This window comes from Limanda limanda, chromosome 1 (genome assembly GCF_963576545.1).
Source record: "Limanda limanda chromosome 1, fLimLim1.1, whole genome shotgun sequence".
NCBI classification, from domain to species: Eukaryota; Metazoa; Chordata; class Actinopteri; order Pleuronectiformes; family Pleuronectidae; genus Limanda; species Limanda limanda.
The window spans coordinates 11,989,611-12,050,558 of NC_083636.1; the positions used below are offsets into that span (position 1 = coordinate 11,989,611).

A 60,948-nucleotide genomic window follows, 5' to 3' on the forward strand; every position below is an offset into this window, starting at 1 on the left:
GCTTTGCCTTCACATTTCTGGATTATTGCTGCTGGACCACGTCGTGACCTCTGGGATGGAGATGGAGTGAGGTCGCTGCAGCACACGGATGGCTAAAGGATAGGGATGGAAATGTGAAGGGAGCCTGTGAGAAAGGGGGACTGTGCTTTATTGGGAGTGCGAGCAGGGAAAACAGGGGCAGGGGAGCTGCTGCAAAGACAGTTTCGGATATTATCCACACAGAGGCTGATTTATAACAGCAATATGAAATTTGGCAAGCTTTATTTTTTCGATGAAAATCTGTTTTCTGCCTCTCTGAGTAGTTTTTCCGGATTGCACCAGCATGGTTTCGCAAGACAGTCGTACTTCTGACTTTGAATGTCATTAATGAAGACATATTTCCAGCATTTCAAATGAGGCCGTCAAATCGTGACTTCTCCGGAAAGCTTGCCTGTGTGTGCCCCTCCCTGCTTTGTGTGGTTTCTTTCAAGACGGAGACACACAGGTGCTGCTGGCAGATCACAGAGCTGCGCAACATGAACAACAGGCATCGTAAAACATCAGAAAGGACAATTAATGTTAATGTAAAAAAATCTCGGTGTGGTCACACGACAGAGTTCACACGTGACTGTCATCCCTGCAATGGAAAACACAACGTGTATAATTTATCTACATCACTATGTCTTCAATGTGTTATTTATACAAACTGGAGCCAGATGCTGGATACTCTGTCCACCTAATTACCTTTTTATAATCATTTCTAATAAAGAAAATGGAAAAAAAACATCATTCCGTTTCTATTAGTTTGGTTTCTTTATTGTACAGGTACTGGTTGTACTGGTTTTCTCAGGTCTTTCGTGGAGCCGCCTCTCTTTAGGAGTTCCCTGATTTGTATCACCTATTGTTAATGCTAACCACAAAGTGATTGTTCAATTATCTGACTGTATACATTCAAGACGGCACCACGCAATGTGTCAGTATGTCAATCCTAATAAGCAAAGGCAAACCCAACCCAATTAAAATTCCTGTAACTTAACTCTTAAGTGTTGTTTGGTCTTTCTATTCGTGGAATGATTTGCGTTATTGAGCAACGCTTGCGTTTAAAGCAGTGTCTCTGTCACGCTCATTTACTTTTATTTATTCATTCATGTTTGTTTCAGAAATGTTTGATATACGACTTTGATTTCATTGCAGAAAGTGAAACAAAAAAATGTCTTAATATTCATGTTTTTCTAACATTAACCACCAGGGGGTTCTCAATCAAAACAAACCCAAAATATATGGCTGATTATGTCATGAAGCAACTTGGGAGTTGTCGTGTTTACCATCATTTCTTGTCCCATAATCTTTTGGTTTCCCTTTAGATTTGCACTCTACCGGGAGAGCTTGCACGACAGAACATGCAATGAATAATTGTGATCCACTATCAGAGACCAATACAAGCAGCGGCTAGCTAACTGGCTAAATGGCTAGCAGTGTGGTTTTCCTTCAGTCTACGCTGTTTGGCCCAGAAGTTATAGCAGTGACAATCAAAGCCAAACGTAAATTAAATATGTTGCAGTTTAAAGGCGACCAAAAGGAAACATCCTGTGACCCTGTATACTATTCTCTGGTTTGTTTGAATCATTTCGGATAATGCTAGTAAACAAGTAAAAATAAATAAATAACATAGGTGTAGTTGTTTGTAGACATTTTCATGAAGACTGGTTACACATCTTTTTTCTCTGTTATGTTTTCGTCTTTGTAAGTTTGTTTGTATATTGTTAAGGCGTGTTGTTTTATCCTATATAATGAGAGAAGCCGATCCAAGATTTTGGTTCAATCAAATGTTTTATTTAAAGATACAATGAAAAGTTATTCATAGCTATGGACAATTATCACAGCCTATGCTAATTAAGTTAGCAGTAGGAAGATGAAAATGGCCCCGAACAGCAGGGGTTTGGTATAGTTATAACAGTAGATTTGATGTGATTGGTTATGAATATTTGGAGGGGAGTCACCGCAAATCACTTTGGATCTCCCTTATTGGTCCAGCCGCAGTCCCACGCCTCTTGTTACCGAATCCAGGAAGTGACAAAGCAGCAGCTCTCCGTCATGCACCTACGCTACTCTACCGGTTGCTAGGGCAACTCTATCTACCCTGACAGTCTGATGTTGTCTCGTAATTCAGCCTTGAGTAGAAAGTGTCTTGGTCCAGCCATCTCGGCTGCACCAACTTATCCATAACAAACTCTCTTCGACTCTCCTATCAGGACAGCTGTTAGACTGACCATCCTTGTGACGTACAAACATTATTAGCAAATTCCAAATATTAAATATGATAAGCGAAAGGTTGAAAATAATGATTTGTATAAGGTAATGTTATTGACCCACTGCTCCTACCTCCCCTTCCGCCTTTATGAAAAGAGTCAGTGCCATTATGGTTTGAGAAACTATTATTGTGTGTGTCTGCTCCATCAAAACAATCTTGACTGTGAATGTGTAAACATTCGCATCCTCGAAACTAAACAATGATATTTTTGTAACTTTGGAAAAAATGATCAACTTATCCAAATAGAAATATGGATTTCTATTAAAATTTTAATGTGGTTACATAAGGGGACTGTTGGGCCTTGGTGGAAGTATTCTAGTTCGATGTTACCTTCTCCTTCTCTTAAAGGTTAAACTGCTTGACCTTGAATACTTGGAATGATCTAACTGAATCACCAGATTTTCCTTGAAAGTGAGAACCAGGATAATGAAATCAAGTCCCTGGTTGGGTAAAGTAATTGGTCACTCAGAGTAATGTGTGCAGCCCTGGAGCCAAACCAATGACTAAAAGCTGATGAGTGAAAATATCTACAGCATAGATGCAGCGTCTAGCGCTTTGTGTTCCCTCCCTCCACTCCCCTCCACTCCCCTCCCTTCCTGCTTTCCCGCCAACTGAACCTTTCATTTCACAGGCAGGCTCTCTCTCCTCCCCTCTCTTTTTCTCTTTCTCCTTTTTTTTCTCTCTATCTCCTCTCTGACAAACAAACAGGTCTCACGTGAGCTCCTCTTCCACTCATGTCTGCATGCAGAGGACCCCGCCCTGTCTGGCCTCCACGGCTGCCTGAGCCACGCCGCCATTGGCTGAGGGGGCCGGAGGAGCTGCAGCAGTGAGAGAGGAATCGTGAGCAGCAGACAGGCGTAGCGTGTCTGAGACAAAAACACAGGGCGTCCTGCCAGCTGCTGTCCCCCAGGGCTGTGGACTGGAGATGGAGGGAAGGAACTGAGTGGCTGGCTGGTTGCTGGACAACTCGGCGTGGAGGGCTATGCAGCAACACACCGTGCATCTGTCTTGCAAGCACATTGTCACCACATGTTGAATAAATCCAGAGCACCGATGATTAAATTCAAATGCTTCACCCTGCACAGTCAACCTTAGTGTAACATAGTAAAAAATTAACTCGTGCAGTCATCTTGTAAGAGGAGACGCTGCAGTTATTTCCTAACGGATATCAAATTCAGGAACGAAACTCTTCCCTTGCAGAGCGGCTGAGTGATGAAATGACTCGACGCTTCAACGGATGACAGATGCTTGAAACACCTCATGGAAAAATGAACTAAATCACAGTTTCTGTCAGATTCAAAGCAAGCTCTGGCAATCAGCGTCGTTCTCTGAGCAACACGAGACAGTGAATCTATTTATTCCTCATGTCGACAGCTCAGATCATCTGCTCCCAAAGTGCAGCTGCATCCAATCAAAAAAAAAGCTGCAAAATGATTTTGTATGAAAAAGTAATGACTCAAAACAAACAGTCTTCAGAAATGGGATGATAAGAACATTACATTTTAAAAGGGGTACTTTTACTATTATGCTTTTCCTTATGTTCTGTCATATATGTAAAAGGGGAAAATGTCCATATGTGTCATAGCCAAACTTTCATACAAAGACATAAAAGTACATAAAATGAATCCCTGTGAGAGAAAAGCTCATACAACAGACTATTCTGAACACGTGGAAGATTTCAGTGTTCTTCTACTGAAGGGTGCATTCCCCAAAACTGTCTATTTATATAGTATATTTAATATATTCCAGCATACATACAAAGTCAAATGAGCCTCCAGACCGAAGGACCTGAAGAGGGGCAGACGGCATCGAACAATGAAGAGAGGCGGCTTGTAGAATTCCTTGTAGTGTTGTAATATTTGTACTATGAGGACATTCCTTTTGCTGGTAGTATTAACAAAATTAAATTAAATTACAGTGGCAAAAGATAGACACAGGTCACATGATAACGACAGGACATATGTACATTTTCTCAGTGGGCTCCCTTATTTCAATGTGACTAACCTGATGAGATGTAAGGTAACATAGACACAGACCTTGGATCAGATCATGTTCACACACAAAACGGTATGGGCGCAATGGAGATGTTTTGCTGTAATCTTTGTTGCTGCGGATGCTCAGGATCAAAGTGATCAATTATAATTCTACTTATTTTTACTTTGTAGTAACTTAATTTTACAGTTTACTCTAAGAATCTCATCGCTGGTAAGAGGATGAGGTGGTAATCACAAGCCCTGGGGCCGTAACTTGGCAGTCAGGCCTTTAAAAGAGGCCTCTTTAGGAAGGTCTGACCTAATACGGCCTGTTTTAGTCAGAGACTGTCTGATGGGCTTCATAACGGGGCGACTTGAAATAGATAAGGACATTTTAAACTGTGAATCCCAAAATAAATGAAAGATCTGAGTATAATTCATGTCTAGGTGTTAATGGTGTTTTGTCTGCTGACTGTTTGTTCAGCTGACTCTCTGCTGTGTCTGTGTGACAGACTGATGGACTGAACAGTTCCCTCACTGCTCACCGCTTAAGTCTCTAATTAACTGTTTAAGTAGCCTGCTGAGTGACTAATTGTTAGTGTGACTGGTGGGTGGTAATGGGGGGGTTGCTCGGTCATGCAGGTGCATTCAGAGGGACTTGTTTGGTATCGTGCCAATAAATGTCACATTAGAATAAAAAAATCCTCAGAAAACCAAATCTTTATTTGACTTATATTATGTATTTGTAATCAACAAATATGATGACTATTTATTTTGCTGCAATAACACCTTTTTTTTCCTTGTGTTTTGTTTCCACTATAATGGAATAAAAAGTTAATGAGTGACGTCTTCTTAACTGATGTAAAATGAGAGACAAGGCTTAAATCACAAATGGTTATGATACAAAAAACAATCCCATCAACACCCTCATTCCACTTTGACCAGGTTTAACTCTTACGTTACAAAACACCTGATGAGATAACAGGAAATTGTAGAAGAAATATAAAATGCAAAAAACCCAATCATACCAAAAAACAACAATCTCCTGCTTTAAGTGTAAATCAGACCTGCAGTATGTTTATATAAGTCATAAGAAACTTCCTCTTTCACAACCGGTCAAGACGCTGAGCTAAACTCCATCTCATCACCTGATCAGCTCCGAGCTACGAAAACACTCACTCACCTTCATCTCCTTAAGCATTTCTCTGTTACCAAACCATGTCTGGGTTTGACACATGTAAGCCTTTGAATTGAAGGGGATTTAGGGATGAGATTATATTTCAGTGTGTGTGTGAGGAAACAAAGTCTGAACTTACCACTGACACAATGTGCGCCACTTTGTTCATATATAGCATCAATTATTTCTCTAACCCCCACCCCCCTTTGGTTATTGCAGTAACTCCTGACAGGTCCTGTCATTATTCTTTTAAACAATTGGTCCCTTGTATCAGACAGAGAGACAAAGGCTGGTTTCTCATTTCAAGCAGGAAGACTTAGACTTTGCTTGCTGAATTGTTGAATAAACCTCATATTAACCCAGTGAGTACATTGTAAAATACTAGTAGTATTTGACATATGTAGCATATGTATGTAGACATAGTAATAGCACTTTTTCAGTAATCGACCACTCAAAAAACTTCAAGGTACAAGTCACATTTACCCATTCATGCAACTGACCAATCAGAGCAGACTGGCCTTCATAGGGAGGAGGCCCTAAGGAGACAGGAGCTATAACCAAGCGTTTCAGACAGAGGCTGAAAGGAGGAGCTGCAGCATTGGAAAGTTTGAGGAGAGTGACATGTTTCCTGAACATTAGAGCAAGTAAACATTTTATGTCACAGGTGATTCTATACAGTTTTTATTCATTGAAAGTGCAGTTGTGACCCTCTCCCGCTTCATGTAGACAATGGGTCGGGTAACTTCAAAGCCAAAGTAAACTGCTCTCAGATAAGAAGCCTCAGAAACCATTACAGCCCGAATACATCATCACAATGACCTTTACTTAGGGGCTTCCTGCAGTTTGAGACTTCAAAAAAAACCCTAATGAGCAGCCCTTACATCTCCAGAGCTGTTTGTCTGCCATCAGGATATGATGCATGGTGATGTCACCAGATCACGCAAAAAAACAATGTCTGAAAACTGGACATTCCTGCTGCAGGAATGTGAAGAACGCTCACTGTCAGTTGTCTCGACCCTGTGGGGTTATCAGGCTGCTCTAGGAACTGAGTCAAGTATTTAAAACAAAAGTAGAAAAACATCCATCTATCTGTCAGCGCAGTGTCTCTTTCAAAGGGCCGGTAAGGTCAAAGGACGTCAGGGTCAGGTGTGATGTACATGACAAACGTGGGACACAGACAATAGGAGGATCTGTTGGAATGAAAGCTTTATCTCTTAAGTGTGGACGGGTGACGGCAGATGAAAGGGAAAGTTCTTGACCCAGGCCAAATATCAAGCAGCTCAAATCTGGCCTTGTAGTCCATGCGTGCCGTGGGTGTGCTTTGTTTGATGGCATTAGATGTCAAAGCAGAGAGGCCGAAGCTCTGAAACAGGAGGCCTTTTCCTTGAAACTCCACTAAAGAGGTTATGTGTTCACCCGTGTGCGTTGGATTGTTTAATGTTTTTTTGGTTTGTGGGTTTGTGGATTACGCAAAAGCTAGTGAACAGAGTTCCACCAAACTTGGTAGCTGGATGGCACATGGGCTGAGGAAGAACCCCTTTAAATTTTGGCTCGAACTGGGACAAAGGGGCAGATCCCAAATATTTTTCATTTGTTTCTTTAATATTGCCAAATGGGAAATTTTTATATTTTCACCAAATTTTCCAGGAAATAATTCATAGATCATGAAAAAAGAATCAGGCATATTTAGGGGACTCAAATCTAAGAGCTTGTGCAATATGGTGCAACTTGATTGAATTTAAGGGAATTCTTAGGGATTGGAATGTTTAAATGTCACCATTAAAATTGGACAAATTAGAGATTGAACAAGTTCACAAAAACCTGGCGTCGCTAGTGTAATTAAATTAACTCAAAACATATTTAAGCAGTTTGTTTTAAGCTGCGACATTTCATTAGAGTATTGTGTCGGTGACAATACTCCTGCTGTCGACCAGAAGCAAAGGCAGGGGGACTAACATGCTGTTTCCAAAACTCCTCGCTTGACTCACGAGCAAATATGATCGTCAGCGAGCCTCTTCCTCCTTCGTCTTCTCTTTGTTCTAATTTTAAAAGCCTGACATTGACAAATAAATAAGCTCTCCTTGGGCTTTCAAATGAGTCAGCAAAGCCTTTCATCACATGCCGATGTGTCAGCGGGTTCAGACGTCTGTAATTCGATCTGAGCTCAGAGAGAGTGCAATTCTGGCCTTTGACCCCTGGCCAGGCTCTGCATCCCCTCATCCCTCGTGAGACATGATGCAAAGCTACAAAGTTTAAATGCTGCCAGGCCTCCTGGACATCTGAGCGCAGTTGCCGCTGTCCTCGCCGTGCACCCATGGGGACATGACATAGACAAGTCACAAAAAATCGCTCTGACTGATGTTAGCGATTGTTTTGAAGTTCCTGTGATGTTATCTTTTTTTTCATTCAGTCTATCTATTTATCTCTTTTTTCTCTGTGATTGTCTTTCTTTTAATGGTAGAAAGTGCATGGTTATGATTAAGCCGTCTGCAACAAACCCTTTCTCCTGCTTTAGTCCCGTTCACCATAACCCTCACAATCTCTTTTAGTTGAAATTGTTTACATGTTGCAAGACAACAGTGAGATACACAAAGTGGCTAATAATAATAATACAAATTATTAGTAGTATTGTTGTTGTTGTTGTTGTCAAATAAAAAAAAAATTAAATACAATGATAAATATTTTAATAGTGATGGCTAAAGAAAACAATTAAAGAAATATAAATTAAAGCTCAAATAAAATTTTCGTGATTCAGGTCCGAGATCCTCAGTTAAACTATTGCAGAGGGTTGAGGCCCTGACAGCAAAGGCCCTGTCCCCTTTAATCTTCAGTTCTAACGGAAGAATTTGAAACAAGGCCTTTTCAGAAGATCTACGATGACGGGACACTCCAGCAATTCAGTCCTTTTTTTTTAATAGCAGATATCTAAATTTGTCTTTCCAAAAACAAGTCAAGCCACAGAAATACAAGTATCCTAGAATCCCCATAATCCAATTCAATCGCATATTTCCTTAGATCCTAACCACATTTTTCGAAAACCCCAACCCTCTGGTTTGTGTCCAATATTGTTTAGAATTTACAAATTCAAACACAAGACAAATCCCTGACAACTTTATCAGGTTGATTTTCTGAGACTTTGGCTTCTTCTCAGAGCCACAAAACACATCATGCAACTGCTTAAGTAGACGGCTACTCTGTATGAAGAGCAAACGTAACATAATGTATAAAAGCTGTGGAGGGCCTCTTTGACCACACTTAAATGGAACTGTGTGTTCATCCATGTGACCAGATAAAAAACCTGCAGCTGTCTTCTTCTTTCCTCGAGTCACCTCAAGCCACTTTTTTTGTATTGTGCATGAAATTGAGCCAGACTGTTTGCACATACACAAGCATGTACAACACACACAGCCACAGTCGGGGACAGTGACCAGTAACTGAGCAGATGTGACAGATTTAAGCACCTGATAACCAACCGTTTTCACTCAAAGTGAAACCTTTGCATTCTAATTTAGCTGTTCACAAGATATCTGTTGCGTGCTCATGACAAAAAAAACAAACAGCAACCCATTCTAATAAAAAACAAACACAAATAACATCACATAAAACTTCTGAATGTCCACGCGAGACATATAGACACCTGTTTGCATCCTGATTGGGTCGTCCTTGAACAGCAGAGGAGGGGGTGTGTGATCCAGAGAGAGATAGACTGTTGATAACTGCTGTCTGGTGCAGCAAACCGCACAAGGCTGTGAAACCACTGCTGAGGTCTGAATAATGAGGAACTATAACTGTCAAGTTCAGACGCCCCACACAACACAAAAACACACGATCTCAAACCCTAAATCCCCAACCCAGAAGACGTCAAAGATTTCATCTGTTGGTTTAAGGTAGAATCTTCTGAAGGGAAAAGTCGATTTATTAAACTAGGATGAACAGCGGGGAAAACACTAGACAGAGAAGTTAATGATTGACAGAAAAGGGGGACAAGGAAAAGCCGAAATGAGACAGACGCGTCTGGAGCGATTTCATCATCCATTTTGTCCTGACCAGCCCTTTCTATATCAACAACATACACCTGATCAATACACGCACACACACACATACACACATACACACACACAGGCTGAACACACACAGGTCCTGCGTGTGTGCCAGCCCGCTTCAACACATGACTCACATGCTCTGGGCTATCATTAAAAGTGGGTACATGATAGACATGTGGTGAAAGAAATGGCAGGAGCGTGAAGAGAAGAAGAAGGGGGGATGTGGAGGTCAGCGGGTTCTTCTGCGCTCCACTTACTGGTCATACCGCAGAATCACTTCTAGCTTCTCCTCCTCCCGCTCTCTCTCTCTCTCCCTCTCTGTGTCTCTCCCCCAACAGACATGCAGCCTTACCACACTCTAACGGTCTGAGTCAGAGAGCGGGCCGCTTATGAAATCCAGGTTTGCCACATCGTCCCTTTCTATACACAAGTCAGCTCTGACTTTCAGCACTCATCCCAAGATGCAGCACTGAGCCGATTCGCTGCCTCTACAGTATATCCCCACCTGCGTGACACAAAACAGAGACAGGTGTGCGTGTGCGTGTGTGTGTGTTTGTGCGTGTGCGTGTGCGTGTGTGTGTGTGTGTGTGTGTGTGTGTGTGTGTGTGCCTGCCTGCCTGCCTGCCTGCCTGCATGCTTGTGGCCTACTTGTTGATATACGGACCATTTAATCTTCATGGCTCGGCTTGGTCAAAACAAGCTGATTGAACGACTTGAAGCGCTTGGCACATGTTCAAAAGCAATATGGATCAAAAGTTGATCCAGGAATTTATGGCAGGATGGGACTCTGGTGTTTTGCATATAAGAGAAAAAAAAGCACCACTTTGTTATCTAAATGTTTTGCAGGGAAAAAAGCAAGTAGTCTATGCACAAAGTAGTAGATGATGAGGGAGATAGAAAACATGACCCGAAGCTCGGAGGTACACACGGCTGCTCTACACAAATAAAACAAACCAACCGCACAATTAGAGTCAAGCTTTTTGGGTTTGCTTTCAGTTAAATAAACAGAGAGGAGTAACAGAGCAATGTGGCGGACATAATGACACACAATTAGTTTCTTCAAAGTTTATATGTTGGTGCAGTAAAAGTTTCCCATCATCCTCAACGTTCACATTTTCCAAGAGAGAGCAAAAATGGCAGCCCAGGAGGCTTCAGCTGTGCCGTGAAGACATTGTTCCTAAATGAGCCGAACATGACGGTAACAACAACAACAAAAATACTTTGTTTTCCATTAAGTCCTTGGCCCAGTTTAAAAAACTAGAATGGCACAGGGGCGGATCCAGGGGTGGGGCTAGGGAAGCACTGGCCCCAGCTGATTCACCCTTTTAACCTTATAGAAGTTTATAAAGATTGTTACCTTATCAGTTATTTTGAAGTTATTTGCAATGATGTGTGGATCTTCTCAAATACATAGAGCTAACAGTGAACAAGGACTAACTTCTATGAGCACCTTACTGAACCAGGAACTGTATAAGGATGTTGGACATATAATGGGGCCCCTCAGTGTAAAGTGTGGCCCCTTTATTGCCCCCAATTTAGATAAATCCTACATCCGCTTCTGGAATACCGTGTACCTCAGACAAGTGGACTGCGAAAAATTGTAAACACTCATAGATATGAGTCCTCTAAATACGCATGATTTTTTTCCATGACAACATCACGTGACAGAGGTCAGGTGTGCATACACAGGAAACCTCAGTGGTCAAGGTCATAACAGAAGGTGAACCAACATATCCCCATGGTAACCACTAATAAAATAGGATAAGGTCTCAAATGAAGATCATGTGAACATTTGTCAGTGAAGCCCTGCAGGTCGGTCAGTAATTTAGTTTTAGTAACTGTGGATTAAGACTTACTGACAACAACACATTCACAGTCCTGTGAGCCACGGTGTAGAACATGACTGTCACTGATATGTGCAACCTACACCAAACACATCCAACTTCTCGTCTGACCTCTGACCTCACAGAGGAAAAAAGACTCAACAACAAAATAACAGAGGTGATCAGTTACAGCTGTTCAAACAGCGCACTACAGCATGCATGCATGTTACTGTCTAAATAAACATTATTAAAAAAATTATTTTCCTGCAAAATACAATTTAACTTATCATTCATTTGGTGGAATTATAATTTATTATTGTTTCATTATATTGCTCTATATTTTCTAAATGTTAAAATTTTTTAATTTATTTTGTGACCTCCATCAAAGATTTAGTTTAAACCATCAATATTTTTTATTTATTTGCTATATTGGATTTGTGAAGTTCCTCTTCATCCTTTGATTCACTACTTATTTTCGTATGTATCTTCTTAAATATTGTATAGTTTTCTATTGCTATGTTTGCAAAGCACTTTGGCTGAACTCATTTTTTTTTTAAAATGTTCTTTATACTGTAAATAAATTTACCGTCGCTCAACTTTGTTTCCTCGTCATTTTTTATGTAGTGTAAAAAATGTATTATTATCCACTGTAAGTTATGATTCATTCCTTACAGGATAAAAACATTACTTCAAGAATCTGTAAAATCAAATGACCTTAAATGTTCTTTGTCTGAACTCAATGTCTGAAGAGGAAGTGACTCTACATATATTCACTTCCAGCTCATTTGCTGCCATGAGGAAGCCAAAGCACTGCTACAAATGTAGGATTAAGCACCATTGGGTAAAAAAAAATTTGATCTTTCAAAGACTTTTAAAGAATTAAAACAATAACCGCCAATCACAAACGACCTGTTTACACAAAAATGCACCACAGTCGCAGATTAAAATAAGCAAACACTGCGATGACAAACACGTAATACATGTGCTGCTTATTGGCATGTTGCCACTGGAGCAGTGTTTATCAAAGGGATTTAGATAAGTCCTTTTTCATGTAGTGTTTGCATTAATTCCTCTACTCATTGTATATGTAGTGTAACCCAGAGATCAAAATGATGGAGGTTTATTTCTAAAGAAGTTTTATCCCATAAACAAACATGTGTTAAAGACATCAATCAAACCAAGTATATGATTCTAAAGCCGTGGCGTCAAGAAAACCAACAATAAATACTGAATATCGAAAGCAGAAAAATGTGTCTCTCTTCTAAAGATAAGGCTAATTTTCTGATTTTACAAAAATAAACTTTGTGTAATTTCGCCATTTTCTTGCAGTGTACACTTTTTACTGCAGTCTCCTGTCTTTCTCTTTCTCAAGAAACAATTCTCACTTTAAAAAAAGTATTCCTTTATGTCATCAATAGAATTTCCCCGTAGCGATGTAGTCAGGATTGGCAAGGAGCCGCCTAACCTCACCATCATTGCAGGTTTACTAACTGAAGGATACTGTGGGTATCAAGGCCGACTACAGCACCACCAAGTCACATCAACCCTGCATCCAGTCTCACCAACTATGCTCATTCTTTTTTTTCCCCCAGAGGGTAAAGCAAGAAAACAAGGATCTTCTATCACTGTCGCGCGGCCAGTAATTTTCCTTCAGGGCTCCCGTGAGAGCCATACATTTTCACATATGGCAAGCTCAGTCTGGGTTTTATTGGGTGAATTGTTTTGGGATTCTGTGAGAAGAGAAGGAGTCAAATTTTAACTGTCAGTGGCAAGACAGAGAGGGAGAAAGAGAGAGACAAAGAGGGGGAGAGAGAGAGCCAGAGAGGGAGAAAAAGAGAGAGCCAGGGAGGGAGAGACAGAGAGGGAGAGAGAGGGTTTTTTATCCCTCAGTTTATCTGTTGTGACGTGAAAAACTGTTGAAAATTCAAAGTTATTGGCTCCATCTAATACACACTGATATAAAACCAGCACTCTGCACTTTGATGTGCGCTTCCTGGAGTTTCTTTTGTCTGCTGTTGCAACACTTTTCCAAGCAGCGTTCCATCCACACACACACACACACACACACACACACACACACACACACACACACACACACACACACACACACTCACACACTCACACACTCTTACAGGAGGGGTTGTCTCATTGAAATTCAGTGTTGCCGTATGACTAAGATTAGGTTCAGCTCATGGCTTCTGTTTGCAGGGACCATGTCTCTCGATCCTCACAGTTTGATGCATATAAGAACCGATTGCAACGAGATAAATGAATTGCATCAATCGTTTATCACAGTTGCACTTTGATTTGTAAAAATAAATAATGAGAGAGTTTTACAGCACATAGTGAGCTGGGGCCTTTTAACTTGACCTCAATGATTGTGCACCAGGCAAACCAACTTGAATGCACTGCCCCCTGCTGGTAAAATAACTGGAGGATTAAACCTGAAGGGGTATTGAGAGTAGCCTGCTAAAAGTTATTATTATCTGTGAGAAATTAAAGAGAAAATTGATCTAGATGTACATGTATTATGATCATGCAAATCTGACATCAAAAAGTGCACACAGGTTTGATGATACCACATGCATACACTCAGTGTGAGACAGTGTTTTAAAAAGAGTAAGTCTCAGTGTCTGGATGAGAAGGCACCTTCATGTCCAGGGAAATTGCTGGTAGGTGGGCTTCCTCTACTCCCACAAGGGCTCAGGAGATTAATCTAAAGGGGTCATGAGAGGAGGAGGGTGATTACTGGATAACAAGGACAGGAAATAGGGAAATACAATCGTCTATGTAAGATTATATTGAATTTTTTACACTAAAGGGAGAATCACTCCTCAGATCTACTGATCGTAACTCAGAGATCTTTGAATTGATAGAGTCATTTGCTGTCCTGGAGATGCATGCGTGTCTATAACTGGCCTGTAAAACCCACAAAAACACATAGAGAACATGCAGCAGGAACCTTTTGCTGTGAGGTGAGAGAGCCAACCACTGAAACACTGTGTCGCCCCATCTGCATACACAATGTCTGACATGTCTTACACAAGAGTACAAGAGGATTTGGTTAAATCCACACCTCCTCCTGTGGTGCCTCCCTGTTATACATGTTCTAATGTTTGCCATGACCAACTTTATATTGAATTGATCATCAGTTTCAACTTCTGTCAGTCTTTTTGGTGCTGTAGCTGCAAAATGCACACTTCAAAAATAGGTTAAAGTGCAACTGGAATTGCTGCTCAATGTCCCTCAGAATCTAGAAGTAGAAAAATGGAGGCAGTCATTTGGGGTGAGGGAAAACTTCAACCTTGAATGTGACTTTTAAAAAATCCATAAATTTTAGCTCATGCAGTCACAACAGTCGAGCAACTGGTGTCGATCATCAAGCCTATCAACACCCTGCAGGTTATTTTATGGTCAATTTTTCCTAGGGGGCTGTAAAACTTGGACTCGCTGCTCCTTCAACAAATCTCAAGGAAGTTCCTCCAGGATAAGCTGCTGTTAACTGTGTCCTTCTCCTCTAATAAAACCGCGCCCTCGTCTGGGAGGATAACGTCTCCCTTCTTCCAGCTCAGCTTCTCACCTACAGTCGAAATAATTAAAAAGAAAAAGTAGTCGTCCTTCCTTTAGCTTGACCTCTGCTTACGTTCAACATGAGTCATGTTTGTCTTTTAGCCTTTTGGTTTATTTTTTGGGTGGGATTTCATCGAAAAGAGACTAATTTCAACAGGAACCGGTAAAACGAAGGTTAAATAAAACTTCCACTCCTCCCCACACCTTCCCCTCCACTCCAAAACAACCTGTACACGCCTGATTTATTGTTATTACAGCTGAGGAGAATCAAAGAGTGGCAGGGGCACAGACAGGAAAGGCAGCAGGAGGAAGGAGAAGCTGACGTGGCCCGAGGCTACGATCCGCAGATGGTACAGGGACTTTTAAAAGGAGTGGGCCAATATGGCATTTTAACATGTCTGGTAACTTCCATTTCCTCGTGGGCCGGTTTGTCGTCTGGTAGGAAATCAAACATATTTCAGACGGCTCAGGGACACAGGTGGTATGCGCTGATATATATGTGTTATGTTTGTAATATATGTTATTGTGACAAAATGTGAGTGATTATATAGAAACTCCTTTTCAAGAAGGAAAACAGGGAGTTTTTTAATGAAACCCCTGAAACCTGACTGATTCCTTGTTTTTGTTTATTTTTCTGTCCACTTCTGCTCATGTTCTGCCATTTTTATTGGCTTTACTCGTACCTAAAAAATATCAGAAAATGTTTAATAATTCAGACTTGTCAGAAAGTCCTACTCACTGAAGCCAGGATTCACTGATGACATATTCTCGAGGTCTGGATGCAGCATAATGCTTTTTTTCCTGTCGTTAGTTCTCCACCTCATGCTCTCAGAAAAGTACGATGAGTCAAATGGCAAAGGCCTCTCTATGCCAAAGTCTCATGACTGTTGTTCAAATGCCTGGAGAGCAGTAATTGTCCAGATGTTCCATAGTTTTTGACTCTCTTTCAACATAATACAGCTGTATACAGTCGTGCTGATTGACTGACTAATTCACTCAACAAAACCTGCTGGGAATATGTTTGTAATCAAAGACGTATAATCCTTTCAGTGTGGTGAAGAAGGACTCTGGGATCAGTGATGGTTTTGGCGATATCCCATAAGTTTGTGTTTTTGTTCGCCGATGCAAAGGTTCGTTAGTAAAGAGCAGTTGAGAAATTACTTATTCTTCAAGTGCGTGTTTTAGCATCTGTGTGTGATGAGGTGATGAAATCCTTATGTGAAGGGTGTTTGAGTCTGATTAATTACTTCTGCACCAATGGAGCAAGTGTCGGATTCAGCAAAACAGAAATTACATCATTTTAACATATTTTTCATTTGATTCATGTCAATAAATGTAAATAGGTACAGGATTAAATGTTGTTACAGTAAACCTGGCCCAAGCTTTATACTCTTGCTTTTTTTCCTAAAGCCTTTTAAGACTTACTTACAATCTCAAAGGAAAGTCCACAGATACACAGATTGATAATTTATCATCTAATGTTTTCACGGGGTATAATTTGCCCTGTTCCACGGATTACAACCTTTAAACTGAGGTCATGAACATCATCGAGACTCATGAATTCAAGGCCACAGATCTTCTTTCTGTGCACTCTGTTCCAAAACGAATGGATGGTTAATGGATTTATATAACTGTATCTATATAGTGTTTTTCTAATCTCATCGACCACGGTACAAGTCGCAATTTACCAATTACAAGCACATTCATACAGAACCTCTGTACACAGCAGTTTTTCTATCATTCTGGTTGACTCTACCTCCTGAGCCACAGCTTCCCACGATAATGACGTATGACCACATATCCGGGTGAAGAAGTGGAGTCATACAAATCAAAGACACTGACAAAGCACTGCTAGGGTTACTTTGAAGATAGTTTCCTGACATTTCCCCTTCATGCACAGGATCGTAAGTTTTGAAAAGACTCCATGTTGTGCTGTTACATGGATACAGCATTCAGCTCATGTCTCAACGTATAATTAGATGCTCATAAAGTTGTCAGTGCTCTTCGGATGCATGCAATCTGTGTGTTTAATGGTAATTCAATGGAGCAGGAGTTGTAAATCTGTCTCAGCGTACAGAGGAATATGTTATCTGTCAAGTCGCTGAGAAAATTAAAGTTGCAGCATGTGTGGGATTTTTTTTTAGCAGAACTTAAGTGTAACACTTACGCACTGTGTCCCCTCGACCTGCTGTTTCCTGCTTCCTAATGCCCATGGTTTCACACGCTAAGTTCCCACCATCCACTCCTTCGTCCCTCACCCCAACTACCTCTTCTCCCTTCCCTCCATGCAGTTGCCTCTATGGTTTCACATCCACTTACTGGTTCCATCCACACCTAAATCCCTCTTCTCCACTCATCTTTCTTCCGTCGCTTCTCGTATTTGTCCGGCCACTGCACTCGCCTCATCTCTCTGACATTGCATCTACCTCCGTTCCTCCTCCTCAACACTGAAATCCAGGTCCAGCTGAGTTCTGCTGGGAGCCAGAGCTACCAGATGACACCAGGCAGAACCCAAATATCTGCATTACCCAACTCGGCCCAAATGGGGCTCACAAGGATACGCAGCTGTGTAAACAGCTTGTGTGTAGAAATGCAAGCTATGCAGCCAAACACAGGGGTCCTCACCGGGTCGCTATGAAAAGAAATATTATTAATAATGATAATAATGAGAGAGGAAATACCTTCGCTTGAGACGTGACTCTGTGCTTGTGTGACAGTGGGGCATGGGAAAGATGACAGAGCCCTCGGGCTAAGATTAGATATACTACAGTGCACAGCCTGCTGCATTAAAAACATAATTCATTGCAGTTATAGTTACGTACAGTTTCAACAGAGCCACAAATAATAACTAAAGGAATAGTGACAACACTCTTGGGAGATTTCTTGCTTAGAGATGAGAAGATCAATGCCACTCTCATAGGGGCCGTATCTACTCTATTATCCATGTTTTCCAGTTCAATATTCTGTTAACAAACATTGATCCCTCTATTGTGTTCAGGTCATATTCAATATTGCATAAACATTATTGAAACTTTAACCCCTGACCTCTATAAATTGATGGTTCTCTTAAGTGTAAAGTATACACAAGTGAATATTCACTGATAAAAAACGTTTCTTGAATTTTTCTAGTGTGCTGTAATGGTATGAAAGCTACCACACACACACACACACACACACACACACACACTCACACAGATACAGACAAATATCCCCAAAAAGTCCCTTGTGGTGAAAGTTGAAGAGCACACAAAGGCCTGGATATAGTGCAACAATGGGGCAGCACACAGTGCATGAATGGCTAAGCCATGCTAGATGAGTTTTGGGCTAAACTAGGATTACCTGGATGTGGACCGTAACACAAGTAACTAGTCATACACGGCCTCTCAAAATTCAACAAAAGCCCGATCTGTCTTGTGTCTATTCATTGTACATTTTAAAGAAACACAGATTTGGGCAGTTCTGTGTTTATGTGTGCGGGGTGGATTATAATAGTTTATCTCACAGGGAGCCAGTGGCCTATTCTCTTTTGCCCCAAACTCCAAAACAACACTCAGGCCCACTTGAGAGTCCTCTGGGCTTGGATTAGCTTTGCCTCTGGCACAGAGACATCAGCACAAGAATCTGGCTGCCGTCCAAAGACAATATTTGTCAGAGTAGCCTTGTTTCAAACCTTTACTGTTTATTACATTCTGCAGACTCTACTCTTTTTTTTGCATCAGAGATGGGGTTTCAGATTCACCCTTGAGATTCCACTGGAAAAGCTTTTCATGTTTTTAATTGCCGAAAAACTTGTTCAAAGAGTGCAGTGTTTTTCATCAGGCTGCACAGCTGCAGTAAGTGAAAAAAAACATGCATTAATTTTTCATCTGCATCATATGGTTCAAATAATTTTCCGCTCAGTATTCTTTGAGAATAGCTTTCACATTGCACGTCAGTCTAGTGCAATCTGGGTTTGGGAATAGTTATCGGCCACACTGAAAAAATCACCTACTTTTAAATACTTGCTTTTCTGAACAACATCCCATCTGGACGGAAAAAGTTCAGTGCCAGATTAAGATTTCACCTCCCAAGGTAAAGTAAATCTACTATAATTTTTTTAATCAAAGTCAATTTTAGGCAATAACAGTGCATACATGTCAAAGTGAATCTACTGGGGGTTATTTTTTTCAGTGCATTCATTGAATAAACAGTGCACTATTGCACAATCTAACCTTTGACCTCTGCTGCTGTTTGGTTGCGCAAGCTTTGACTGGTGGAATCTAATTTGTTCCTGTTCAATTGAATGCATTACTGGATGCTTGAAAAAATTTCACAGACAATGCAACAAGCCTTTTAAGTTGATGCAGTCAAGTATCAAAAGGCGGCAGACCCACAAGCACCCAGGGTGTAGAGCAGTCAACTTCCTGCACCTGCAGACTCAGCATATGGCAGAAGTCTGGACCTCCCGTGATAAATTAGTCACAATATTCCAAAAGACAAACTTGCTTTCCTTAAGTGTCTGTGTGTGTATGTGTTTGTGTGCATGAATTTTAGCTACTATATTTGCTTACAGTGTTAACTTTGTGTAGCACATATGTGACTGTGAGACTTTAAATTGACCATATGTGTGAATGCAAGTGTGAATTGTTATTTCCCTCTGTCAGTTGGTCCTGCTCATGGATAAAACTGGACTAGATTTAATTTGGTAGTCCCCAGATTCTGTCTTCTCAGCAACGACAGCGAACTGCTTTGAAAGATCAAAGTGACGTACGTGCCTTCACATCTGAGCGTGGGTCCTCATATTTCTGCGTTTGGTGCCAGCTTCTTCCTCTTAGCTGCAGCCTGTACAGTGTGGATGGCAGACAGCCACGATCCTGGTTCTCCATCATAAAGCACAGGAAACCCCTGGTGTCTATTGTTTGAAAACTCTCCAAACGGCACCACAGCCGCAGCTCTCAACAACGCAGATTCGCAAATGCTCTGTGTAACGTTAATAGAAAATGAGTGCTGAGGTCTCCCTTGAATGACTTTCCAGCACATTAGTGCCAGGAAGCCGTTCATTTTAATGTCAGTGGTGTATTAGTGGTGCTATATAGTGTTTTGACTGTAACTATCGCAGCATTTACTCTAAATATACACATAGCATTCTTCTTCTGCTGAGCGTATCTTTAAGGCATACTTAAGTAATTACTGGAGATTTTAAAATAAACACATCCGGTGCACAGACTCGGTTTTGTTAACAGTACGACTGTAACCACCCTTTCATGGTGTAGATCCAGCGCTGAATAACACTTGAGTCGTTTCCCGGGGAACATGACACATGAGCTCACTTCAGAATGAGATGGAGTGCTGCTCAGGGCTTCTGTCCTGCATCTCACTTCTACAGCATCCTTCATATTTCATGCTGAACTTTTCATTTCCAAGGCCCTGGTGTCCTGGTTACTCAAGCAGACTGGCATGAATGGTATGTGACCGCAGTGCTGTGCATTTAAATCTGGCTTGTGTCATGCCCCTTCATTTTCTCCTCTTCCTGTCTCGCAATAGAGCAGTCATTTGTTGATGCCTAGTTGGGCCTCATGTGGAAAACTGTACAATAAAGTAGAAATGCATGCATGTATAAAGTTTCCTTGATGTTTATAACAAATAGTCCCATCCGTTTTTCCAATATCATGTGAAATGCACACATTTTTGTATCATTTAATATAACTAACTTCTTACGATGATTAATCTCACACATTGTCCAAGGGCTAACATGGAGGTTGCAATGTCGACCTTGTAAATTTGATCGCCCCCTGGTGGCTGACTGAACCATAGGTCATACACTTCTCATCCTCCCTGTTAGTGAACAGGACATGGACCAAACTAAAAAGTCAAAGCATGCATCAAATACATTTTTCTGTTTCTGTAATTTAAGGTAGTTCTTATCACACTTATGTTCAAGTGCTAATTTTCCATCTAAATTTGTTTTAACTGATCATTTCATACTGTAAAAAAATACCAATCGTGACAAACAAATCATAATTGACGGTTAGGGGGTCCAGCCTTTGTATCAGCAAGACTCTAGCCAAAGAAAAATAAAGAATAGAATCAAAAATATTATACGAATAGCAAGCTTTGCCCTGTCATTGAGGACAACCCCCTCTGTCTGGCACCAGTCAAACGTATTACATCCTGCCCTCTCTTCACAAAGAAGGCTTGTTTTGGCATACATGTGGATGTGCTCTCCATTAGAGGCTTTAACACTCTCAGTGGCTGCATTATCTGCGCCCATCAATGACTGTCAAAACACGGGAGGGAGGTTCCATTGCCAGACACAGGATACTTGACACCACTTCTAATCTTTGCCTGCTTGAAATACCAAGCAGAAGTACATGAACAGAGGTACAGACAGAGGGACGGACATCGTTGAAATGATGATGATTAATGGCAGTGAAGTGGTTTCAGAGCAACGAGTAAAATGAGTAGCCATTCTTTTTGAATGACTTTTGTAAGCTGTAACTCTACATCCTACATATCCCATCAATCTTTGAAAAGATGGTTGAGTAAATCATCATTTCTTAGTGTGAATTTTTGGCCTTTTTGCGAAATTGTATTTATATGAGAAGATTGATTTTCTCACATCTGGCAGCAGTCAATTAGCTTAGCTTGACTAACCTCCAGGCATTTCCTTTCAAGCACCTGCCTTTAAAATCTGTTTTCTGGTTGAGTCAGGTTAATTTGACCAGATGCCTTCTCATGTGCCTCAAGTCCTATTAGATCCTCTTTAACTGCCCGTAATAAGTGGTATTTACCATTAGCTTGGAGAACCATGTGTTCTAATTCTGATGGTAATCACCTTTAGCCCTGTACGGCACATTTTAGCAACAGCTGCTTTTCTCTAAATAAAACTCAGGCTTCCTGTTTAATGTTTCTTAACACCAATCACAAGCTGAAGCGTTTCTTAAAATTCGCTGTGAAGCTCTTTGTTTTGAGACAAACTTGAGCTGCTGCTGATGATTTGAGGTCCTTTGCATTGGTATGATTCATTCTCTGAGCTCTGTTTTCTGTTGCCTTTATAATGAGCGGGTTCAGGGCCCAAACCAACCCCTTGGGAGCAGTAAACTCACAGTTTAATGAGCTGTATCAGGCCCAGTGCAGAGAGCTGAGGATCTAGAGAGTTCCTGAGGGGGCTACAGATCCTACCTGTTACCTCAAATGCTCCCATAACCAGACACCTGCATTTAATAGCAGTTAAACACAGTTTGAAGGACCATTATTTACGCCTGTATTAGCTTTGGCTGATCCAGCGGATATTTATCAGCACACTTTAAAGGCCACAGGCTTAAATTGATTAATTTGTGTCTTTTGCAGTGGGTTTTAACTGGTACACATTATAGACGGTATATAAAGATGGACGACATGAGGGGCCTATAAAAAGTGAATTCCAAAGTGTCCCGATCGCTCCCTGGTGGCTGGCTGCAGTATGTTTGATAAACCCATGTTCCATGTTAGTGGTTGAGACATAAATCAAACAAAAAAGTCAAACCGACTGGTTTCGGTCATTTGAGGTGCTGATATGGCAGATTGCAATGTGCGGTTGTTTCCATCACAGTTCGATGAACTATACAGCAAAAGCAAAGACAAGCTGACAAAGTTCTGGTTATAGGTGTCTTATATGGTCTACCTCTTCTTTGATGTGGAGGGAAGTTGGGCTGACAGTGTGGAACCTTGCATGCTCAACTGGTAACTTTGTTGAGCCTTACCCAGTTATATCACGATATCTAGATATGTCCAACTATTTCTACATTTGAGGCCTTAAGTTTGATGATCCAGTTTGCCAGGTACAATCAGTCCTCCTTATGGATATGTTTTCTAGCTTGTGTGAATATTGGCCTCAGAAAAGTAAGGTAAAAATCTTAGAACCACCTGCACACACACAACGTAATGTGATGTTTGAAATGTTGATATTCTGCACCTGTTATTTCTGGAAGAGCATGACTGGAAGGGTGTGGAAACTGGAAGCACTACAGATGTTATTACCTGGAGAAGCTGTTTGCAGGGTCATTTTCACTTGTGGTCACATCAAAGTACTGGGAACTCCTTTAATAAAGTGCCACACACAGGAACGTAAGGAGGATTTCAAATACGGGAAACAGAAGTTGTTTTACATGTCATCAGTTCAAAGACAGAATTAACATCCAGCTCTCTCATTGAATGCCAAGGCAAGTATATTTATTTTACACCCTTTACAGTGAGTATATATTTTTTACCTTTGTTCATTCTAATATCTTCATTCTATGCAGTTTGAAATGTCATGGTCTTCATTACCAGGTCTGGGTGTGTTATGGTTTCTGGTGAGTGGAAACTGACTGGAAGGAGACCCTTTCCCGGAGGCAGCTCTGTAAGAGGGCGACAGCCAAGATGTATAAAAGGACAGAGTCTGTGTTTGTACAAGTGTTTCACATAGGACTGGTCCGAGACATTCTTCTGAATGGGACTAAGTGACGGACGATTTTCGGAATCACAACTTTTTTCCTCTCGGATGAGTCCAGGGAGATTCCAGGGTCCACAGACGCCTGCCTCATTTCTCAGGAATTCATCCGCTGGCGCTACTGTGCTATACCCTTACATTACTATACACAGTTTTCATTTTTATTACCCAGGATTTTTTGCATGACCTCCCAAATGATGGTGCCTATCACAATTTTGAGATTTTTCATGAAACCACTGAGTCTGAACCTCCAGACCACCCGCTCCCAGGTTTATTTGACATTCCAACACCTGATTGATTATAAAAGCTGCTGAAATGTAAACTGCATATTTGCATGTCGGGCCAGGTTCTTCTGTTTACTACCGTTTCTCTCCTCATGTCTTTTTGGTTTCGGAGGAGAGAAAGAGAAAACGATGAGCAACGGGCTCCACCACATTAGGGATCTATACTAATTTATAACATGTGTAGAAGGAGGTAACTTGATACTAAGCAAGCGCACAACTCAAACACGGGCCACCTGCTGCGGTTTGGGAGTGAGCGGAGTTTATCTCTCACCACAGCGGAGGCCTGTCTGATTCAGACAGTTCAAATGAGGACAGCCTGGCCAGAGTCCATAAGTCAATCAATCAGCGTGTTCGCTTTAAAGTACAAAGTTGAAAAAGGTTGGGCAAGAGTGGGGAGGCTGCCTTTGCAGGGGCAAACAAAACGAAGAGTCAGCTTCCAAGATGCAATATTCGACTTTTTGTGAAAGTCATTTATCACTGTTCCCAAAATAAAGAGTCTCCAACATGTTAAAGTGGTGTTTTTTTTTCACAGTTTCATTGTGTGCTGTTTGGCGAGACAAAGTTTCACCTTTTCCTGTAATGGATATCTCATTTTGGAACCCAATGTTCAGATTCAGGGGTGATTGCAGCCAAATTGACCAATATGTCATTCAGAAGATTTCATTAAATGTCTCTAGCCTGCAGTCATTGAATGTCTTCTGGTTTGCTCTCTGGCCAAGTACGAGCTTATGAGCTGAGCGCAATCACACTCTTTACTTTCCCTCGCAGGATTTTTTTTTTCCCTCCTTCTATCCAGACAGTTTTGTACATATCGACTCCTAGCGCAGTGGAACATCGTGGGGGAAAGGAGTTGAAACCTCTGCACTGTCTCCCAGACTCCCTCTGTGGTACAGAGAGACAGGCCCGAAGGCGGCTGCCAGACACACACACAACTGTGCTTGTCACTCCTAGGACACAGTTAGAGTCAGTGGCTTGGACAGTACATAGATAAGATAACACGAGTCCCAGGCACTTCCCCTTTTCCCACATCTATCAAAGTGAGGGCCAGCTACCTCATGTGAACTGTACATTGAGTACAGTATGTCCGCCATAACATCACTATCTATTCCCTGCAGCAATGAGCAATGCAGCTAATTTAAGAATGCCCAGTCACGTACTTTCAGCATTTTCAGAGCACAATGTTCCGAACATGTTGGTGTGAAAGGACATTCATTACTAAGGAGATAATTCTACAGGCAGCTTGAGTGTGTCAAAGTCTATTTGCTGCAATTAAGTTTTGGATTAGATAAACAGTATATTTAAAAGTAAACCTGCATTTAAATAATTTTAACTTGATTTTACTCAATGATTATTGCACATGCCTTTTAAAACTGCCACTTCTTTCCACTGTATGATTTACAGATATGAATGGAATGACATAAATAGACTTAAAACTTAAGTAGTAAGCATAAAGTAGTGGATTACATGATATGGCTAAATCCACATGACACATATTTTGGATCTACTCTTCAAAACATACGAAATCCTTTGCAATTTATTCTAAGTTGACTGATATATGTATTTGGCTTATGTCTTTGTCAGTATTATCAAACATACTGTACTTTAACACAATTAAAGAATTACTGCACCCAGCTTATAAATCCTGCTCGCAGCTAATGTTGAAAACAGGCTTTTCCCACAATCTGTGCAGCTGTGATGGCGCGTGCAACTGTAGCTACATCACAGCTGGGTGTGGTTGAAGAGTTGTCATCTAAGCCAATGCAATGCTTGTTTTTCCTCCTTCAATAATGTATTATGGTATTATCAACCCATGTGCTCCAACACAAGCCCCTTTAGCACGAATCTGATCTCTTCATGACGTGACGGGCTAAGAACAGAGGCCTGCTGTATGTGTCTGGTGTCCTGAGGTGCTGGCTGTTGGACACGTATGATTTGCACCAAGCTACAGAGTTGAACTGATGCCAACTCTCAACTCTCACTCTCTTTCTCACACACACACTCACACACACACACTCACACATGTTCAAATGTATTTCTCATGTGCTTGGGATCTCTCCGTGCCAAACTTTTTTACTGCTCCTCCCTCTCTCTTCTCTGGGCCCCTCAAATCATCTAAAGTGATAACATGTCGCATATATTTCAGCCCTCCATTATACTTTTTTCCTTTTTTTTATGATAATGGACTTTCAGTATTTAAACCATCAGATCCCATCACATCGGGTTTGTTAAAAACCTATCTTCTGACCTTCAATAGCAGATTGAAAAAACCATCCGCTGCGATCTGCAGTGGTGGAACAAAAACCTCCCTTGTAACCATCTCCAGATCTTTCCAGATGTACACCGGTTAAATACCTGCAGGAGCACAAATCACAGCGAAGATCGGCTGAAGTGGAAAATGAAGAGGACTTAAAAAAAAACTGTATATATTTTTTAATCCTGACATGTTATCTATTACTGTCATTTTAAGTGGAGAGCAGCAAGAGCCAAAGTATAACAGTACAAATACAATGATCAGAGCAGAGCGTTATACTGCACGGCGTCATAGACAGTATGTTGTCAGGAAGTAAAAGACACCTGTGGAAATTTGCTTGGCCAAAATGTGCAGGAGCTTTAGTGATAGTGATGGTCAATGTCACCAAAAATAAGAGGCGAAAAAAAAGATGTAAACCACACCAGTGTACTGCCCGTTCTTAACCTGCCGGTTTTGAATGGGCTGTTTGCTGCTGTCCCTTTTTTATTGTTTGTGTGCTGGACGTTCTGTGCTGGACGTTGTGTGCAGAGCTGTAGTCCATGGTGCAGAGTGACGTTAGAAAACATTGTGTTCATTCTAACTGGTTTGTCTGCAATTACAATTGTATCCTTTTTTTTATTAAAGAAACTCAATTTGCTTTTCTTATTTTTGTTCACGTACAAGTTCAAAAGATTTACTTAACTGCTTTTATTTTTTCATACATTGCACGTCGGCCATTTCAGCAATCTGGACAATTGTCAGACCCAAATTCATAACTTTTCACAATAAAAGCACTGTGTCTTTGTAGACAAATTGCTGAAGGGGAAGTGATCTATCTATGTGGTTGCCATGTTGGAGATCATGACTCTCGTCAATGTCTGTGTCAGTCTGATATGGTGAAAATTTGGTTATTATGATGATTATCTGGCGACAATTTCTGCAGTTTCACGCTGTTACCGACCGCTGCTGATGTTTATCTTAGGACGTAGACAAAGATTAAGCTCAGGCGGCAGACTGACAGATAGCCTCCTGACCCTACCCCACTGATTGTGTGACAACTGGGAAATTGATTATGTAAGTGGTTCGTGAGACATTTGTGGAATTAGTAGATACAAAAAAACAACAAGAGTTGTACACCTGAGTGAAGGTGTGGAGCATTATGGACACGCACACCCAGAGACAGCAGCTAAAAGCGCTCTGGAGGAAAATAAACATGGCCACCGAAGAGATAAGCATTTCTCCCCCCCCCCCTGAATAAATACACAGGGTGATGAATGGCTGAGTGACAGCTTAAAGACAGAGCCTATTTGTATGGGCGTACTTCCTCATGGCAACATTACTCACAGGCAGCGTGTACAGTTGTCAGGCAATTTTCTCTCTCTGCAAATAGCACCGCTCTCTCAACACACTCGCTATTGCTCTGGATGCCTGCACATTAGGCCCCACTCTCTGAAAAACTAAAAACATCCTCAATTACTCCAGTTGACATCAACGCCAGAATATGAAATTATACTCAACTCATCACCACGAGTGGAAAAACAATCCTTGATTTCTTAGGAATACATACATAAAACACGCACGCTCAAACACGAGCCTGATGTTAATGTGAAAACCACATGTTACTGTGTATTCTCCTTCTTTTTTTTTTATAGCAACAGTAATTGTCAGTCAAACTGTTTTATGTCAGGCTGACCACTGTACTTTAAAACTGCAAGTGTGCCGCAGTGGGCGCCAAACAAAGGTACGAGTGGGTCGCGTTTCATCCAGATTATCATGTTAGCAGATGGTCCACTCATACAGGAAAAGATATTATGATTGTGGTGTAACTCTGGCTGGCGGACACATTAACGTTGGAAAGCTGATGAGACGCTGAAGCTGAAAGGTGAAGGACAAGATGCATGCATGTGTTACCCAGGTTAGAATAGTAACACTAGACTCTGTACTGACAACCCAGCACATAGCATACAATCACATATGTTACATATGCAGAAATGAAAAGAATTGTGCATTCATGCGCACAAAAGAACATATTCATGTCAATGATCGTAATGTCTATTAGTCCATCACCAACCTGCTTCAACAGCTATTGGATTAATTGTTATAACGTTTTTTTTACTGACGTTAATGGTCTTTAGAGAATGAAGCAGAGTCTTTACCTCTGATGCCACTATGAAGTTCACATTTGCAGTTTTGAGGGATGTTTTTCGACAGCTTTAAGATGAATTACAATAAAATAGCAATACATTAAAGAGTAAATCCTAAAAATAAACGTTTTGCATTCAAGTTGCATTGTGCGCATAATTAACAGAGGGCATGTCGGCGGACATGTTGGATTCCGCACCCAGCTCCTCACGTCCGCACCATGGTCCGCACATAAAAACCACATGAAGAGTGATGAGTCTCCGCACTGACACTTACAGACTGGACCACCCTGCAACTATACTCTTGACAAAGACTCCTGTGCGACCGGCCTATGTCTGTGTGAGTGTGTGTCTGAGTGTGTGTGTGGTCATAAAGGCCACTCCTCGGGCTCCAGGATCCAGACAGACTCCTCTCTCTCTCCGTGCTCAGAGTACATACAGAGTTAGACGATGTAAGGTGAGATAAGGGAAAAAAGTTGGGGGTATGACCCTTTAAAGGGTATTTTTCCAGCTGAACGAGTGAGTGAGAGAGAAAGACAAAGAGAAAGAGAGGAGGATTTTAACCCTCGTCGTCAGATGCCATGACTAATGGTGGTGTAATGGTGGTGTGGATAAACTTGGACACATCCAGCCGACCACATGCAGACGGGCCTGACTGACTGACGCACCCTCAGGCCTGGAGAACGATGTGTGTGGCCCGAGCTTCCCTGCCCCCCCACCCCCTAACAGACTCTCCCTCCCACTCCATGGCTATCTCCGAGCCTCTCTCACCCTTTTTTCTTTCAAAATTTGAGATTACAGGGAGAGAAAAAAACGTTGAGCTGCACAAGCCACAATGGTTTTCCTCTCCTCCTCTGTGACACGCTTTAGCAGCGGGGAAATGGAAAACCCTCCCTTCCTTCCTAATCCCTTTTTTCTCTCTCCTCTCATACTTCCTACCACTTCACTCCTTCTTCTGTCAAATCCCCTTCTCCTCTCCTCTCCTCAACCGTTTTCTCTCCTCTCACCTCCTCCTGTTATGTTCTCCACATGCTTTGATGGCTCCTCCTCTGAAAAAAAGGGGGGAAATGATTCAGTTCCCTGGCATGCATGGCGGGGCTGCAGCTGGACACTGCACCTGCAGCCGCGAAAAACAAGCTGACGGGTGCATGTTTGGAGCCCTTCACATGTGTGTGTTGCACATGTGCATGCATTTTCGTGTGTGCACGGCCGAGCTTTCCCACTCTTTTCTGCACCCGCCCCGCCTCCTTTCTTTTTTACTCTACTACATTTGTTATTCCCACACTTCTGCTCCCACAGAGGCAGCGTTAGACAAATTAGAATCAGTGTGAGTTGGCGTTAAGATGAGCGGCGGACTCAATCACGGCCTCCGGGGGTTTTCAAGTTCGAGGCACGAGAGAACTCTAAGGGTGTCGTATTTGTGTTGTGACAACAGAAGAAGGCACCCGGAAGTTACAACCATGCTTTTTTAGCACATTCAAATCTGTTTAGGAGTCGATTGCCAAAACGTTTAGTTGAGCCTTGTGAGAGAGAAGGTTTAAAAAAGGAATTATGGAAAATTACATTACACTTTTCATTTTGATTGATGGCGAGTGCTGCGTAGTTGCCGCACCTCCTTGCCTCCATAGATTACGCCATAAATCATATAATTAGCAGAGGCAAGAGCCTGAGAGTTTCAAATGTACGTTTGCATGCCTTGAAATGAGGTCACTTTGTCTTCTGAGAGATTTTATAAGTGAATATGTGGTTGGTTTTAATGGACCATGATGTTTGTATGGTTTTATTTCTGCTGAGAATAACAGACGTCAGCGCCTGTGATCAATGCACATCCGAGTCTTGCAGCAGGTCCTCGCAGGTAGTGAAAACAATGTGATCACTGTGTCTCTTGAAGGTGGAAAATCCAGCCAGATAATAGGGACCTGTGAAAACCACTCTGACGGATGATTAATTTCAACAAACTATTGTTGTTTCTAAGTGGCAGATAAGAGGGCTCTCTCTCCCACAAGTGAAAGTGCATGACTTTTGTGTTTCCAGTGGTGAGAGATATTCCACACGCAGCTTGGCAGTGGAACTACACCAGTGCAGGATGTGAGGCTATGCGAGTGAACGCGTGCTTACTGGAATTAATTGAAACCATAATTACCTCCGCACTAACGAGCCAGTTGTCTTGAGCCGCAGCCAGGTGTTTAGCAGGAAACCGAATGTGACACTTTAGGTTTGGTGTTCACCCGTCTGCACACACACAAAAACTCACTCGTGTTCCAAGAACCTGAGTGAGTTAAGCAAACATTTCGCCAGCCGTCAGAGCTCGTCTCTCACCACATACATTCATCTTCCTGAGACGCCTCCTGTCCAAAAAGAACGACAGTTCCCCCACCTTGGGAGCCAGATAGGAAGCTGCGGTAGGATTTTCCCATTTGTTACTCTGTGACAGCTTCACTGAACATATCTGGTTCACGACAGTGGTTTCCCAACAATTTGGTCTGATGTACATCCCCCCACCCCAAAAAAAAGCCATGATGACCAACAACATCACCCATAACCTTTCAAATGTGCTCATTTCAGTTGAGCTTGATCCAGAGCTTATATATAGATATATAGCAGTGGCCCTTAACTGAATAACAAAATAACATGTAGTCACAGATCCTCGTCTGATCTATCAATCACGAACATTTCCGGTAGATTGAGCACTTGGACGTGCCTTGGTGTGATAAGAACTATACCAAATAACATATTTGAGAAACATTTATTTGGTGTGTCATTTGGTCCATGTCCCATCCACTAACACGGAGGAGGCAGGGTTTATGAACTATACTGTATCATGCCACCAGATGATGATCAAGATGAATTTCTTCACTTTGTGGAAGCTTTTATCAATTGCTTAGCTAATCTAATACTTTGATCACTTTTTCCACACAACTGTTTATCTATCTAAGTAGTTTGAGCTAAATTAGTTTGAAATCATTAACTAAATACACCCAGTCATATCAGGATTATTTATTGTTTTATCTAAATCATCCATAACCTTTAGCTAACTATTAATAATTGATAAAGGTTATCAGATAACTGTCTAAAAAAAAAAATTCTGCTCGATTGCAAACAAGTTTTAGCGTGGCAGCTTGGGGTAGTTGTACTCTTGGGTTAATCATTGTGCAACTGGTGCACATAACATGTGTGTATAAACTCTGTGCGTCGGTGTATTTACGTCAACATCTGTGTCAGCATGTGTGTGTGAATTTGCCACCATCAAGGTGACAGGTTCGGCACCTAGCGATGCCCGGGGGCCATCCTGCTTGCTGAGCAGGCACGGACTGAGAAACACTATTCCCCAGACAATACACGTCTATGCTCTGCTCTGCACCTGTGTTATGTTTTCACGCTGACATAGATGTGCTTTGTTTCCATGACTCAGAGACTAAAATGGTAAGGCCGCCACCAACTCTGAACTTGGGGCCCTTTGTAGTAAAACGACCACATAACTTCAAACACAGCAGCGAATGGTTAGAAACAAGGTTGTTTGCGGATTGCTCACTGTGTAAAACTGGCACACAAACGCTGAGTGAACACAATTTCCTTGGCTTTTTATTTGCCTCTCAGGATTTTCCAGCGTTGTAACCAAACTCATATTGTCAAACTGTTATTGGATACACTGTGTATTTACCCAAATGTGATCTCATGGCTCATAATCTGCAAACTGGAGGACGGTGGGAAAAGAGAAGTTCACAAAAAAGTCATCCAAACTATATAAACCAGCAAAGCAACTAATGAGACGTGGAAAAAACATGACAACGCTTACAAAAAACTCAGAGCTTCAATGAAATTTATTTACTTTAGTGTCAAAGTTTTAGTGGTGTTGTCACTGTTATGACTAAAAGAAAATGAAAAGCATTAAAAAGCAGGTTCGTGTCATTATCATCAAGATCATGTAACTAGAAAAAAATATACTACTGCCCCCTGGTGGATTCAGAAAACAAAATGAACTGTCAAGTCAAGTCAAATTACAGGGTGACTAACATACTGTGTAGCATATAAACTTCAATGCTTGACAAACAATGCCCTGTATAGAAGCACCTGGACTCAATATGATTTATACACAAACTTTTACCCTTTAATAAATCATCTGCAATGTTTTTTTAGATATATTTTACACCATGTTATTTGATTGATTCATGAATGTCTGAGGAGTATCATATAAAAAGGAATCGGCCAGGAAACATAAACAGGAAATATTCCCGTCTGTCTGCAGTCCCATGTTCCTTCCTTGAAATGAAATACAGCAGTATTTTCCTTTGGTAGAAACACAACAGACACTTTCTGTTGAGTCCTAGAGCGAAACCCTCTGTCTCACTAAATATATAAGGAAGATGAAGATGGGATGAAAATGAGGAGGTGCTTATCTGCAGTCCTTTTTTCTTCTTTCAGTGCTTCAGTGCTTTTTGTTGTTAAAGTTGCATTATTTCTTGGAAAGAAATTTCATTTTGTTTCCTGGAACAAAGGGAAAGAATCCAAAGGTTTAAGGTTAGAGAGCTTATGGTCAATTGCACAGAACAAACTCTGTGGATAGCTCAGAGAGATCCTTACCCAAGCCTTTGAGAAACCTGTTCACCCGCCGATGTTCATTCTCTTTGATGGAGTCCAGATACTCCTGCAACCTCACTTCAAACAGTCCTGAGAAAGGAGAAGGAATTATGAGCCTCTGTGTCACCTCACCAGCGTTTGGGTTTGAACGTGACCTTGCCGCTGCACCTCTGTACCTCTCAGAGCCTGCCTGTGGAGCTCCCTCTCCTGGATGAACCAGCCAAACATCTGGGTCTCCATGAAAACCTCCAGGAAGCGACGCACGGTCTTGGAGGAGATCGCTTTACGAAAGCCCTCCCGCTGGAAGGAACAGGGGACCGGGGAGGAGGACGAGGAGGAGTAGCCGTCCTCCCGTTCACCAGTGAGGAAGAGCGGGTAGTGGCCAACTAGCTCCACGAAAAAACGGACAAAGGCCTCAGATACAACCGTGCTGAGCTGTTCAGAGTCTGAAAAGAGGAAGTTGAACCACATATTCATCGGTGTTGCTGCAAAGATGCAAGAAATAAAGGGGTGGTTTGTTGTAGTGATGTCTTGTTATGTCTTACCACCCGGTGCGTCTGCTCTCTCATTGGCGAGATCCCTTCTCCTCTCGAGAACGTTCTCCAGCGCTGATTGAAGCTTGGAGGGCAAGATGGAGTCCTCATCGTCCAACTATAAGGAAAAGGACAAGATGATATTTTATCATTTGAACTTTTTCCACATCCATAATAATCATGCAGAGCCATAAACACCAACCAAACAGGAGTCACTGCATGCAGCCTACCTGTCTGAGGAACCGACTGTTTCCTAGATCCACAACCAGAACCTGTGCACAAGAAATATAAGTCATTGTATTTCAAAAGAAATCAGTCTGTTGATGTGACAAATCTATTTACACCTTCAGATAACTTCAATTTCTAAGAAGCATTTCCTTTCTGACCTCCTCCAGGGGCAGGTCAGCGAGCTGGGGCAGCGAGCTGGACAACAGGCCCACGATGAACGGGGTCGGGGTGCACACGATGTCGAGCATGGCAGAGGGCAGCACGGGGATGTAAGTGTGCTGCCACACGAAGGGGTACAGCAGGGCCACCACAGCATGGCAGCACTGGGAGAGAGTGCTGCAAGGAGGAGATAGAGGAGAAACAGAGGAGGAATATGAGGTTTTATTAGATTATAGACAAATAGCCAGTGGATTTGCATGTTTACACCCACTTCGAAACACTTTTTCCATATACGATTGAAAGCAGAGCTGGGAAAGGAGAAAAGAGAAAGCAACAGATGCAAAAATGACTTCATTCTCGCCACATGAGGGCAGTATGATCCAATGATGCAGATTATTCCCTCAAGGTCCATTACCCACTGAGGGAAGCGAGGAGGGTACATTCTTCTTTCTTTTAACGTCACTGAGACTTTGCATTCCTGTCCTCTGCTCATGTGACCACACTCTCTGGCTCTCACTGGCTTTTCTCCTGCAGCACAAACAAACTGGCCCCAGCACAACAACAGCAACCAGCAGCCTGCAGGCCTCAAAATATCTCTCTGGCATGGTCCCTGAATAAAACTGGGACTGCCTTATATTTATTTAGATATGAGGAGCTATAGACCACCCACACTACCTCTAACTTCATAATGAAACATCATCACTTCTGTCTTCATAATCATGTAAACACTGGGAGACTAATTTTCAGCACAGCATTTTGCTTTATAAGAGATAGGGGACGCATACAGACATTAAGGGGATACATCAGACCGACCTGAGTTTGTCAGCAGTGAAGATGACCCGTCGCTCCAGCAGCAGAGAGCCGAACACTCGCAGGAGCAGCCGCAGACTCAAACAGGAGAAGAGACACTCAAAGTTGACATGCTCTAGGCGGGAGTCAGAGGGTCGACAGAGCTCCATCACCTGGGAAATAGCATTGGATTAAAAAGATATCAGATAAAACATTAACAAAAGTTACTATCTTATTTTAGATTTGAATAATTCAGGGAGGACAGAAGAGTGATAACACGCCCAAGTCTCACCTCTGTCTTTATTAGCGATAAATATTAGCTATAAAGTTACTGTATATTATCGCAGAGAAGACAAATAATAGTTTCCACATAATATCTTGGTGCTCACAGCGTCCCTCACCTCAGTGCCGGAGCCAGGCAGGAACGTTTTGACAGTGATGGTTCTGCCCGGAGCAGGAAACTGGGCCTCCATGATAGCTCTCATGAAGGGCTGCACTAAGGCTGGAGACAGAGCCCTTCGCCTCTCCACCTCATCCAGCACCTACACACACACACAAACACACAGGGTCATTTGGACCCTTTGAGGAGACTTTGCTTTTGGGGACTTTTGATGTGTTGGGAACTTTTTGTGGAGTGATTTCTTTCTGGATCTTGAATGTCACGTTCTCACTCATCACAATAGAATGAATAATGCTCTTAAATGATCATCTCTAAATTTAAGAAGACACATTTACTGGTTGCTGATATTAACTCATTAAGTTAATAGATATTCAAACGTATGTACTTCATTTACCCTTCTTATTTACAACAATATCTTGTAGCATTTACTTAAAACTATCAAATGATTTAATGAAGTAGGGCACCAGTGTGAGAGATTTACCTTGGAGAACAGGTTGAAACAGCCGAGGTGACTGACAATACAATAGACTTCTGGTAGACGTTTGCCTTTTCCACTGGGCTGAGGAGTATAGACAAAATTTAGTTTTGGAAAACCTCAATATCTTTATTCAGTTAGTTGATCATTTCAGTTTCAGGTAAGAAAATGATTTCATAGGTGCAAAGCATATTTTATTCTGCCCCCTTAGGATATACTAATAATCTCATCATTGTGAATATAACCAAATTGGAAAGGCAAGCTTTTCACATGACCGGAAGATTATATACTTCTTTCCTCTTCAGTTTATTTCTGACCCCCCAAATAATTTAAAAAACACAGTCAAATACATCAGAAGATGTATAGAAATACACATATACACTTTCCCAGACTCACACACTTCCTCCCAGACTCTAACATGGACTCTTTCATTTTTTTCCCACAGGCACGTAGACTATTTTGGCACGCTTATTTACTCAGCCGTCACCGTGGTATTTGGCCACTTCCTGTCCAGTACAGCAGTGACACTTATTTATTCTGTTCATTCCTATTTACCAGTAAACGCCGGCAGTATCCGAACCTTCTGGTCCCGTCCTCTCCAGTCAAAACAAAGGAGAACATCTCACTGTGGGGGACGCAGCAAACACACAAATAAACAGGATTCATATTTTGAAAAATACAGTTATTATTTTTGTGCACATTCTAAACTGACTTTTCAATCAAAAACTCACTTTGACAGTCTTGTGCAAGTTTTCGAGAGGTAATTAAAGTTACATTAATGAATGTAGAGCATCTAGTAGAGTATCTAAAACTACACTACGACAATTGGATACATTTTATATTCTCACCTTGGGTAGCTCTCCACCGACTCCCAGTCTTTAGCATCAGGGAAGCAGAACTGAGGAATGATCCTCAGCTGATCCTCTGTCTCCCTCATGAACTTGAAGCTTCGCTCCAACTGAAGCACAACAGAAAACCAAACTGTCATACATTTTTAATAACTTTTATCATCATTTTATATCTCACTAATGTAGAAATGTGAAATTTCAATCTACAACATGTGCAATACTGCTACACTTTGTATATCTAATTGTTTACGTTGTACATATTACTAGTTTTTAAAGTTCCTTGTGTTTATGTTGTATTTTTTACTTATTACCTTTACTGAGTTTGTATTTTACTGTTGGAACTTTGCGGCTCTTTAAGCTAAATCCTCCCACTGGGGGACTAATAAAAAGTCTTAATTTAGATTAATTGTAATTACTTCCGCCCGGTTATGTTTCCACCCCTGTCAGTTTGTTTGTTGGTTTGTTAGTCTTGGTGTTAGCAAGATTATACAAAAACAACATAATGGCTTGCCACGGGACTTTGTGGAAGGATGCAGGATGGGTCAGTGAAGGATCCAAATCAGGGACATTGTGAGTCGTGACGTTTGTTGATGTATTCTCAAAATTTCCCAGATAACAATTCATGGATCTTAGGCAACAGATATGAATGAGTGTGCATAAGTGCAGTTTGATTGAAGTTAAGGAGACTGTTGGCCCTTGGTGGAGGGATACATTTTGCATCTGCATCTCCAAGAAGGTTCCCAGTTGGACTCCAGGTTTGCTCAGCGTCTTTCTAGGTGGAGTTTGCATGCTCTCATTGTGTCTGTGTAGGCTTTCTCCAGGTGCTACGGCTTCCTCCCACAGCCACAAGACTGGGGTTTGGTTAATTGGAGAATTTAAATTGACTTAAATTAAATAAATGGACTAAATTGAATAGCTGTGTGTAAATGGTGGTTTGTCTCTGTGTGTTGAACCTGTGATACACTGGCAACCTGTCCAAGGTGTACCTGGCCTCTAACCCAATGTCAGCTGGGATTGGCTCCATGCAGCTCCCCCCCAGCAACCCTCAAAGGATAAATTGTATAGATATCAGATGGATGGATGGATTGATGGATGAATCTCCTTTTACTTATTCTAGCAATTTAAGCTTAACCAGAACTTGTCAATTGGACTTGAGCTCAGTTATTGGATTTGCCTGTGTATGCAAGACCCTAATATCTATTTAGAGACATTTACTCCACACAAAAACAATGCGTCCTCTGCTCCTGACCTTAGGGGGGAACTGCTGCGTGACCTCCGGCAGATAGTGGACACCGGCCTTCGCCTTCTGCAGCGACACAACCAGGAAATACTCAAAGAGCTTCCGCTGGTGGAGCTCCTTGTCCAGAGAGCTGCTCCGGCTGCTGGTGCCATTGTAGTGGACCTGGGTCTGGCTCGGCCGGCTCAGTATGGACTGAACGGACACAAGGCGCTGGCGCTGGCGGTGAGCTGGACGAGAGGAGGAAAGATGACAGTGTAGTTAAATATGTCAAACTAAAATAATTAAAGAAAAAGATGAAAGTGGTGTTTGAGGTCAGACAGCTGTGGCAATGGACACTACCTTTAGCTCGTTCTTCAACTTCACTCTCAGAGTCACTGTTTTCATCTGTTACTGTAAAGACAAGTCAAATTATTTAAAGGAAAAAATCCACATTAATACATTACAATCTCAAGTTAGGAAGCATTTAACGACATCACCTCTTCCTGAGGCCGTCTCAGCATAGTGGTAGATCCTTCTCAGATGTTTCTTTCCGATTCGAGCTTCAAAGATGCTGTTGATCCTCAGAACAAGCTGTAGGGAAAAAAAACTCAGACTCAGTGAAAGGATTTGGCAGCTCTGGCACCTGTAAAGTAAAAAAATGATCTGTGATCTGAGATATTGTGAAAAAGGGTCAGTTTGATCAAAAACAAATAATTTCTTCATGTCTGTGATCTAGGCGTGCTGGCCTTACACTGGAACACATACAGACCGTTGGTATCCTGTGGCAGGTGCGGCTGTATGGATCGCCCGGCAGCCACGAGGTGGGTTCTGGACCCGTGGGGGTGGAGGGAGGGCTGAGCCGGGGTGGAGATGAAATGCCGCCACTTCTGGCACCTTGTGTCTGCTGGTGGCCCCGCCGCAGTTCCAGCAGCTTAAAGCTCCTGCCCGAGTTCTGCCTGAAGAAGCCCGGCCGTGACGTCTGCGAATGAAACAACGAGTTTTTAATCTTTTAAATGTTATAAAGTGTTGAAGTGTTGTCTGTAGCTTTTACTGCAGGGACCTTGGTTGTATCAGCACCAGGGGAGGAGGGCAAAGACTGCTGGGAGCACTGACTCTCCAACTCTATGTCCTCGTATGGGTTCTCCTTGGGCGAATCTGTGGAGAGAGCAGAAGTGAAATGTGTAATTCATGCTTTTAACTTTTGTCCAAATATTTCCTCCACAAAGTAGGTTAAGGTTTATTGCTGTTCGTCTGACTGTTGGCAGGATTACGCAGCAACTACCCAACCAGTTCTAGTTACCTTCACCAAAGAGAATATGTGTGGGAATACCTCCGATTACTTAACCATTTAAGTAATTAAATAAAAACAGTACCTTTGCAAAGTTCCCATATTTTTTAGCTACTTCCTCGCTGACATACCTTCTTCATACCTTCATATTTTGCTTGGCACAGATTCTAAAAAAGGAAATCGGTGGAGGATAAGTGATGTGTCTGACCCTGGATGTCTTCGTAGTGATGATCCTGAGATAGTGTACGAGGGAAGAGCGGCCCAGTCGACCCTGCAAGGTCTTCAAACTCAAAGGATTTCCTGTCGCAGTGAACAGAATGTACAAAACATTATATGATGACTCCAGGATGATGAACATCATTATATTATACATTACTTTAGCTCTGGTCAGGACATCCGCAAAGAATTGACTTTTCTGACCCGTCTCTACCTGTTGACGTTGTCTTTGACTCTCTCACCCCTGGGTCTCCCGGGGACACCAGAGGGAAGTTTTGAAAAGGATCTTGTGGAGATGGAGGGCAGCGGAGGGAGGTTCCTTAGCCCACTGCCTTGCCTCTGACTCTTCCCCATGGGGATGGCAGCTGGATGCTGGAAGGTCCGTCTGGGTTTGGGGACGGGGTTAGTAGGGAGCTCTCCTGGTTCTGTGTACACATTCTCCTGGGGCTGCTTCCCCTTTCCACTCTGACTCACAGCTTCAGATTCCTTCTTTCTCACCTCCACCTCTTTGTCCTTACTCGGCGGGCTGAAGTAGTTTCCAAGCTCCGGAGGTGTTTTCCCGTGGTGGTCCCCTAGAGCCTCCAGCTTTTTAAAAAGAGTGAACACCGCTCTCTTCTCTTGGCTGGTTTGTTCTGCCGCTCTCTTGTCACTGCTCTTCCTTAATGTTCCCGCCTGCTGCATCACCACCGTAGGCGAACACGGCCTTGAATCTGCAAGCTTTTCTACGTTCTCTTTCTCGCGAACTTGGTTTCTGTTTTGAACCACTCTTTTACAGTCCGCCTCTCGTTGGGTTTCATAGGGATTTCTGATATTGAGTGTCCCTCTCAGCTGTTTTCCAGTTTCAACGGGTGAACAAGGCCTTGAATCCCCCAGTTTTTCTACAGTCTCTTCCCCAAGATTTTCCTTCCCCATCTGAGCCACTCTCCTGTAACTGCCTCCACTCTGCTCATCAGTAGTCTTATTTTGGCTTTTTGTCTGGGATTCTGTCCCTTTCAAGGTAGTGCACTGGCCCGAAGAATCTGAGGTAATGGGTGAGTGAGTGGGTTCCTTACCCTCCCACAGAGAAATCTTGTCCTTTATCTTGCCTCCATTGGATCTGGGGAGCTTGTTGCCTAGCAGGAGAGTGTTCTCAGTGCCATGAGCATCAAAGTGTGGCCTCCTGTGAGCCATCATGGGTGATTCTTCCCTCTGGTTGATCAGGTTGTCCAATGTCGTGAAGGGAAGTTTCGGCGGAACCTCTCTTCTTTGCCCAGATCCCTTGTTTTCAACTGAAGCAATATGGAAACCCCCTCTACCACTGAGGTCGCCCTTCTTTAGCCTAAACGCACAGAGAAAAAACACTTAGACTGAGCTCTACTAAGTTATAAATTAACATCAACGTTTTATTTTCAAGAACATTGTCAAATTACACTAGTAATGCAGAGAGGTGAGCAAGTTAATAGCCAGCCAGGATTACATGCTCAGTTAAATAAACAGTATAGATTATCATATATATATACTAGATAATAATAAAATAAATGGATAAAGCTAAAACTACAAGATAAACAAACAACTGTATTTTACTTTTAGGTTAAAATAATGAATCAATAGTTGAAATAGCTAAAATTAAAGGATAACCATTGTAGGTCATTAGCTAAAAGTAATACATAAACAACTTTAACCAAAGGTAATGGCTGAAAAAGCTCCAGCTTCTGACACAGTATGACATAGTATGAATACGAGCTTATTTTAAATTGATATGCACTTTTGTATACGAACAGATATTAAATAGCTTCTGTGCTGTGGGGATACACCAGAATTAAAAACTTCAAAATAATTCCTCAGTAAACCACATGTGTGCTAACATACGGCTGCGCAGCCGGCTGCTTCGAGAGTATCCTTAACTTCCCAGTACGGTCACTGTTGCTGCCACTTCGGGGACATTCTGTCTTTTTCTGGCGACAGTGGGAAAATTCCTCCTGAGAGTAAATGCCAGAGGACAAGCCTATGACCGAGCATCTTCTTCTCATCAGCCTCGCTAAATAAACACATACTTGGCCCAGGGCCCATTTCATCAAACTGTTATGTTTTAATAAATAAACTGGAGGAAATGGGAAGCCCTGAGTTGAGAGACCTTTCCTGACTTTTCATTAATGGACGTGAGGAGTAAAGGGCAACATAAACCCTGTGTCTTATATCTCAGGCTCAGGAGGGGGGTTGTGAGGTATAACGACTGCCCTGATACAAACCTGTTGACAGTGGAGTAGATGCAGTCTTGCTTTGTTCTCATTCTCTCAGAAGCCTCCATGATGACTGAGCACCTGAAAGAGAGGAACGACAGAAGCATCTTCAGTCACCAACGTCACTCATTTCTCAGTTTTGTTTCGCGAGGCATTCGGAGTTTGGATGTGATTATTGACATCCTGTCTGGCTTGGCTCCAGTTTATAATTACTGTCAGGCTTTTCCCAATGAAACTAAAAATCCTTGGACTATATAAAATTGGATTTGGGATTAATTTGACTTAAAATTAAAAAGGAAATCCTCATCAAATTAACACACTCATAGATATCAGTCCACTAAATGCATGTACTGTATTTCTGATTATTATTTTTATCAAGACCTATCACGCAAGGTTAAAGAAAGAGGAAATCCTTTCAGTGTTTTTTGCATAATCCTGCTGGTAAACCAACACACCAACAAATCGCCAAACCCAACTTATAACAAGGCAACTCACCAATCAACCTTCCAACCAACCAACCCACCAGACCTACTACCAACAAATCTACTAACTTTTTCCTTAAGGAGTGACAGAGTCATGTCTGGTTTTGAAATATCACAAGGATCATTTTTAAACTGCAGTTTACAGTATCTATACCACCACATGTCTACATTATAGATCAATATGAGATTAGGGTCCATGGTGAGACTACCACCATTCTATCTCATCTGGTAATGTTCAGTGTTCAGGGGCCAGCTGGGTAGACTCAAGGGAAAAACATGACAGCATCTCCTGTGAGCAGTTAATCACACAAACCAACATTTCAACAGTCATTAGGTAAACTGTTAGTGATTGTGACCATCGTCTTCCTGCTTTCTTTTCTTCAGTGTATTCTGCTGCCTCCTCTACACAGGCTGACCAACGACCTTTGACCCTCACAGCAGCAGAAATGCTCTGTTCTCCTCATCCCGACTCTCATATTTTCACGTTGCCAAGGCAAATGTTTCAAAGTTCAGTGGCCTCTAAGATAGCGCTTGGTTTTTTCCCAGATCTGGAACTTGTGTCATCATTTGTTTAGCTGACATGTTTTCCAAGGAAATGTGCAGGCAGCCTTTACAGCAGGATCGCTGATTAGCTGGGAAACAAGGCATTCAGATACTTAAGTGATGGGGACTGGATCCTGAGCTGTGGAATTAGTAAATCATGCAAACATTTTATTTTTAGTTGAAAAGTGACAGAGGAAAAATCATCTCAGCCAAAATACAGAATTGATTGATTCTTCTTTTTCGTGCGTGCGCACTGAAATGGTTAAAGATTAATATATGAACATGAAACAAGAGAGAGTTTCTTACATCTAAAAGTATGGATCAACTTAAGCTATAGCACTTTTTTCATTAACTAAGTAACAGTCACTCTGTGTTTGCTACAAGCGCATCTAGCCTGTGACCTGCAGGCATCACCCGTTTTATTGCCTAGAGAAACAGAACACAACAGAAAGTGAGAAAAACAAGGATCAAGGGAGCGGCGTTGTGATCCATTATGTTCCTGGAGTATCTGAAAAACAACATGTTTCTGTAGACGTCTGAAAATTTGTGATACAGACACAGACATTACGCCACATCCATCATGCCTAATGGATGAGCATGTATGTTGTGGATCCTTCCTCTCTCCACACTTTGGCCTTTCCATCCCTTTAACCGTAAGGTCTCATGAGTACATAAAACAATCTGATCTTCAGATTTAAAATAAATCACATGACTTTGTGTTTCTTTTTACTCTGCACAAAACCAGTTTGAGTACAAAACAAATCGATGAATAAACGAGACAGCAGCCTTGTATTGAACACCCTTTCTCATCACATGATCTACATTACATACAACAAATATTGTGTCTCTTACCTCATTCTGTCGTAAAGGTTCCATGTGTTCATTCGTGACATGGCAGCATTTTGCCAAAGATGCTGCTGTTACAGTATCCATTGGAATAAGCTCCAGTGTCAGTTGTGTGTGTCCAGAATAAACAATCTACAATAAATCCTCTTATTTAATTGTATCCTTCAGTTGTCAGATAAATAGAGACAGGAGTCTCAAATCAAGCAGCTGTACATCCACTCGTCTCCAGTCTTTGACTTTCATTCACTCTCTCGCCTCCACACAGCTTGAATATGACTACCCCCTTCCTTCCTTCCCTCCCCCTCTCTCCCCCTCTCTCTGTCTCTCTCTGTCTCTCTCTCTCTCTCTCTCTCTCTCTCTTTCTCTCTTTAAGTCTCTGACACTGACATTATTATGAACTTGCTACATAGACTGAATGTTTGACACTTAATACTGACTGAGACCACTTCAAATCCATAATCTTTCATATATAGTGACATACAGGACACACGTCATCATGAATGATCATTATGAATGATGATCAACATTTCTGTTCCAGGGAATCTGAAGTTCGCGGGAACTCACGTCACAGCTGCTGCGGAGCTACAGTTGGTCATGCAGCTGCTCTACCGAACTCAATAAAAAGCTTCCAGTGAAATTTGGAAACTGCAATTTAATAAGAAATGTCAAGAGGGATCTAAAATATTCATGTGTTTTCTGCTTCAACACAGATGACATAAGAGGTAACTATTACACAATACATTCAAATTTCCAGATCATTGATTTTAAAATCAGTAGAAACAAAAAGCCTATATGACATACAGTACTTTGTTTGACTTCAGGTGAGATTTTTTTTTTTTTATTAAAGTTTTTATGTATTTATTGTCACAAGAATATCCAATATAAACTGCATTGTAAATGTTTATATTTAATCTATTTTGTATTGCATATGTACATTTTTGATTTATATACATATATATTAGTACATATTTTTCCCGATATTTATTTTTCTATACTAACTAACTTTCACCTGCTTTCATTGATGGTATATTTGGTATTCTATCCTTTACAGTCTTTGATTTTAAATGACATAGAATCATATGCTTCTTCTGCTCTTAAACGTATTACTTTTATCTTTTGAATGATGCACAATCACCCCGTATATATATAGTTTTTACACACTTATAGATACTACTTACAAACGGACAATACATTATTAAAACAGGCTTACCAGTATTCAAGCAGGCAGTGCTGGGTCCCTGTTGCAGTGTCAGGCATTGAACTTGGACTCTTTAATAGACTGATTTTTGGCGGTTACACATGTTAAACTCTGTTGGAATCTGCCTGCAGCCAATGACAAGTTGGGTCCACGACACAAGTCAGTGACAGGTGAGAGCTCAGCAGCTGTTTCTCCCTCAGCCCACCCCTGTGTTTACACGTGTAACTCCACCCCAGGCCTGCTGGTGGCAGCAGTGCGCCGCAGTGCTCTGCAGCAGTGCCGGGGACATCCGTGACACTAGAGTCCACAGTAAACACAGGGAGCAGCTGCACGGAGGAACCAGCTACTGAGGGACAAGCCGAGCTGAACACGTAAGAAACCACGTTGTTTTGCTTGATTCAATCACAGGAGTCTAAAGTTGTAACTGTCGCCTGTCTGTCCGCGGAGTGATACTCTGTGCTTTCGCTTTGATAAACCCGGAACTAACAAAAACGGTCCCCACATATCGTGATGAGCCTTGTCACTCAGTCAGGAAGAGATGGGGTGTGGGGGGGTTGGTACCGAAACCGGCCGATTGTCCCTTTAAGCATGTGATGTGGCTATTGTGTGGAGAAATAAAAACATGGCGCTCACATCTACGTCACTGCAACAAAACAACACCTCCTCAAGCTGAACAGTGTCGATTAAACGAGGGACACGAACCAGATCTCATGTGTTGTGTAATGTGCAGGAAATTGATATCGTCCTTTGAACAGCACGTCCTGCTCCCATCTTCGCTTTCAGTGTAAACTGGTGCCCACAGTGATCCCAGTTTATGCATCTGCATGTTTGTAACTTGCCACCAAACACATGCTAAATGCAAATAAATGTTCTGATTGTTATTAGTGGGTGTGTTACTTAGAGGTTGCTGCTGAAGGAATGGATGGATGAGATGAAGCGTTAAAATCCACCTGTGACTGTGATTATGTATGGGACTGTAGATGAAGCCCAGTTTCAATGCAAATCCTTCTGCAAGAAGTATTATTGCATTAACAACAGCATATATCCCTGATTGGAAACTTGTTAAAAAAGGGAATCAGCTACTTTCAGATTTGTCCCTTTTGTCCTAGTAGATGATCAAACACAGAATAATATACGGTTCACGTTGTTTGGCATTGAGCAGCCTTTTTATGGGTTATGTCGCAGAAAGGATTTATCAAGGTAATAGAAATGAGGCCAGAGACGTTATCCTCAGTGTGTCTTTGGCTCCTGGCCATTCTAAACAAAGCCAGTCCCAGTATATAGACACAGTGTCCACAGTGGTTTATTTTAAGAAGCAGCCACACCCTGTCAGGTGTACAAGTAATTGCCTGTTCTATGCCAGTGAATCCATCTATTTCTCATTTGTGTCATGGCTTGTACCAAAAAGGTTCATGCTACTGAAAGTGAAGGCGATCCACGTGAAATACATTTTCTTGGATAATGTGGTACACAAGCCAGTTTTTCTGGTATAATGTATATCCTTTAAACGCTGCAAGGTTTATTCAACTTGAGGAAAAGAAAGGAAGTGGATAGAGGATCAGGTTATTCACAACTTCCAGATACACACAGTGTAACTATTTGTTCAGAAGACGAGTTGATGCATCTTGACTTCCTGGTTACTTGAGTCCTGGGTAAACTCAGCAGCTGAAGCCGAACGCGTTGGTGGGGAGGAGGAATCAGAGGCTGTAGACGTCACACTAGGGCCATTGATACCTGAGGCAGGTCGTGCGCAACTCAGTGTTCAGTCAAGACAAGTCTATTAATGTTCGCCTTTTACATCTTAGGGCATGGAGGTTCTTAAATGTAAATGCAGGTAAATGTAAAATGAATATGTGGTCATTGCAAGTTTTTGTGAACTATTTATACAAATGGAAATTGCACGAAACAGCTGGGATTTTTGATGGAATACTGAAAGTTGTCCATTGATGTTGAATAGAGTTCTCAATGATAAACAGATAACTGACTTAACCCTGGTTTCCTCCCTCTGCAGGCACAGCTTTGTTGTTGTTCTAGTGATGTCCTTGTCCCAGCTGGCCTAGTGGGACTGTAGCTGCCCCTTCCCCTTATCCTGTCGCTGTTCCCCCCTGAAGACCTCCACCAACTCCACCTCCTTTCTCGTCCTCCACCTCCTCTTCCTCCCTCCAGCCGCCCCCTGTGATGCCTCCCTTGTGCTGTGGCTACCTGTCACAGTACACCAATCATCACCTGGTTGCCTTCCTCCTCACCTTCTTTAGGTAATCCCGACCCATCCTGTGTCCTGGTTGTAAGATTTTGCTGAAGTTGAAGCTGTTGAACTGTTTTTACCAGTGGTGATATGAGTCATGTCCTCGGGGTAACGGGAATCCCAGTGAGGACATGGTTGTTGAGCTCATCAGTGACCAGTGGGACGTCATTGTTTGCGTGGCAAATTGTGAGGCATGTAAAGCAGAAAAACCCCAGAAACACAAAAGCAGCGAGAAATAAACTTCACTGTCATGGGAAAAAATTACAGAAATATGTTTTATTGCATGAAGAAAAGCTATGTAACTTATGATCTTTGCAAAAATGGCTCATCATGAACACAGTGAGCAGGATTCATTGCTGCACTTTATCTATCTTGACTGGGAGAACATTTTCACCATGGCATCATGAAATGGAAATTTAGCCATTTGTTATTTTGTTGGCATTTTCGTTTCTTGTTCGCCTCGCAGCCCACCGTGGAGCTGGACTTTTTGGTCAATGTGTTTGCATCTAGTTTTTTAGATTACTTTTAATTTGCTTGCCGCTTTATTAACTATTCACAGGAAAGAATCATTGGAGATTTTCAACAGAGATTTGCAGGAGTTTTAAAACGTAAATTTTTAAACTTCTTGTCAATACGCTGCTGAGCTGTTACGAGAGTGGAGATACATGCAACATGGAAAGGAACATTTGAATGCACTGTAGCTAGCGCAGAAACACTGGATGTGAGCTGTCAATTTAGGTGAAAGGTCTTTGGGGGTGCAAGGTTAACTCGAATCAGACATTCTCAACATAGTATTAAGGGTGTATATTGATTTCTAACATTCCGTATGGCTGCAGTTAACAGGCTGAATGTTAGAAAGTATGACATTTATTATTTTGTGGTTGTGAGAAGTTCTTTTTATAAGAAAAGAACATTAAAAATACTTGAAATATTGTAAGAAAATACAGATACACATTTTCTTAAGTGAAGATTATCTGGTTGGACAAAACCTTTTATCAAACCCTGCATGTTGTTTTGAAAAGGAGAACGTGCAGAGATGTGGAACAGAGCAGAGCATGTATCATGTTTATGACCGTCTGGTAAACTTCAAACTTGTGCTTCTTTATTATGCCCCACTCGTATATATATATTTATACTGTAGTTAATCATTAATCACTGGTTGTGATCTCATACGTCTGTGGCCAAGTCACCATAGTCATGACTCACCTTATCAGGAACAGTGCAACGTACCGTCTAGAAGTTTGGAGCAAACAGTGAACTCACCAGAGACGCTTTGTTTGCATTGTGTTTTTTCCCCCATTTCCCACTTCTTATATAATGTTGGACAACAATTCAGTGTTCCCGGTTATAGAATCAAAGTGCTGCAACTTTGGAATTTAAATGTCTCCAAATTAAACTACTGAATATTATTTATATAACCTTGTCCGAAGACATCTATCAATAATTTTTGAAGGACTATTGGTAGTGGTAGTAGTATATTGTGGTATTACTGTGTAAAACATCAGCCATTTTTCTCAACCATTATCACTTAATAACTCAACACTTGATTAATGTACAGGAATAATTAAATCTCTGCTTTCCCTTCCTGAAATGTGACATTTGACCTCCTGCTACAGGGATACATTTAGTTAAATCTATCAAATAGATTTAGCTTTTTAGTTTCTGACTAACATGCATTTATGTCTCTGCAGCTATGTGTTGCTGCATGCATCACGGAAGACATTCAGCAATGTGAAAGTGAGCATCTCTGCCCAGTGGACACCGTCCATCCAGAATGTCAATGGGTCAACTTTCTCCCCTGGCGAGGTACAGAGCACCGAACAGAGCAGCTTGCAGTTCAACATAGAACAATATTTCACCAACACATAGTTTAGATGCTGACCTGGTTCGATGAAAACAAGATGAAAAGCTGTGTAGCGACGTCTTTGAAAAACTCCCACTAAGATGCTAAGCAGGCTCTTTACTGTGATGCATTCAAAGTGATCCAGGGGTCAAAATACGTTTTGTGGCGACGAAATACAAACTTAAAACAAGATGTTACGGTGAACAGTAACTATCAGAGCTCTAATCCTGTCTTAATAATTATCTGCAGCCTAAATAAAATATTCCCACCACAGGTTAAATATTTATTTTGGCTCATATAAGATGATCAGCTTGAATTATCCTGTGAGAAGGACCTTAGTGTTTTTGGCAAACATTGCCACTGAGACCGGTTACCAAGATTGAGATATTTATTTTACCTGGTATTCAGTTCATTATTAATTTTGCAGTAAAAGCTTTTCACTTTCACCATTGTGACACTGTTGACAGTCCTATTTAAATCGTGACCTCTATTGGTCACTTGATATAATGCATATAACTCACTGTATTTTCTGTCCCAGACATGGGAGGACAATCGTCTGTTTGCAGATGAAAAGCAGGCCACTCTCTTCCTGGGAGCCCTGGACTCCATCTTTCTCTTTTCATACGCCGTGGTGAGTGTGGAACATTGTATTGTGACAGTGAAATAGATAACGTCAAGGAACATTCCTGTGACATGATTAAACAATCCTGACCTGTAGTCGTCTTTTTTCTTTAAATTGTGTATTTTTCCTTCCTGTCCACACAGGGTCTGTATTTGAGCGGTGTGATTGGAGACAGAGTAAACCTTCGCTATGTGCTCTGCTTCGGCCTGTGTGGCTCTGCTGCAGTGGTAAGTACACACACAAAAGGTTTTATTATGTGTTATATTATCCTGTCACACTGTTAAAAAAAGAAAAAAGCCTCAAACTGATGATATGCATCTTAAAACTAGTCTTAGTCTAAATAAATAGGGTCTTGTAAAGTAAACAAATGTGGAAATGGTGATTTTCTTTTCCCAAAAAGATTATGCACATTAAGAAGTGATAGTCTCTATAATTCATCTTCCTGTGAGTGAAATATTGATTTTAGAACAGAAGTCAGTCTGATGAAGATTTAACCCTCTGTGTTTGTTTTATTATAACTCTGTTTGTTCCTGTGTTTGCAGGGGTTTGTGTTCGGCACTCTGACAGAATGGCTCCACATCTACAACATCTACCTGTACTGTGGCCTGTGGATCCTGAACGGGCTGCTGCAGTCGGCCGTCTGGCCGTGTGTGGTGGCCGTCATGGGCAACTGGTTCGGCAAGACGGGGTGCGTGACATTTCTCTGTTTGGAAAACCGATTACCGGCATCTGTCCAGCGAGAGATATTTACCAAAGAGCTTTATGACACACACCCGCACTCAGACACCCACACTTGCACAAAGACGTCCATTTATTGGTGCTGCTGCCAAAACACAGACGCCATTTAGGCTCAGTTTTCCGTAGTCAAAGAACCTGCAAACATAATATGCTGAATACAGAAATAGTAGGAAGTCACTGAGCTATTTTTGATTTAGCATTGCACCCTTGTTACCTCGTCTTGTGTTTATTGAAGTTTTTTTTCAGATTTTTAGTAGTTTCTTATTTTTACATATTGTATTTTTACATTTTTAAATCTTTATAAGGGACATATAGGGACAATTAGATATTTTTAACTTTTCCCAATTTCTTAAAGTAAAGTTCTCGAATCTTGAAGTTTAATTTTATAAAATATAGTACATTTTGTATTTTAAGTGCTTTTCAAGAGATGGTATCTAAATGGTTTTATAATATTCATAACTTTAAATAATTGAACCTCATGGTCTTGTTCTCCAGGCGAGGCTTTGTGTTTGGTCTGTGGAGTGCTTGTGCCTCTGTAGGCAACATCCTGGGGGCTTTCTTAGCTTCTAGTGTGCTCAAGTATGGATACGAGGTAATACATGCACACACACATAAACACTTTACTGTGACTTTTTAGCATCATATTCTGAGCAGCTAACATGATGTGGTGTGTGTGGCTGTGTGCAGTACGCCTTCCTGGTGACGTCAGTGGTGCAGTTTGCTGGCGGTGTGGTTGTGTTCTTCGGCCTTCTGACCTCCCCAAAAGAAGTCGGTAAGAACTGCAAGCAATGTGTTAGTAAATGTGTGTATAGACGCATCTCAACATTATCTAAATGTGGCTTATTATTCCACATTTTCACAAATTTCTTTTGGAAAATGTCGGAAAGTAGCGTCAGTTTACTTTTAATTGAAGTTTTTCCCACTGAATCCAGTTTAAATTTGTGTCACAGTTACACTGGAAAAACTGCACCTTCTAATATAGAAAGATCTGTGTTTATCATAACCTCAAGTCTTTACTGAGTTTAGCCACTCTCCACAGCTTGACTATGTGTTTCTGTGTGTGTGTCAGGTTTATGTATGGAATCCGAGACTGGCCTCAGCCCGGTGGAGACGGACACTGACAGCCACAAGCCTCTGATGAGCGATGAGGAGGATGAGGTGGAGATCTATGGCGCACGACACCAGCCGGCTCAGCAGCTGGATGAGCCCCAAGAAGAGTCCCTTCAACCTGTTGGCTTCTTCCAGGCCTTCTGTCTACCGGGAGTTTTACCTGTAAGCCTGACAAGTCAAGACTTATTGATTTACAAGAAACTATCCACAAGTTTGACTCCATGTTGACTCTGTTTCTGTTTGAACTGCAGTATTCGTTGTCTTATGCGTGTCTGAAGCTGGTCAACTACTCCTTCTTCTTCTGGCTCCCTTTCTACCTGAGCAGCAATTACGGCTGGAAGGAGGCCGAGGCCGACCGCTTGTCTGTGTGGTACGATGTCGGAGGAATCATCGGTAAGTGGCAGACAGCCAATTCTAGTTATCATCCTTTCCTTGAATACTTTGAACATATACCATTTAATTTTTGGTTTTAAAGAACAAAAACTGAATTCATGTATTTAATAGATTTGAGGGCAGAGCTTTTCTGTTTTGAGCTTTAAAGCAGAAAGGCTCACATATAAGCTGGAAATATGAGCCAAAATGAACAGAGGATTAATAGATGGAAAAAGACAATTAATCTGCAGCGATATCTCCTTGTCTCTGTGTGTCAGGAGGAACAGTTCAGGGTCTGATCTCTGACTGCATGGGTAAGAGAGCCCCGGTGTTGGCGTTGAGCCTGGCAGTGGCAATGGGAGCCCTGGTGGGATACAGCAGTGAGTACGCACATATTTAATATGTAAATCATACGCACTCTTTGGAGACACAGGGTATGACTGATCAAAATTTAAAAAACAGCATGGAAATTAATCCTTACTGCAACTTTTTTTATGCCTTTTTTTCATAATTCAACACATGCACAAGTTCAACACATTATACTTTTCATGAGATCTGCACTCAAGGCTTAAGCATATATAATATATCCTGGTTCCCAGTTTACAATTCCGACTCTCTCTCCTCTCAGGTTCACCTAACGACCAGGTGATAAACGCAGCGCTGTTGGCCCTAACCGGCTTCTTCATCGGCGGCCCATCCAACATCATCAGCTCGGCCATTTCTGCTGACCTGGGGAGACAGGAGGCTCTGAGGGGCAGTCAGCAGGCTCTGGCTACTGTTACTGGTATAGTGGATGGAACTGGAAGTATGGGAGCTGCAGGGGGACAGGTAATCACAAATACAGGATGTACCACAAGGACACTTCAGATGATTTTACTTAAGAATCCTAAGTGTCTTTTAAACTTGTTATTTAAAAAATTTTAAGCCTCCGCACCAGCCGGTGGCCGGAGGTGTTATGTATTAGCATTGTTCGTCCGTACATTCATCCTATTCCTGTGAACGCAATATAAAGTGCAAGATAAATTAAGTTAATTAAAATTCATTACAGTGAGAAAATCTAAGCATTGGATGTAAAAAGTGTGTTACAACTCTCTTCTGAAAAGCATTGGCCATTGCCAATTCAGTGTAAGTAAATATTTTTAACTTTTTGATTAGTAATCACTGACCAAATAGTGTTAAAGACGTTTCTGGTGGCTTTACTGAATTAATATCAACTCTGAGAAATATGCAACAATTTTAGCTTTGCTTTCAGATACACAGCTCTGGTTTCAATCATAGTCTTATCCACATAACGATGTTCAGTCTGTATCTCCTTCACCTTCTAGTACCTGGTGTCCCTGATCGAGAGCAAGCTGGGCTGGATGTATGTGTTCTACTTCTTCGTCGTCATGGTAAGATGATCTCCTAAAATTTAAACAGGCTTCATCCACAAAGGACATTTTGACAGTTGGCTGAAACAGGCGCAGTTTGTAGTTGTTGGCAGACACAACTATCTAATGAACGATGGCTGAATTCCATTCTGCTGCTTCAGAACCCATTTGTGACGTCTTTTGTTTCTACGTTCCAGACAGGGGGCAGCATTGTGTTCATCACTCCCTTGCTCCTCAACGAACTGAAAGCCATGTGGAGGGACAGACGAGTGCTGCAACACCAGCTGTGAAAACCTCAGTGTCTTCAATCCGTAGCGTTTAGACCATTGACGCCGACGGCCTGCTCAGAAACGGTTCTGTTTAGGTGAGTTGTGGGATGTGAAAAGATTTGGTGGATTAAGTTTCTCACAGTGGTGAACGTTTCTGAGACTCACACCCACAACCACCAGCACACCGTGTATGTGTGTGCACGTGTGTGTGTTTGTGCACATGTGTGTGCGTGAGCAGGCCGAGCGTCTTTGAGCACAACACTTGGTTTTTTCCACTCTGTAGAAAACAAAAATGTAAATGTACAAAGTGTCCAGCTGAGCCAAGCTTTAAAAGGGAACTGACTGTCTGTGGCTCCAGGCCTTGCCGAGCCGTCACAGAATGTACTTGTTTATATATTTAATGGTTGAAATGGATTTCAATATTTATAATGTACATGCGATGAAGTCATTTGAATTTTAAACCACAAGTTCTTAATTTAAAAAACGAGACCCTTCAAGACAAGTTTAGGGTCGGTACCGCTTAAAGAATGTGAATAATATTTGTAATGTAGACATTTATTGTCAGATTTTGTAGATATGTATGATATTTAGTTTTTAGTTGAAATAATGAACATTGCACTCTCAAGATTCTCACGGAGACGAGATGGAGTCTTAAAGGTTTTAGTGAACCACTTTTATCTGGGTTTTTAGAAAGTTTCACCACAGATATTTGATTTTTCCTGTGTACAGTTTTGTTTTATTGGGGTAAATAAGGATACTGTCAAGATTTGTCACTAAGGGGACTGGCTCTCTTTAAAATGTCACTTGTTTCAGTTACTATTTTGATGTATCATAATAAATCATTTTAAACTCGCTGGTCAATATTTCTCACACACACAATAACAGACACACACTCTGCTCTGCACTCAATCTACCATTGTTTTCTTCTGATTTTTTAACAGAAGCTTTTTGACAATTTACATGTGGATGTTTATCTTCATTACTTGGATACTTCTTACTCACAAGAAGGATGATTCCTTTATTTAAATCAGTAAAAGAGACCAACATTTTCCAACCACTATGGTCATTAGACACAACAGGTAGTTGGCACATATGCGTGCAGATAGATGGATCATCATCTCGACTGTTGACAAGAGGATGTAATATAATCAGATACAAGTTCCTGATGCCAAACCTTCTAAATGCTCTTAATGCAAAGGAGCATAAAATAAGACTCAAACCTCTAGTGTCTCTGAACTTGAACTTCAAATGTCATAGAATGTACCTTTAAATGTGTCTGTGGTGTATGTTTTTGTTTTACTTTTCAAGTTTAAACCGATGCAACGGTTGTAAATAAACGCAAATAACATTTTGCAATTCATGAACATTTCTTTTAGTTTGAATACAATCTTGAATTATATCTAAGATGCATTAATATTATTACTGCATGCAACAGTATGACAGCAACTTAGTTGCTGACATGTGCAATGTTACATCTAACCACCAGGAGGTGCTATAGATTCAGAAAGAAACCTTCCCTTTCAGCCCCTTTTCTCTGTTACTTAAAGATTATATCAAGCGAGCATGACATGTCTCTCTATATATACCGTGAAACAAAACTCGACACCAGTATTCTTAAGGTTTATCATTCATTAACATTTAATTATTCTCAGCACACTATGTGATCAACATTGTAAAAAAGGCAACAGTGCACCAACAACTCAACAGTTTCTATACAAATACCCCTAACAAAAAGGATATGATTCTGATCCCATACATATACACTTCTTACACGCTGCAAGGATACACAAAAATCTGTATTAAATTACAATAACATTATTACAAATCGTTTACAAAGATTATCATACATTCATGCATATACAAAAGTAATTGAGAACACTACATTTGTGATATAGCTGCGACAGTAAAATTAGGAAAGCAGAGTTGGCTTGGGCCCTAACAGATCTGTATTGAATCCATCATTATAATTTATTTCCTGCCAATGGACTTAAAAATTTGAGCGTGAAAGGTCCAGTGGGAGGAAAACGTCTTTTTCATCAGGAAATTTCTAATCTGTAACTCAGTTTCTCAATGAGGATTTGTGTGTTCTTCTTTTGAAGATTACTTTAACAAATATATCTCTTGTCAACAATGTTTTAAGTAGTGCAAAGATGTAGTTTCAGATATAACACATTAGTTAACAATAGCAAAAAAAAGGGAATTTGTAATTAGTTCCCTAACAACAAAAAAGATAGAAACTCAAAATAAGTTAACTATCAGAGGATAGTTGCACACGAACAAACACGGTCTCACTCACACACATAGATAAATTAACAAAAACAAGTAATCCTGATGAACTATTTTAAACAGCCACGAGTGCTCTGTTTAAATCTGGGAGGAAACAGCCGTGTAGAGCCGTGAAAAAAGGCAACGTTGTGTTAACATGATTATGAGCGGCTGCTTTCAAGACAATTCTTTGCAGAGACTGAGGCGGTTGGTTTATGAAAGAGGGACTGTGTGACTTTTTGAGGGGTGGTGAGGGGGGGGCAGACAAAAGCTGTTGTGTTCCCCTGAAGTATCTCGCTTTAGAGGACCTTTTTATTCCTTTCCCTCGCTCCCACAAACACTTAACTCCTCTGCTCTGTCTGTTTCTGCGAAGCTGTCAAAGCAGAGTGAGGCAGTGAGAGAGAGCAAAACAACAACCCAGCCCCCTCCTCCTAGAGGGACCAGAGTTTCCTCTACTCGTAGCACCCCCCCCCCCCCTCTGCTCTGACACACTGACTCTTTTACCTTATGTGAAACTCTACACTTCAGCGCTGAACCCTCTCCAGCTTTTAACCACAACAGAATCGTGGCTTTATTTCCTGCCTAAAAACACAAACGACCTGAGCATTGTTTTTTTTTTTTGTTTTTTTTGTGTAACTGAATGATGAGGTAGTGAGAGTGGCTTAATTCAGGTTATGGCTTTTTATTCTAATGCAAACTAAATTATTGTAGGTAGGGAGAGAAAATAGGCACATCCAGTTTGAGTTAACTTAAAGTAACGGACCACGTTATTGTAGAAAACTGGATTTTTAAGAACAGAATTTTTTTTCTTTCTTTGTGCCCTTTCACTTGATAGTTGAATATTTGGAGAAGTGACCTTCTGTGCCGATCACTTAAACCCTAAGCAACTTGTTTCAATGATGTGTTCCTAATTGAATGGCACAGCGATTTTCTCTTTGGTTCAACTGCCTCAGCTGCCACAACTTTTACTACTGGTGAAAACCCAAAGATAAAAAAAACCACACGCACACATTCGTACACAAACACGTATATGCACACAGACACGATAAAAACCCTTAAAAACTGCACAGCGATAGAAATGTGACACAGCTCTTCTTGTCATTTAACAAAAAAAATAAACATACAGCCAAAAGTTTTGATTCCTTTTGAACTGCAACACAGTGATATAAATCATACAGTCCCTTATAGGAGAAAAGAGGTGCATTTAAAACCTACCGAGGGGGAAAATGCTACATCGTTAGAAGCATAAAGCTGAAAAGAAAAAAAACATACACCCAAATAAGGTATGTTCTGGTCTGTTACCAAAATATAGATATTTACAACCCCACAAAGCAAAAAGGAAATAGTTTGCAATCTGATATTTTTGCTATCTTGTGACTTTGCTTTACACATTATCCTTTTATTTGATTTTGTTTAACTTTATTTAGTTGATGAACTAGCATCGTGAAATAATAAATAAATAGTTACATACTGAACACTGCTATTATTACTCAGAATTTGAAGTCACTATTCCACAGGGTGTGGCTGCATTACCTCATCGCCAAACCTCCACCATTGCCCTTTAACCTGGCGCTAATCACAAACACGCTGCTGAAATTTTGAACCCCAGGTGAGGTTTTGACTCCGAGCGGTTGAGTGTGAAGTGAGGCCAGGAATAGTCACTCATCTAATCGAAACCTCTCATGACTTTTAGCAAGAGGGAGACAAAAAGGTCAAGGACTGAGGTCAAATACTATCTGAGGCACGTTCAGAGGAAACTAAACCTCCAGGAACTTAAGCCGTTTTTTTCCTGAAAGAGTGCATTCAAAAAGATTTCACAGTATAGTCAGCTAAGGAAAACAGTATATAGAATATATACAGTATATATACAGTATATATATTTAAAATGTATAATTATCTACAAAAACTGTAGAATCCAAGCTTGATGAACTACAAAAACTGTAGCTTCCTTGTGCTGAAAGATTAAAGGTACGTGGTGTCAGAGGAGTTTTGTAAGTCCATGCTGAATGAGCTTATTGACAGTCAGTTACAAATTGCTACGAATATACATAAGATATGAGACATATCTATGTGAGGTGACACCTGGAGGGATGGGGACCACTTATCCTCCACCGGGTCTCGTTGTGCTTTTCATAGCCGGGAGGAAGCTTTGTAGTGCAGAAGCCTGCTCTTTTTCACCTTGAAGAAATCTGGAGGAAAAAAAGAACACAAAAGTCAAATAAATCCTACTGACATGTTATCAATCTTAACTAAAAACATCAGACTATTTGTTGTGTGGACTCACCTGTGATGGCAGACTGTCGACGTTTCCCTCTGTAGCACCTCTTGGTGGTCAACTCCATGTACTCATCCCCAGACCCAGACGAGCTGCTGGACGTCTGGGAGGAGGACAATGTCCGCTTCATCGCCTTCTTTGCCTCGGCCTTGGGCCCGACCACCGGCCTCACCATGCAGCTGTGGTAAAACGCCGGGACATCCTGGCACTTGAGCTCCTCCCACTCAATGTTGGAGCCCTCTCCCGGCACATCAGCCTGGAAATCGAAGTTCCACCGCTTGTTGGCCATCTCCACGCCCATGCAGAGCAGCCTCTGGAAGTCCTGCTGCAGCTGCTGGTGGTCCAAAGGCCCAAAGAGATTCCTCCTCACGGGCCCCACCTTCATCATCAGGGCCTCAATGCCCCCTTGGCAGGAGAGCGCCGAGTCAGACGCCGTAGGTGATCCTGTGGTTGATGTTGATGGAGAGGCCATGGTCACGTCCCTATCAGAGAACAAACACAGACGCACCAAGAGTTAGAGGAAGGGCAGAGGTCAAGTGCTGGATGTGTAAGCCCTGCAGAGGTTCAATGAGGTGTGATGTGGGGTTTTACTAACACCCACACACACCTCAGCTATTAAAAGCTCAAACCCCCAACACGCTGTATGCCTGCTTGGGTGTGTTTTATATGATCAAAACCATGTGTGCTCTAACCTGCTGAGTAATTACTGCAGTGACGGATAACTAAACCAACACCAAATAAATCTCCTGCAACATTCACAGCCGCGACGCCTCCACGTGAACCTGATCATCCACCTGCTCCGGTGTTTTAGGGTGAAAGGTCGACAGTAAAGGTCAGCAAGTCACACGGAGAAAGGACTCGTGTGCACCACTTGTGAGGAATGCTTTCTGCATTCCCCATCTGACACATATCATTAGAGTAAAACTGTGAATACTGACCTGGACTGATCATTGGCTTTCTACCTGGAGTGTAGATTGTATCACTCCCAATCTAGATTATTTATTTCACATGGCGGTGTATAATAACCACAGCTCTGGTTTCAATGATCCTCTCGTCTGATTCCCTCCAAACAGGCTGCTCAGTGCTTTATCCCATGTGTGACGGCAATAAAAGCTAATTATGTATCTTATGGGACTGTAACTACTGAATTGAGATATATAGTTCTGCTGCTGAATACTATACTAAATGAGTCCTTTCAAAGATTGTATGACCAACCCTGGGGGCCCAGACTCTCAGGGGACTCTCATCAAATGCAATTTGGGTTGGTAATAGACATCAGTCACAGACACAGAACTCTAACAAAAAGGCCTCAAGATGATTTGATCTTGTCATGTGCCTTTGTCCCTATGTTCACATATAGCAATAGTACCTCTATTACTAGAGCCTAACCGATTTATCGGCTAGTTCATTGTTTTTCAGTTTTTCTGTTTGCTCATAAAGTGGCCCAGGTTTAATCCAGCCATGTCCTGACTCCTAGTTTAGAGAGGAATAAAAGTACAACTCAATCTTCGCATATACACTTAACTTTGCAATGCATTGGGCATTCTGAAGTCACACAGACTCAGAGCTGGGCAATAATACAATATCAATACTTAGACCAATACCATTCTGAAACATTTTCACTTTTGTTGGAGGTTGTTAACAGAAGAAAGTAATTCGTAACATTTGCTCAATTAAACGGTCTTTATCGGTTCTTTGCACTTAGAACAATAAAAAAGAACAATGGGACTTCAGCACCTTATCAGTCTGCAGACAGAAATGAGAGGCCGTGTTGTAAAAACACCAGAGGGCTCGAGGGGGGAGGTGTCAGTGTTGCGCAAGTGTTTGACACACAGAGAATACATCGCTGAGAAAAGCACGTTCTCAAGTTTTATTTGACGACGTCTGTCTGTCCATATAAACTGTTTCTCCCAGTGTCAGGTCGATTTAAACAGCACCACTCCACTTTGATCGGTTTGGATTCATTCACAGCGGAATGACTACGAATTAAAAAAAATACTAGGAAAAGAAATTAAAAAAACATCAGTGTAGATGCTGTCTTTGACCGACAGGGCGGCCTCAGTCTGTCAGTGAAAGTTGTTTGCGTCGAGAAATGAAGTGGGCGCGGTTTTCAGATCAGGTTTCCCCGCGGCGGACCCGGGAAAAAAAACACACAACATCCAACTATTCCACGCAAACTAGTCCCCACAACACAGCGGTTACAAATTCTCCATTAATCAACGCAAAATGCGAACACGCAACCGGACAACGCAACGCGAAACGACACCGGAAGTGGTTCCACAGAGTTTGTAGGAGCGAGAGAAGAAGAAGCGGAGAGAAGACGCTGTTGACGCAGTTCCACTACGAGAATGTGGGTCAATGAGATGCGACACACTAACAGCAACTTGTCAAAGCCTCACACTTCTTTTTTAAACACACAGCAAACACACAACAATCTCCTTAAACACTATGAACCACAACTCAACAATGGCAGCTTGACATTTTCAACAGCACCGACTATTTAAGCGCTTGTTAATGTTTGGAAAAGCGTGAAAAACTTAGGCAGCTTTACGTTTATCCGCCAAAAAAACACACAACACTCACACAAAATCATATTTAAACCATGTTTGCGTCATAGCTACACAGATACTGACGTTTCTAATTGTTTTAAAGAGTGCGACGTGCCTGGGTCAAAAACCTCTGCAATCTGCAACAACTCCACACACACACAACAACCACACAACTCTCACTTTGTATAATATGAAGTACAAAACCGTGTTGGCTTCAAATTTACACCAGTTATTTATGTTTAATAATTAATAAATGTGGAGTAAAGGGACGTAAATGCGTCAAGAACGTATTGAAAGCATTACGTTAATCCGCAACACTTCCAAAAGGAACACACTCACGTTAAATGATATTAACGAGAACACAACAGTTTTAGCTTCACACTTACACAAGTAGTCACTGTTTTAATGTTGAGAAAAGCGATGTAAACGCCTTAAAACAACTTTTTTTCATACTTTCTTAGAAACATAAAATGCAACTTAAAAATGCGTGGAAAAATTACAATAAAAACACGACAACGTTGAATACTGACAATAAAGTAAAGATATAGGTTCAGATAAACGTGTTTTCTTACCATCAGCGTCAGTAGCTCAAAAGTGTCGAAAATACGAAGTTTGACGTTCGCTCCGTAAACTGCGCAGTGTCAGAGCAGCGTGAGGTGTGTGTGTACTCCACGGACCCACGGGAACGCACACTGTCACTCGGAGGCGTGTGTGTGTGTCTGTGTGTGTGTTTGTAAAGTAAGGCCGATCCACGCAGGGGCTCCTTCTCGTCCTGGCTCTTATCTGCGACGTGTTTGTTGTGGACTCACTGGGAGGGGCGGGCCCGAGGGTAGGAGTCGGGGTCACGTGACTCCCTTCATAACAGTCGGGAGTCCCGGAGTGGAGCCAGGAGGTAAACAACAACCCGATAAGCTCTGACGACAGCGCAGTGAGCATAGGGTGATCGCTGCAGAATGCAAAGACTAAACACGCCAAAACGACGGGGGGGGGGGGCACCATTATTTAGTTTATTACTCATATATGTAGGATTATGAAGTGTGAATGCACGCATGGAAATCATGTTATACAACGCTTCCCTGTGCGCTCCTGTTGCAGAAACCTGTTGCTCCTTCCCTCCGCCGCGCCCCTAGTGTTCTCATACCATTACCATCATATCATCAGTACTTTTTACCATCATCTTGCCAATGCACCTTATCTACCTATTTTATTGTATTCTAACAATACCATTACCATCATATCATCAGTATTATCATCATCTTGACACTGCACCTTATCTACCTATTTTATTG

At 41.6% G+C, this 60,948-nt stretch overlaps 3 protein-coding genes across 4 annotated transcripts; 1 reads left to right on the forward strand and 2 right to left on the reverse strand.

The window, feature by feature from the left end:
- Positions 1–31,783: 31,783 nt before the first annotated feature.
- Positions 31,784–44,053, reverse strand: LOC133001243 (DENN domain-containing protein 2A-like). 2 transcript variants are annotated; one of them, XM_061070776.1, is made up of 20 exons: positions 44,014–44,053; positions 40,942–41,013; positions 38,928–40,031; positions 38,706–38,797; positions 38,270–38,364; positions 37,979–38,188; positions 37,707–37,800; positions 37,570–37,620; positions 37,240–37,457; positions 35,991–36,100; positions 35,698–35,767; positions 35,149–35,226; positions 34,669–34,809; positions 34,292–34,440; positions 33,478–33,655; positions 33,322–33,363; positions 33,104–33,209; positions 32,735–33,004; positions 32,562–32,648; positions 31,784–32,465 (listed from the first exon to the last, which is right to left on the reverse strand). In XM_061070776.1, the coding sequence occupies exons 2-20, from the start codon at positions 40,998–41,000 to the stop codon at positions 32,434–32,436; spliced, it is 3,186 nt and encodes a 1,061-aa protein (XP_060926759.1). In that variant the 5' UTR covers positions 41,001–41,013; positions 44,014–44,053; the 3' UTR covers positions 31,784–32,433. The 2 variants fall into 2 exon arrangements, with proteins under 2 accessions (XP_060926759.1, XP_060926753.1); XM_061070770.1 differs by lacking the exon at positions 44,014–44,053 and adding an exon at positions 42,810–43,031.
- Positions 44,054–44,309: 256 nt separating this feature from the next.
- Positions 44,310–53,921, forward strand: slc37a3 (solute carrier family 37 member 3). The gene is made up of 14 exons (XM_061068606.1): positions 44,310–44,372; positions 46,013–46,256; positions 47,938–48,052; positions 48,628–48,720; positions 48,855–48,938; positions 49,254–49,399; positions 49,945–50,041; positions 50,137–50,221; positions 50,519–50,721; positions 50,811–50,952; positions 51,210–51,311; positions 51,560–51,759; positions 52,257–52,322; positions 52,499–53,921. Exons 2-14 carry the CDS (start codon positions 46,180–46,182, stop codon positions 52,589–52,591), a joined length of 1,503 nt encoding a protein of 500 aa, XP_060924589.1. The 5' UTR covers positions 44,310–44,372; positions 46,013–46,179; the 3' UTR covers positions 52,592–53,921.
- A 1,520-nt stretch (positions 53,922–55,441) lies between these two features.
- cdkn1d (cyclin-dependent kinase inhibitor 1D) lies at positions 55,442–60,441 on the reverse strand. Its single transcript, XM_061067581.1, has 3 exons — positions 60,232–60,441; positions 57,120–57,592; positions 55,442–57,024 (listed from the first exon to the last, which is right to left on the reverse strand). Exons 2-3 carry the CDS (start codon positions 57,580–57,582, stop codon positions 56,966–56,968), a joined length of 522 nt encoding a protein of 173 aa, XP_060923564.1. The 5' UTR covers positions 57,583–57,592; positions 60,232–60,441; the 3' UTR covers positions 55,442–56,965.
- Positions 60,442–60,948: the final 507 nt, after the last annotated feature.

Excerpts from the sequence above, each read along its gene's own strand:
- slc37a3 (XM_061068606.1), top strand. The coding sequence starts at position 46,180 with ATGCCTCCCTTGTGCTGTGGCTACCTGTCACAGTACACCAATCATCAC. Across the intron at positions 48,721-48,854 it reads TTCTCTTTTCATACGCCGTG|GGTCTGTATTTGAGCGGTGT; the intron begins GTGAGTGTGGAA and ends CTGTCCACACAG. Across the intron at positions 50,722-50,810 it reads GTCTACCGGGAGTTTTACCT|TATTCGTTGTCTTATGCGTG; the intron begins GTAAGCCTGACA and ends TTTGAACTGCAG.
- LOC133001243 (XM_061070770.1), bottom strand. The coding sequence starts at position 42,850 with ATGTCACGAATGAACACATGGAACCTTTACGACAGAATGAG. Across the intron at positions 37,458-37,569 it reads AGTTGAAGAACGAGCTAAAG|CTCACCGCCAGCGCCAGCGC; the intron begins GTAGTGTCCATT and ends CCTCTCGTCCAG. Across the intron at positions 35,768-35,990 it reads TCGGTGGAGAGCTACCCAAG|TGAGATGTTCTCCTTTGTTT; the intron begins GTGAGAATATAA and ends CGTCCCCCACAG.
- cdkn1d (XM_061067581.1), bottom strand. The coding sequence starts at position 57,582 with ATGGCCTCTCCATCAACATCAACCACAGGATCACCTACGGCGTCTGAC. Across the intron at positions 57,025-57,119 it reads TCGACAGTCTGCCATCACAG|ATTTCTTCAAGGTGAAAAAG; the intron begins GTGAGTCCACAC and ends TTTTTCCTCCAG.